The sequence below is a fragment of the Astatotilapia calliptera genome, chromosome 2 (assembly GCF_900246225.1).
Source record: "Astatotilapia calliptera chromosome 2, fAstCal1.2, whole genome shotgun sequence".
Lineage (NCBI taxonomy): Eukaryota > Metazoa > Chordata > Actinopteri > Cichliformes > Cichlidae > Astatotilapia > Astatotilapia calliptera.
Genome location: NC_039303.1, coordinates 13,838,781 through 13,910,353, shown reverse-complemented (window position 1 = coordinate 13,910,353; position 71,573 = coordinate 13,838,781). Strand labels below are relative to the sequence as shown.

At 45.7% G+C, this 71,573-nt stretch overlaps 2 protein-coding genes across 4 annotated transcripts; one reads left to right on the top strand and one right to left on the bottom strand.

Annotated features, from left to right (window-relative positions):
* The first annotated feature begins 45,387 nt into the window (after positions 1–45,387).
* On the top strand, positions 45,388–52,139 carry lman2 (lectin, mannose-binding 2). 3 transcript variants are annotated; one of them, XM_026185259.1, is made up of 8 exons: positions 45,388–45,527; positions 47,649–47,767; positions 47,905–48,022; positions 48,479–48,561; positions 49,701–49,862; positions 49,964–50,078; positions 50,166–50,285; positions 50,452–52,139. In XM_026185259.1, the coding sequence occupies exons 1-8, from the start codon at positions 45,479–45,481 to the stop codon at positions 50,610–50,612; spliced, it is 927 nt and encodes a 308-aa protein (XP_026041044.1). In that variant the 5' UTR covers positions 45,388–45,478; the 3' UTR covers positions 50,613–52,139. The 3 variants fall into 3 exon arrangements, with proteins under 3 accessions (XP_026041044.1, XP_026041037.1, XP_026041028.1); XM_026185252.1 differs by lacking the exon at positions 48,479–48,561 and adding an exon at positions 48,625–48,704 and having other exon boundaries at positions 45,388–45,784; XM_026185243.1 differs by having other exon boundaries at positions 45,388–45,784.
* Positions 52,140–55,822: 3,683 nt separating this feature from the next.
* On the bottom strand, positions 55,823–70,264 carry sparc (secreted protein, acidic, cysteine-rich (osteonectin)). Its single transcript, XM_026185271.1, has 10 exons — positions 70,182–70,264; positions 61,964–62,029; positions 61,535–61,588; positions 60,301–60,388; positions 59,489–59,610; positions 58,954–59,074; positions 57,356–57,489; positions 56,890–57,038; positions 56,649–56,797; positions 55,823–56,511 (listed from the first exon to the last, which is right to left on the bottom strand). Exons 2-10 carry the CDS (start codon positions 62,018–62,020, stop codon positions 56,483–56,485), a joined length of 903 nt encoding a protein of 300 aa, XP_026041056.1. The 5' UTR covers positions 62,021–62,029; positions 70,182–70,264; the 3' UTR covers positions 55,823–56,482.
* Between the last annotated feature and the right edge of the window lie 1,309 nt (positions 70,265–71,573).

Here is a 71,573-nt window from a genome sequence, read left to right as displayed (position 1 = left end):
CAGTCTGTGAGTGGGAGGAGCTGATGAGAATGTACAGTATGTCAAGAAGCGAGCAACACCCCTTCAGGAACAGTACCAAGAAATAATGTTCAAGTTGATGGGCAAAGCTAAGGACATTGTAAGAATAACTCTAAGAAGCACCCCATCATTAAAACCTTGTGAGAATCCAAATGTTATATACATGTATGACATACTGAGGCAACATTTCAGTGACATGACATATTCGTGTATGCCTATGGCCGATTTCTACAGCACAGTTCCAGTGCCAGGAGAAACTCCTGTAGAATATTGGGTCAGACTGAATAAGGCAGTTGATGCAGCAGAGGAAAGCCTGAAGAGACTCGGACGGCACATGGAGGATCCCTGCCAGGAGGCAGCCATGATGTTTGTGAAGTACTGCCCTGATCCCACCCTTGCTGCTGTTTTCAAGTTCAAGGCACCAGATAAGTGGACAGCCAGTGAGATTCAGGAGCATGTGAATCGGTATCAGCTTGAGATAAAAGAGCGTATGCTCCCCAGGTCTAAGTGTCTCACACCAGTTAAAGCTAACATCCAGACCCCTGCAGCTGATGGTCTAGCGATATCAATGCACCCGGGAGAAACACAGGTGCAGGCGGGATCAAATGAGACAGTAAAGGCCCCTTGTAATGACAGTTGCCTGAAATTACTAATCAGCCTTTTTGACCATGCTTTATCGCAGAATAACCAGGTTGCAGACAAGCAGCTTCCTCCAGGTCAGACCCGACCCAGATGTTGTAGAGTATGCCAGTCCCCTGAACATTCTACCCTTGCGCACTGTAGGCAGAAAACACCTATGCCTTGCATGCTTTGAGCCAAACCATATTAAGAGAAACTGCCCTCGTCGCTCACCGATTCAAAGGCGCCCTGCCTCCCAACCTAATGACACCCAGCCTTTAAACTAGCTGGCCCGCATTTGGTGAGGGGATGTGTGGGCACAGATGTTGAAACCCTCAGCAGTGATGATGTTGAAAAGCATTACATTAAAGCATGTGCAGCCGCACCAGATGGTGTTAAGGTGGTAGTACAAAACAGAGAGTTGGCCCGTTTGACAAACTGTTTTACACTCCTGTCAGCATTAATAACAGACACCACATGCAGGGTATGCTTGACTCTGGTTCCATGGCGTGCACACTCAGTGAGCAAGCAGAACAGAGTATGCTGAGTGAGAATACACTGCCAGAACCCACTCCCTTGCCTCAAGAAATAGTGCTAGTAGGCTGTGGTGGCACACTTACCAAGCCCAAATGCATGTATGAAGTTGAAATGAAACTGTATGTAGAGACCTGTATTGTTCCCATCCTTGTAGTGCCAGGTCAACGTGATGATATAATCATTGGCACAAATGTCATCCGGTTTCTCATGCACCAGTTGAAAATAACCAATGACTATTGGCGCCTCGTGTCAGGTGGCGGTTGTCCCCCAGAGTGTGAGCAGTTTCTTGACCTCATGGCTAATTCATCCCGATGGAGAGGTGAAGAACTCCCAGACAAGATCGGCACAGTCAAGCTTCAGCAGTCAGTCACCTTGTTAGCAAGAAAAGAGCATCTAGTCTGGGGCAAGCTGCCGAGTAATGTTTCTATGTCACCAGGGAGCACAGTGATTGTTGAAGCCACTTCATCAAAGTCCATGCCACGTAACATCATGGTTGGCCGCATCATAACGCCATTGTGGGGTGATAGGTGGGTTCCCATGAAGGTCCCTAACCTGTTGGATAAACCAGTCACCCTGAAAAGAAACAGTAAGTTGGCTGACGCATCCCCTTATGTTGCTCTTGAGGATTTTGAAGTTTTCCAGGGCACCTGTCGACCCTAGAAATCTGTGCAGGAGGAAGAGAAGGATGATGCCCACCTCACTGATCTTAAACAGAGACTAAAACAGGTTGGGCTCAGCGAAATTGATATTGACCTGTGCCATGTTGGTCAAGGGGGGAAGGAGAAATTGGTTAAAATGCTTGAGAAGTACAATGACATTTTCTCCAAGCATGCACATGACTGTGGCAAGGCCGAAGGCTTTGTACACCGCATCAGGCTCGCTGATGAGAGGCCGTTCCGCCTTCCTTACCGCCGAGTCCCTCCAGCACATTATCAAAAGCTGCGACAAGTTTTGTCTGAAATGGAAGAACAGGAAATCATCAGAAGGTCCATGAGCGAGTATGCCTCTCCACTGGTGTTAGTGTGGAAAAAGGATGGTAGTTTCAGAATCTGCACTGATTTCAGATGGCTGAATGCAAGGACCCTCAAAGATGCACACCCACTGCCACACCAGTCTGACTGCCTTGCTGCATTGGGTGGAAATACCTATTTCAGCACCATGGATCTGACCTCGGGATTTTATAACATCCCTATGGCAAAGGAAGACAAGAAATACACAGCATTTACAACCCCAATGGGATTGTTCGAGTACAACAGAATGCCCCAAGGACTCTGTAACAGCCCCGCCTCATTCATGCGAATGATGCTCAGTATTTTTGGGGATCTGAACTTCAGTAGTCTGCTGTGCTATCTCGACGATCTGCTTGTATTTGCTCGGACAGAAGAGGAGGCCTTGGAGCGGCTAGAGACTGTGTTTCAGCGCTTGCGCATCCACAACCTCAAACTAAGTCCTAAGAAATGCAACTTAATGAGGTCATCAGTCAAGTTTTTAGGCCACATTATGGATGGCAATGGAGTGGCTGTGGACCCAGCAAAGGTTGAGGTCATAGCAAAGATGACAAAGGCTGAATTGATGGAGGATGATGGCTGCACCCCGTCAGTTAAGAGGGTTAAGTCATTCCTGGGGATGATATTCTACTATCAGCATTTCATCCCTAGCTGCTCCTCTATGGCCAAGCCTTTGTTTGCCCTCACTGCTGGACAGAAGAGGAGAGGGAGAGTTAAAACAGGCACCAATGCTGGTGTATACAGAAAACTGAAGCCCTCTGACTGGACAGATGAATGTGACGCAGCTCTGTCTAATCTGAAAGAGAAGCTGTTGAATTGTGTAGTCCTTACACATCCAGACTTTTCTTTGCCTTTGATATTGTCCATTGATGCTTCATTAGATGGGCTCGGTGCTGTATTGTCACAAATACCAGCTGGACAGCAGAAAGCTCGTCCAATTGCTTTTGCAAGTAAGACCCTGAGCAATTCACAGAAAAAGTACCCAGCCCACAGACTAGAGTTTTTGGCATTGAAATGGAGTGTGTGTGAGAAGTTCAGTCACTGGCTAAGAGGTCATCCCTTTACAGTGTGGACAGATAACAACCCTCTCACCTACATCATGACAAAACCAAAGCTTGATGGATCTGGCTGCTGAAACAAGGGCTGTGGAACTGTTCCAGTCTGTTCAGGACTTAGTGTTGCCAGGACAGGAGTCATTTCCTGTGTCCACACTAGAGATGGACCGATCCGATATTACGTATCGGTATCAGTCCGATACTGACCTAAATTACTGGATCGGATATCGGAGAAAAATAAAAAATGTAATCCGATCCATTAAATATCACGAAAGCACCTCACAAAACTTGCAACATGCCATAACTCATCTCAGAACGTTAGCACGTCGGAGCAGTATGCATCACGTGATAGAGCGGCTGTGGCATGCGGGACCTGTCAGTGATCTGGATAGCATGTGGAGCTTCGCTAGCAACCCGGCATTTCATCTCCGATAAAGTTATCCCCGAGAGAAGTAAAGCAAGTGTGTAAGTCCATCTCTGAATGTTTGTAAAGCATTCCTGCGTTAAGCTTAACAAGCGACTGCCTCTTCTTGCTGCTACTTCAATCATGAAACTGGTTAATGATCAGCTGATCGGCTTTTCTGTCACGAGTCCGTCTCTCTGGTTTGTTTTTGGCCCACTTTGCACCAGAAAGAGGAAACCAGCGGCTGAACAACAGCAGCACGTTTAAGCTTGATCAGCTGTTGTTAGAATGTATTTAATATTACTTTCTACTCGAGGATCTTTTTCTACGTAGCTGACGGCTGGTAACTGTGCAGGGGCGCATCTAGCAAAGTTTAGCCAGGGGGGCCGATAGGGCATTAACAGGGAAAAGGGGGCACAAAGACATACTTTTCTTTCTTATTCTCATTTAAAATGTCGAGCGTTTAATAAATAATTATCTGACACCCAAAGTTTTAATCTGATGTAAAATGAATAGAAGTCAATTACTGTATATAGTAACTATTAAGTCTAATATATATACCCTAGTAAGCTATAGTACTTTTTCCTTTGGGAAGGTACCATCTGTGCAGTCTGCAATTTTGTTGAAGAAAGATGTTGAATCTATTTAATATTTCTTGAAAAATAATTGATTTCTGTGCATTTTTTTTCACACTGCATCAAATTAAGGTTGATTACGTCGATTAAGCATCATGAGGTGGAGGGTGGTTCCCTATTTTTTATTTATTTATTTTTGTTGTTGCTGGGAGTTGGAACCCTATTAGTTAGGTTGCTTAATATTTACGCTAAGTACTCTTTAAAATACCAGAATAGGGAGGATGGTGTAGGTTTATGTTTATTAGATTGATCAGTATTGCTGAACTATGAAATATTTTTTTTTTGCATACAGGTATAACAGAATAGCTTTAGTGTAGTTGTTGTTTTAAACTTGAGTATGAACTTATACAAAATGCAGCAAGATATTTAAAAAACAGTTTTGTTGATTAAAAAACACTATATCGGATTCATATCGGTATCGGCAGATATCCAAATTTATGATATCGGAATCGGTATCGGACATAAAAAAGTGGTATCGTGCCATCTCTAGTCCACACTAGAGGAACTCCAGCATAGCCAGGAACTTGATCCCAGTATTTCAAAGATATTACCATTTGTCATAAGGAGAAGGCGACCTTCCAGGCGTGAAAGGGCAGGATTTGATGCAAAAGCCATGGTGTTATTTAAACAGTGGGAAAGGCTTAGGAGTAAACAAAGGAGACATCAGTTTGTTTTGCCTGTCAGTCTCAGAGCAAAGGCATTGAATGGTGTCCATGATATTGCAGGACATCAGGGGCAAGTGAAGACTTTATATCTGGCAAGACAACGGTTATTTTGGCCAAAGATGGAGTCTGATATAAAAGAGTATGTCAAATGCTGTCAAAGATGCATCCTGGCCAAAACACCAGAACCTTCTGCTCGAGCCCCACTTGAGAGCATCAGAACCTCCGCCCTTTTGGAGCTGGTGTGTTTGGATTTTTGGAGTGCGGAGGATAGTAAGCAACGTTCAGTAGATGTTCTTGTCCTTACAGATCATTTCACTAAGCTAGCCCATGCCTTCCCTTGCACAAACCAGACTGCAAAGCAGGTGGCTAAGAAACTATGGGACCATATTTTCTGTGTGTATGGGTTTCCTGAGCGGATTCACTCCGATCAGGGGGCAAATTTTGAAAGTGAGCTCTTGGCAGAACTGCTCAAGTTCTCAGGGGTCTCCAAATCCCATACTACGGCATACCATCCCATGGGCAATGGAGGGACTGAGAGGTTTAATAGGACACTTGGCATCTTAGTCGCGTAGAGGCCCCGCTGAGGAGAGGTGTTCATGCAGAAGTCCAGTAAAGTGAAGTTGCTGTACTGTTTTGTTTTTATTTTAAACAGTTCTGGGAGAATAAATCCACCCAGCTGGCAAAGTGAGAGCTGACTCCTCTGGTCATTCGCACAACACAACGCAGAGAACTAACGGCAATAAGAGTTTAAGGCCAGTCCGGCTACAGTGGTGCTGGAGTTAAAAATGAACATCCTGACCACATATAGGATGGAATTCACCTTCACCTGATATAAAATAACCTCTGAGGCTCTCCGTTAACCAATTACACAAAATACACCAAACTAATCAGAAAGCATGATCACAGGTTAGTGACACACACATTACTGACACATTGTGCACGGTTCCTGTTTTTGTTCCCGAGCTGAACTGCATCTGCTGGATTGGGTCATAGCTGGGCTGATATTCTCCTGCACTGGTTGCCATAAATTAACAGCAGGGGCTTTGGGCTGTTTGCACTTATAGATATGCGTAGCATGGATCCTCGATCCTTTCAAAATGATCAAGGACTTCATTTTGTACCAAATTTTGTACCAGCAGACTACGAGTTTTTACTTGTAGTCTGCTGAAATAAATCAAAATTTGTAACCAATGTGCTCAGCAAGTCCAGGAGGCAGGAGAAACACTGAGAGTATATTTGAAGATAGATCACGCTGTCACAGTTCATGATTCTTATCCAAAGTTACCCTCACAGAGGGTTTGAAATGCACACCGAGGAAAAGCAGGCAAGCAGATTTGTCATGTTTTCAGCTAAAACAGCAGCACTTACTGCCAGCATGGCACGCTGTCAGGTGACAGACAAGCAGCTACAACCAGAAGGCAAACACAGACTGAAGTGCAAGAACAGGCAGAGCAGCTGAAGTTCATACTGCTCCAGGAAGCTACACACAACCTCCCACATCCAAACACATACACAGAGGGGAGATGGTTGCCACAGATGGAGTTCTTAGTGTTTAACCAACTCCATCCATAGACAGGTGTACAGGTGCTTCACACAGACATCCGTTAATTACTAATTAATCCAAAACTGCTCCTGTGGGCATAAAGCATTTCCCCTGGTAAAGCTGTTATGAAGAGGGGGAAGCTCCAGAGACTAGAACAGCCTACAAACATCTGGCACCAGCCTCAGGTGGACTTTTTAGGAGGAGTACAGCTGTGGTTGGCTCCACTTTGGCTTCATTTTTCAGCCCTGAGGGTTTATTGGATCAAAACTTCTGTTTGAGTTTGTTTTTCTTTTTTGTGTTTGTGCATCCCAAATACATAAAATAACAAAACACAACATATAAAAAAAGCTGGTCAAAAATGCAGGTTTGGCTTAAAAAGCATGAATTTTTCAGTCACATCATCATCTTTCTTTCTCCCAACATGTCCATGTCTTCACTCCATATGCCCAGCTCTCCATCCTCAGCACGCTTCCCAGAGGAGAAGGTGTCACTCCAGGTTATTCCTGTCGAGTCTCTGGGATTTCATGCTCCTGTATTCTGGTTTATTTCCCCTCAACGAACATTCCTTTTCTTTTCTTTTTGGGATACTTTTCTGCTTTCCCTCAGTTTGGGTAACATCCTGTTATCTTCAGTGGTTTAACCCTCGTCTGTTATCTTTGATCACAAACAACAAATAATTCAGTGCAGACACTGGATGGTTTTTGGAAGCCCTCCAGAGCTTTGGGTTGTGAGTGATGGAGTTTTGGATGCGTGGAAAGCCTGTCTCTGTAATGCTGCTCTCAGCAGAACTCCCTTACCACACAGGCCGGCACGTCAGCGCTTCTTTCCTGGTGTCAATCCCAGGAATAATGAGAGCTGGTTATCACTATAACAGCAAACACACAATCATCATCATCATCACAGCATTCCCGAAGCTCAGCCCCAGCCCACAGAACCAGAGAGGAGGCTGGAGGGGCAGAAACAGCAAGAAACACGTGAAGCTTGTCGTTTGGTAGAAGAAAGATATTTCTGATTATGAAGACTTCCAGCACATGAGTGTTAACATGCAATGATTTCCAATGTGCTTTCAACAGACGTGATATATACTACCATTAAAATTCACTGCAGAACCCCACAATCATGCTGACGCTTTAACTGGAAAGCTCTGTTGTTGTTCTGGAGGAATGCACTTGGCTTCTGTGAGCCTTACACAGCGGGGGAATGAAGGCTGAGCAGCACTAAAGAGTCGGACAGAGGTTGGGTCAGGGGGATAACAGACAGTGAAAATGATAAATTAGCTTGGAGCCAACAGGAATGCACAGATAAATCCAGCGGTTGGGACTTTGTGGGGTTTTCAGAGGAGGTGGGGCGCACTTCTTATTACTTCACTTGTTAGGGAATAAAAATGAATCTCACTCACAGTTATTAGCCCGACCTAGCAGCCTGTTTTTCACCTGCAATATTAATAATAAATCCCTCCCATCAGACGCCTTTCAAAACACTCGAGGCTCAAGGCCACCTTACAACACATAACAGCAATTCAATTTTATTTACAGCGCCAAATAACAACAGTCACCTCAAGGCACTTTATGTTGCAAGGTAGACTTTGCAAGCTCCCTTGACTCCCTTTTAACAGGAAGAAACCTCCAGCAGAACCAGGCTCAGGGAGGGACGGCCATCTGCCATGACCGGTTGGGGTGAGAGAGGGAAGACAGGATAAAGACATGCTGTGGAAGAGAGACAGAGGTTAATAACAAGTGTGAGTCAATGCAGATCAGGTCTATTAACACATAGTGAGTGAAGAAGAAACACCCAGTGCATCATGGGAATCCCCCAGCAGTCTACACCTATTGCAGCATAACTAAGAGAGGATTCAGGGTCACATGGTCCAGCCCTAACTATATGCTTTAGCAAAAAGGAAAGTTTGAAGTCTAATCTTAAAAGTAGAGATAGTGTCTGTCTCCTGAATCCAAACTGGAAGCTGGTTCCACAGAAGAGGGGCCTGAAAACTGAAGGCTCTGCCTCCCATTCTACTTTTAAATACAAGAAGAGTATTAGAAAAGTTTTCAAATCCCAGATTGTAAAACACATAAAACATGATGGTTATAGGTGATATACAGAAGAGAGCAGATGATTTGGGTCCAGTTGATGAAGGCGTAGTGGTGATAAGTAGGGGTGGGGTTTGATTATCGATTTATCGATTAAAATAGATTCTAGCTTGGATAACGTGATATAGATTCATTAAAATCCTGAATCGATTTTTAAATGGAGATTTATTTTGCCCGAAACGGCAGAATCTGAGGTTTAATCTCACAAAATTTCAACAACCACCAAACAGCTAAAACAGTAAATGAGAGCAGGAACACGGATTCTGCACAAAGACATAAACACAGAGCACGGACCTGCAGACGCATCAGAATCAGTGAGCTGTCAGCTTTCTCACCCGACGCCAAGTACACGGACACGCGTGATTTTGATGCGTCGGCGGGTCCGCTCTTTGTGTTCACATCTTTTTTGCGCTAGATTCTGAAGCTGCAGGTGTATCTCTCCAAACAATATTGACTGAACCAGCAGCAAAAGAAGATCCAAAATACGCTTCACATTTCGCTTCACATAAACATCGTCATTTGCTGTTTTGCTTCCACCACAATAAAAGCACACTTCATGCACAGCTCTCTCTCTCAGGAACAGTTTCCCATCTAAAAATCTCTGTTTTCTGCATTTTTCGCTTGCTTATTACCCACCAGTCTACCATTACAGTGCTGTCAGCAGCTGTTTTTTTGTTTGTTTTTTTGTTTTGTTTTTTACTTCTGACAAGAAAGACTCATTTCTGCTGTTCAATACTGAACAAATTAAAACTTTTTAAAATTATGCAAAATTGCCAAATGCTTAGCTGTTTCTCTAATAAAACTTTGCTCTGCTTCACTTCAGCAGCATCAGGTAACGTTCAGATATTGAGTCGTGGTTTTCTTTCGTTTTTGATCTACTGCAGAATATTTTTAGGGTTATCTGCTATAAAATAAAATAAAAAACCAGGCCAGGAGAATCTGCTTCATGTTTTTCTGTTTTATCCTCAGTTACTTTGACACAAAGGCATCTGCTGTGAAGCTTACACCTTTGATAAAGTCTCGCAAGTGTCAGCTTTCTTTTTATAGATAGAAAATATGGATATGTACTGATAAGTGATCAGAATTAGACTGTCTGAGGCAAAATTTCGAATCGAATCGGAACCTTGTGAATCAGAATTTAATTGATTCTAGAAATCAGGGACGATACCCAGCCCTAGTGATAAGTTCCAGAGACTAGACACAGGCTCGGGCATCCATGCGTGGTGTTCAGTCTGAAGTCAGGAGACCAGGGATACGATGAGGATGAAGGGGGGCAAGTCACTGATAGCATTGAAAGTCGAGGAACAGAGTCTGTTGGCTATTCTGAGGAACACGGGGGTGAATGGGTGCTGTGGGTGGGCATGAACCAGGACAGTGGACCTAACCGTGGCAGCAAGACGCACATCAGTGTGATGGAGATGTTGTCACACAGTAGCCGTTAAATAGTGGCGGTCTGACATGTTATACTGATGCCACAGAGTACCAGCAGCTTTGATGAGGTGGTATCTAAAGCTCCAATAGAACAGAACCTGCAGGTCCCCTCACTGAAGGCGTCAGGTGCTGTGATTTTTGTTTTTCATAATCAGAGGGTGACTGCACTAATAGGATGTAATCAATTACATCTGTATACATGTGCATGTTTCACTGTAGCATCGAGCGCAGAAGCATAAAGACATTAACAGGAGCCATAAATGTATTTAAATATGAGTAACTAGCCTCTTCATTTTGAGCTTTTTAACATGCAGCATCAGAGCTTCTTTAAATTGCTCTGCCTTCCTGTCGTACTCGAGCTGAATCCCTGCCAGAAGTTTTCCTCAGCAATTTCAGCTGAAAGGAGGTTGAATGAAGTCACTGTTTAGTTTGATGATGGCATCGTTTGAATCATTGGCAGTGCTCCCTCTGCAGAGATCGCTACATGCTTTTATTCCCCCATTTTTATTTTATTTTTTTTTATTTTATTTTTTTTACACAGGAGGCTGAGCCCAGTCAGACTTGCGAACGCTGCTTCGTTACGTCTTTTGCAGTTAATTAACCAAGTCTGGCGCAGTCCATGTGGGGCTATGCATCACATTACGTCTGTGTTTTCCAGTAAGTGCTATCACTCCATGACCTAAACTGCAGTTAAAGATCCTGATTGGATCTGTTTGAAGGACGCCAGGCACCGTGACAGAGTGTTGCGACTGCTGTATACACAGACGTTTGCAAAAGCAGCGTTTGTGCAGATGAAGCTCTTCTTTAAGTTCAAGTTTTAATAGTTTGAGCTGCAGCCATGCATCAATTCACCCACCGTCAATTCCAAACTCTCAAACAAACTTGTGTATGTAAAGGACATGCTCAGAGTCCTCGATCGCCCTGTTACATCGTGAACTGAGCTTTAAGACACACTGAACCCTGGATTGTTTGTTTCATTTGTCCAGCCCGGTCCTCTGAAGCGTGGAGATCGCTGCTTTTCTTCACGGAGGGCTGCTGCTTTCAACTCTGACTGGAAATGCTGTGCAAAGTACAATCTGTTCCTCTCTATTTGTTGGTCCAGTAAGACCGTCCTCCTGCATAAAACGGCCCTGTGCTGAATCCTAGCACTTTAGTTTACACGGAGCTCGGGTGCTGCCCAACCCTGAGCTGAGCCAGAGAGTGTAATGGTGAAGCAAAATAGAAGAATTCTAAAACATAACATTGGAAAACAGGAAGAGGCTCAATACAAGTGAAAGACAACAAAAAACTAGAATTATCAAGAATCCAAAGCAGGAATCTAGAAAATAGAACAAACACACAAATCTGAATGAGCGAGACAACCGAACCAGAAACTGAAAATATCTTAACCAAGAATTCAGAACAGAATAAAGACATTTGCTTTATTCAAATATTCATACTGATGTTTCTTTGCTTTTTAAGCAAATGCATGAGCACTTTGTTGGGTACAGCTGTTCACCTGCTTATTCATGCAAATGCCTATGAGCCAACACATGGCAGTGACTCCGAGCATTTAGGCATGTACAGTGTTGGGAAGGTTACTTTTAAAATGTATTCCACTACAGATTACAGAATACATGCCCCAAAATGTATTTTGTAACATATTCTGTTACGTTACTCAATGAGAGTAACGTATTCTGAATACTTTGGATTACTTAATATATTATATTTACATATGGGACTTCTGCTCCTGAACCTCTGCGCACAGCGTCTGCAAATCGGGGCTGTACGAAGTCACTTTCATCTTTACGCACGACTGTAAGCTGTCATCTATGAGGCGTGAGCGGTGTTTGTTTTTAACATAGTTCACGGTGGAGAATAGCTGCTGACATGATGTGGATCCGAAGAGCCATAATTGGCCTACCTGGGGTTGAAAGTCTCGATAAATGCACGGCGTTTCGGCGGGTACACCGGCTTCCACGAGTGTGACACTTATTTTGAGCGATGAAAATATAATAAATTATAATTTTATTTCTATATTTCAATATCACAATAATCTTCCAATTTAGAACTACACTCCGACAACCTCCACAGACTCTACAGAACTCAGTCCTGCAGAGCGCCATTAGGATGTGGAGATTAACAGTATGATGATGTCATACCCACATGGAGACACGTAAAGCTAACATGGAGACATTGTGAATATCTGTGGGATTACATTGGAGCTTTCACTCTTCCACTGGGACCAGTTTGGACAGTGAGGTGGAGCAGACGCAAGGCTGATGTCTGTGTGGGATCCACATGAACTGGAGACGAACCTGCACAGAGCTGATTCGACTCTAAATCTTCTTGAATATCGTTATTTTGCATTAAGCCTATTATGACTTAATTTCTAGAGTTACAGGAATAACTAACAGTGAAATTATCCGCCGGCGTTTATCATAAATTAGTTTAATTCACCGATCCAGAACCGCACAGAGTGAAACGTACAACACTCACAGACCTGACTGTGGTTCATCCATTACCACGTTCTTCTTAATCACATAATTAAATTAAATGACCAGAAACAGGTCAGGTAACAAGCCTTTCTTTGTCTCCACCTGGCTGAAGAAGCTTTAACCAGACTTTTCCACATTTCTCTGGGAGGAAGTCTACGTGCGACCAACTTCAGCCAGGCTGCAGTGGAAGAAAAGTAACAAGGGCCAATTGGTTTCTCCGTTTCATTACAGCCTTTGCAGAAAATGGATGACACTCATTCCTTTTTGTATTTGCACCAAAGGCCATGTTTTGTGAGTTGCTATGAGAAAAGTGCAGAAGGGCACGAAAGGCTTTCTTTGGCAGTTTTCCTTTATTGTTGCTGCTGAATCAGAAATTCAGAGGAAAACGGGAGGAAGGGGTGAAGATGAGAAGAAGGTTTGAGAAGCTTCTTTGTGGGTCGTTTGTCTTTGACGTTTTCCTTTTTGTAGCTTTTTATTGTTTCTTCTTTCCTTGATGTCATTTCCTCCCTTCAGCACACTCTGTGTTGTATTTAGTTTGTTTCCTTTAGTGTCTCCTCTTTCTGCTCTGTGTAGTAGTTAGCATCCCTTTGAGTCTTTATGTTAGCTACCCCCACCTGCCCCTTTGCCCCGTGGTTGTGTTTCTGGATATTCTTTACTCCAGTGTGAAAGTAAAGAAACGTTCCTTAAATGTTGTCTTAGAACTAACAGAGAACGTGTTGTTGAGATGTTTCATACTTTTGTATGCATGTTTATATTTCTAAATCATTCACAATGAAGCTGCTGAAAGAGAAGCATCGTTATCGATTTCTCCCCTTTCAGGTGAAACAGTCGCAGTACAAACCTGAGTCTTTGCTGAAGATGAAGTTGGTCTCTCTAGGTTTACGTTCGCACTGAAACAAAACAGAAGATTCTGAAGCCACTGTTCCATTACTGCTGTATGTTTTGTTTGACATGCAGAAGCATATAATCCACACAGCATGTGAACAATAAACTCAAAAGCATCCTTTTTCTTACCTTGATGTTCTTTGTGCAAACAGATCTCCTGTCAGTGTGGTTATGGAGTGCTGAACTCATGTATTCATCACTAACACTGCTTTTGTTTCTTCTGAACAACGGTCAGGCAGATCTGAGGTCAGGTCTTTACAGACATGTCTTCAGGCACACACCTGCCTCCCCAAAAGTGGAGAGGGGACGGGACCAGCGATCGTGGGACCACGGCACTTTATTGATAATGGAAATCTGTGTTTGACATAAAGTCTCTCAGTTGATTGTAATTTTCCACTTTTAACGAGGGTGCGGTGATGCATGGCTGCCAGACCTGCTTCATTTCAAATCTCCCACATCTCCAAACCCAAGCTTTGTGCTGATTTCGTTTGGAACTGAAAACACAGATGTATCACTCTCTCACACTGCTGGCTTGTTGTTCCTATTTGAAAGTAGAACGGGAGGCAGAGCCTTCAGTTTTCAGACCCCTCTTCTGTGGAACCAGCTTCCAGTTTGGATTCGGGAGACAGACACTATCTCTACTTTTAAGATTAGGCTTCAAACTTTCCCTTTTGCTAAAGCATATAGTTAGGATGGACCATGTGACCCTGAATTTCATTCACTAACTCACTGTGTAAGTTACTATTAATCTCTGGCTCTCTCCTCGTCCTGTCTTCCTCCCCTCACCCCTGGCTGTCTCCTTGAGCCTGGGAAGTAAACAGGAAGTAAAAAATGACCCAACAGACAAAGATCATTGGTTTTGTTAGCACAGTTTGCTGTTTTTACTCCTGTCGCATTAAAAAGAGTAAGATGATGTCATCAATGATTTTATTTTTACCTGCAGGGAGATTTGATCTGGTGACTCATCCATCCTTACCTGACAAAACCAGATGAGAACAATAATGAAGATAAATAATAAAGGATTGACAAAAGCAAAATCTGTGAAGATTTTAAAATCTCCGCCATAGATGAAGGTAGCAGTGGGAGATGATAGACATAAAAATGATGCTGTATGAGATGTAATGAGGCTGTTTTACGAGGTTCCAACCAAACTAAACACAGCAGCATGTTCACTGATTAGCCTCGCCCCCCTCCCTGTTTAATTTACTATAAATACCACCCTACCCCCCAGCTGTGAAAAACAATTCACGTCGGCCTCCTAGTCATAATCATAAGTAGGACAAGTGGCATTTATTTCTATGATCAGGCTCCCACTTGAGCTTGTTAATTGGGTTGTTAAATTCAAATGGCAAACACTTCTGTCTGCGGTAATAAAGAACGCCATCTATTCATAGTAATGTCATCGTGTCCACATAAACAGAGCAGCGTCTGCAGCTGAAGCTTGTAAAAGCTATGACAGCAGCATTTTTCCTCAGGTGAAGCAGAGCCGCGACCAACGCTCGTGGTTTTAGACGGAAAGAGTTTCTTTTCCTCCAGACGCACCACTTTATTCGACTGTTTGGTTCTCATGTTCAGCCGTACTGAACATCACAGCCACGGCAGAGCAGACTCCACCTGCACATGCAGGTTTAGGCCTGCACTGCCACTGAGGTCCTGCGGCTTGGCTAGTTTATTAGTGGAATGAGGAGAGAGGCTTTCTGGGTAATTGCATGCTTAGTATGTCTGAGTAAAGACAAACAATAAGAGACATAAAGCAGGAGAAGCAGAGAAGTTTACAGGTAACAGCATGCAGTTAAAGCCAAGCTGTAATCTAAAAGTTGATCAGGAGCTGCTGCGTGTGTAGGCGGATTATTCCGTCCACTTTTCCTCCACAGCGTTTGTGGAGTCCGTCCCTACACCTTGTCATGTTAATCAATAAATTAAAAGCCGTTAATATTTCATGGACCGAGGCTGGGTGGAGCAGATAGCCTCGTGCTTGGACCACATTTATTTGGGGGGGAGATAGGCCTCCATACCTTGGAGGACCTGAGATGTCCCCAGAGAGGTGGCGTCTGACACCCAACCTGACATATAGACACAGACATACAGGCAAACACATATACAAACATCCATTCCCACCCTCATGCTCTCATATGCAATTACTCAACACTCACCCAACGTGGAGACAGACATAAAGAGACGCTGTACACACAATCACATTCCCCAAGCGTACTCTAAGCCCCAGGTCTAGGTACCCTTGCCCCTGGAGGGGGAAACTGCACCCAGACCCAGGTGGTGTTACCCTTTTCCCTGCGGTGGGGAGAGGCAGACCGCCCCGACTCCACAGCAGCAGGGAGGCCCGACATTCCAGACCCCAGTCGGACAGCCAACTCCTCCTCCCAGCCCCCCTGCTCCAGCAGGCCGCAGAGAACGGGGGTGTGTGAAGACTCCAAACCTCCCTCCGCCTGCTCATATGTAGTGTTGATGCATGTGTGTTCTAAGGTGCATTTAAAACCCAGGAGGGCATGGAGCTACCTGCCAGAGAGCAGCAGGTAAAAGCGCATAGCCCCTCCCGATAGCCCTCAATGTATACGTGTATTTAAAATTGAGAGGTGGGCAACGACGTCAGGGGTGAGGTTCTTTTGGAATCCGTGTAGCGTGCCCATCCCCAAGATCCCATATGTGTTATGAGAGTGTGAGTAATGTGAATGTCTAAGTTGTGGGATAAAATTGAGGCAGAGGCAGCCAGAAGGGGACAGGGGGGGGGATACCCCAAGGCCCATGTGTGGGTGATTGTGGTGGAGCGGGAAGAGGGAGGCAGCTAGAGATGGGGAGGGAAGGAAGGGAGGGGCAAGTGACCCCTCCCTGGGGCCAGCTCCCCCACTGACCCCAGTAGGCACCCCCATACTCTGCAACCCACCAGGGAAAGGAGGCCCAGGCCCATCCGGACTGGGGCCCAGTTCAGCTGCGCCGCCTGGCCCCACAGAGCCCAGGACAGCCCACCTGACCCCACCACAGAGAAAACTGCACCCACCCCGTCATCCACTCATCTTCCAGACTACACAAGACAATAGACGCCCAGGCTGAGATCTTCCTCCACCTCTCCTGTATCTCCCCCTCCTACAGAGTGAGTTCCTGAAGAGAGGAGACCTCCTGCAAGATGTAACAGCCTCCCCCACCAGTTGAAGAGCCCCCAAGGTGGCTCAATGCACTGGTGGCACCCTGCGCCAGGTCTGGGCACCCATACACCCACCCACCCCACAACCCCGGCAACACACCAACCAGGACCCAAGCCTCCAAGGCCCAGCCAGGGCCCCAGCCCAGAGACGGAGCACCCCCAGAACCCCACGCCAGTCCCAGACCCACCCAGGGGCAGCCAGGCTACCAGATCAGTAACCCACGTCCGTCAGCACAGACCCTCCCCTAGCCCTGCTGCACGCAGCCACGAGGAAACCGTCACCTAAGAGCCAACAGAGCCCGCTACCCCGGGTTGAGCCCTCCAAGGAAGATGCTCCTGGGGAATCCCCCAACGCCCCAAGCCTGTCCCTACCCCCACACCAATCACAACAGCGGTGAGCTGTAGTTTGTGTGGGCAGTCTAACTGCAGCTTGCTTTGTGAGCAAGCTGCAGTTAGACTGCCCCCGTCCACCTGTCAGTCAAAGAGGCGAGAGTTTGCATGTGTCACTCAGCGATGGCGTTTCTACAAGCTCTTCATTTCTCTCACTCAGAGCCTCTTTCATCTGTCTTAACTGTGTTTTGTCGTTCCTCACTGGTAACACACAGAAATCCTTTGAATACCAGTGAAGTAACAGAGTGTTAGATGAGGATCTCAGCCTCTGGAGAAGCTTTTTAAATTTAAGACCATTGAGGACAAATGTGAATTCAGACAAAACACAGCTAAGACAGATGAAAGAGGCTCTGAGTGAGAGAAACCAACAGCGTTACTGAATGACACATCCAAACACTCAGACACGTCAGGCTCTTTTTATCTTTGGGGCACTAATATGCCAATTACCTCTCACGTCACCTCAGCGCTGCACAAACACTTAATCCAGCTCTACCTGTCAATCTCTATTCTCGCAGCAACAAAGAACAGACAGGCTTTGGTATCGATTCTGACACACGATTATTTCAAATGAATGCACTTTCAGCTCCAGTAAGTCACCCCAAAAGCAGCAGCAGCTCGCAAGTGACACGCATCAGTAAGGCTATTTGGAGATGGGTTACGCCGGCTGAAGGCACACTGTGACAAACTGCACGCTGCTGCAGATCAGAGAATACCTCGCTGAATTAAACTGCGACTAGTATTATATTGTGATATTATATGTGAGTAGTATTCTGAAGAGGTGGATTAGCGGTTCTTCCCTGTTTAAACTTTCATAACCTGAAGCTTAAGTGCAGCGATCTTACATCATACAACACCAAAAGGAGACACAACATTTATGAGGTTTGGTGCATGCATAGAACACCTGAAGAAGAACAAAAAGTCCTCTTGGCGCCAACAGGAAGTCAACATTTTGAGTTTAATGGCATCTCTGCACATTTCTGAGCGTCATACTGAATGAACTCCTGCAGATGTATTCTATTTGACTTTATATTCAATCAGCACAGTGTTGTGGTGGGTAGCACTGTGGTGTCACAGTAGTCAAACACACTGGTTCCTTTCTCCAGCCTCCACCCACGCTCCAAAGGCTGTGGGGAGGTGTCATAGCACCATGGAGCGGTACCAGGAAATGTTTTATACTATTACACAGAAGATTGTAGTCGAGGATCAACAGACTCCAGCAGGAAAGGCAAACCAATCAAATTCACCTCGCTCTGAGAAACAGACATGAGTGAATCTGCTGCGATGCTCTGGCCTCTGCAGACCTCCAACACCAAACAGCTCTCTGTGTGAATGCTAAGGGTGGCAGGACAGCACGAAAGCAACAAACAGATGTGAAAACAGGTCCCGACAGAGAGAGAGCCCTGAACACCTTCAAGATATTTAAAGTGGAAAGTAGGAAACCTCTGCTGAAACAGCTAAAATGAGTCATGTGTGAAGACTGACACAAAGCATTTCCACCATGTCACAGGCTTCTAAAACACCTAACAGCTCTGTGAGCATCAGCTCAGTGCAGTCTTATTTATGTCTTCTGGATGCAAACTGAGAACTGATTCCACAGGAGAAGAGCTCATTCCCATCATTACTGGTTCATTCAGAACCACCTGCTGATTAAAGGATCATCTGGGTCAACCAGGCTTCATTTTCTTCTTCTTTTGCACTCAGTTCTGATCACTTTGGTCATGTCGTCTCATCAGAGACGCAGCCAGACAACATCTCTGATGATATCACGATCACGAGCGTGAAGTGGCCCGCACAACTGTGAGAGCATAAACGCCTGCGGTGATAGAGACAGGAGCGAGGGGCATCCTGATACGTCGATGGTTTAAGCCCCGGACCAGGTACGGACATGGATGCTTGTCACTTTTCACTGTGTCGTTTTGGATTATTGATTACTGATCTGATAATAATAATGGATTGGATTTATATAGCGCTTTTCAAGGCACCCAAAGCGCATGACAATGCCACTATTCATTCACACACTTGTGGAGGCAAGCTACAGTTGTAGCCACAGCTGCCCTGGGGCAGACTGACAGAAGCGAGGCTGCCATATCACGCCATCGGCCCCTCTGGCCAACACCAGTAGGCGGTAGGGTAAAGTGTCTTGCCCAAGGACACAACGACCAGGACAGAGAGACCGGGGATCGAACCGGCGACCTTCCGGTTACAGATATGCTTCCCAATCCCCTGAGCCACGGTCGCCCATGTTTGTGACATGTTTCACATGTCACAAACATGTGAAACATCTAAACACGTTCACAGGTTGGTGTAAAATAGGAGTGCGGTTGGGCTGCTGGAGCCTCACTTTCTTCCCTCTGTCAGCGACTTCTTAAAAAGGCTGAAAGAGTCGAGGTTTCATGCTGCTTATTTGTCTCAAAAACTCTGTGAACTCTGTGGCACCTCATTACTACACCGTCTCCCTGCTGAGGTTTGGCCTAGTCGAACGAGAGGCAGAGGGGTAGAGGGTGTCAGCAGCACACGGGGAGCCTTCTGAAATTTGAATATGTGATAGACACACCTAGCAGGAATAGATGTCTGGGTCTTCTGGGACAAATGCTCTGACAGATATTATGTTAGAGGAGGAACTTTCTTCTTCGTGTTTGGGTCGCTTCTCTGTTTCTCTGGGGAACCTTCACTTGTACAGTTTGTGTTCATAGAGGTGAGTGCACTCGGAGCTAAACCTGTTTTTTCCAGCATTGAGGCGCCAGAATAAACAAACAGGCATAAACATGTGTCTGACTTGCTTTCATTGGTTCCCATGTTAAACAGATATTTGGTGTATCTGTGTCAGAACTAAAGAAGTTCAAATGTTTTCATAATATCTGCTTTATTGTTCATCCTAAAAAAGGACTTACTGAAATAATTTCTAGGACTGTGTGTCGTGGTGTCTCTTCTGTCACCTACACCCACCTGCAGCCGCTCAAGATTCTTAATTAAGTGATTATGTAGAAATATGGCTGCTTCAGGACGCCGGCGCCTTTTTTCTGACAGAAACAGGAACTTCAGCATCTGCTGCCACTCGGATTGTGTCCCTGTCCAGTTTCAATTTCTTTCAGACAAAATTCTCCGGCTGCATTGATATTTTCTTCTTTCTTGCTCTTCATTAAAATTTATGACAACAAAAAAAAGAATGAAATGATGAAACACCTTCCAAGTCGGGTAAACATTTCCACAGAAGCCATTTAATTTAGTTTATTGCAGCGATGCTGTTGAATAATTAAAAGTGAGCATCTGTCAGTGGTGCAGCATGTTGAGGGGCTTTAGAGCCCTTCATGCTTCAACAACACGTGTGCAGGATGGAGGTGGAGGTGTCTGAGACAGACGGTATCAAAGACCAATGGAGTGAAAAGCAAAGCTGAGGCAGAAGTGCCTAAACCTGCATGCTCCCCTCATGTCCAGCAGGGGGCGACTCTGCTGGTTGTAAAAAGACTTCTGGTTGCAAGGAGAAGGCTCCTTTTTGTAAAAACTGTCATTAAAGGAGTGACAGAGGAGCATTGTCCACTTTATGTTCACTGGCTAACAACCAAAGAATCAGAAAGCAGTATCCAGTTTGTCATACAGCTCCACCACTCACCTTCTAAACACCTAGACAATGATAGGAAATCACTCAGCCCGGGGTTTCATAGCACAACAGTTTTTTAGAGGTAACAGAGGCAGAGGTGAGTAGTCAGTCTCATTTCTACCTGTGCAGGTTTCTACAGTAGAATCACCGTGACGACCGCTCAAAAGTCTGTTTAAGATGGTTTCATCATCTTTGCTTTGAGTTCATAGGTAAAAACAAAAACAAACTGTAGCCTCAGGTTTATACTGTTAACTGATAATTATGAGACAGTTTCATTTTATGGAGTAATGACAAAATAATGTGGCAAAGAGGGTAACTAATTACTTATTGAGGTGAGTAATAAAGTAACATACTGCGTATTACTCATAAAAGTAAGGAGTAATCTGTAATAGTAACAACTGTCGCCACATGGTGTTTTCTCAGGTGTCCACCATGTTTAGTACCAGGTCTAATGACTCCCTGCTTCAGTCTCCTTCAAATCTGTGTTTAGGACCCTAAACAGCTTATTTATGGTTTTGTTTGGTAGTAGAAAATAAATGAACGCGTTTCACCTGTTAAATCGGTTAAATCTATCATAGCCTTGGATGTGCAGACTGTGGAAGTTCAAATGAAAGTCATGTTTGTAAGATGTGCCATGGCTTTATGTTGTCCACTGAAATGTTTTCGAATCATTAAAGAATCAGATATTTATCATCAGTAAATCAGAGCCGAGCTGGCCTCCATGATAAGACGCCTGTGCCAACATCTGTTTTTGGGAAAGCAGAGGAAGCGTTTCTCCACTCGAGCTCCCATAAATCCACGAAGACAGAGCCCATCATTCAGTCCTTTCCTCTCTGAGTAAAACATAAACACATTAAGCATAAATCATTTTCTCTGACTTCTAGTATTTTTTTCAGCTCATTGTCTGTACCGCTGTAATTCTCAGCTGTTTGATGGGTTTTCTGGCTGCTTCGTTTCAGCAGTAAAGATGTTGAAAGACTCATTCAGGAGCTTTCAGAAAATCCTGGAGGGCAAACCAAATGCTTTCAGCACCGGCCGACTCGACAAGATTCTCTACAAATAAACAACCCACAATGCAACCCACAAACAGTCTCTGCAGAACACGTTTGATGGTCTGAGCACATCAGCAGGTCCTTAAATACAACACTCTACTTTCAACCTCATTTCTGAAAAAATGGCATAAAGTATGAGACAGAAATGTGATGTTGATCGGTGTATCACCTGTCGTGCATCAGCTGACCCGCCCGTCCCTGCAGGTCAGACGATGGAGTTTGATCTCTGCTAGAAAAATCGGTGACAGAAACAAAAGGAGAGACAGCCAAATTAGAGAGAAACGAACAGCTGACATTTCTACTTCAACACACCAGGAATAAGAATGGAGCGCTGAGCTGTTTGCTGCCGTGACATCTTTAATTCATGTGACAGCGTTTGGGTCTTTTTCTTATCTCGTCCTCTTTCATTGCACTTTTCTCCTCTCGTCTCTCCCGCTCAGTGTAATTTCAGCTTTTCAAACTTCCCACTGCCCTGCAGCTGCTTTCTCATTTGTCCAAATCCTCAGAAACAGACCGTTCATCTTTAAATGCTTCCCAGTCCTCTACAGAAGATTGGCAGAGGGGGTTTATGGGTATTTATCATGCCCAGTGGAGTGGTTGGGTAATCACTTTAAAGCTCAGTGTAATCTATCGCATCGATTCATACGGCTTTCCAAGTAGCACAACGTTATCTCCTCATTGCCATGTTTCCTCTTTATCTGCTCCTTCTCTTTGCTTTCGGTTTGCTGCAGAGGTTAATAATGTCCTTGCTGTTTCTGGGCGAGATAACGCTCGTCAGTATTGGGCAGCAAGGACGGGGAGAGGGGATTTTTCATTTCTGCCAACGAAAAAGGAAAACATAACTGATTACATTTGTCTCCTGTTGAAGGACTGAGCTGCTTTCATGTGTTTCAGGAAGTCCTGTTCTGACCACATGCTAAACAACTGCCTTTCAACACAAAATTCACTTTGGAGGATATAATGAAGCTGCAAGAATCAGACCAGCAGGCCCAGAAGTCAGCGAAGATTTTTGCTGGTGGCCAGAAATAGCACGTGCAGTGAACAAGTGCACACATTTAGGGTGGTTTGCGCTGATTTGTCCCCTAAAAAAGCCTCAGGATGTTTCAGTGGAGCTTGTTGTTGACAGTCTGACACTGAGGGACACATCAGAAGTGTACAGTGGAAGACTAAAACTCCCCCTTGGTGCTGTGTTCGGGCCTGGATGTCAACAGATATTCTTGGATGTCTCCAACATGAAAGTTGGAGACACTGAAGGTGATGTTTGCTCTGGTAAAGACAATCAGGGGAGGTGGTCAGAGCTCCATATCCCGGTGGTTTTCTTAAACCTACAGCTGAACACAGCCAAACTCAAATTAGGTGTGGTTTTCTTACAAGTGGAGCTGCTTATTGAAATAAAAAGAAAAAGAAAACATAAAAAAATATCCTGATCCTGTGAAACACTTCAGCACAAAACTCTATGGACTGACTGAGGCTGTGATCTGCAGCGCCTCACCAACACTGAGCCTGCTCAGGTCTGACTAATGATTTCCACACCTGGGTTAGCTGGCTTTGTGGATTTTGCCCAGTTTGTGCTGAGAATCCATAAATCAGGGGTCTCAAACTCATGGCCCGAGGGCCACAGTCTTGAACCTTGAACCTTACTCCTGCTGCCGTCTCCGTTTGAGCTGCTGCAGAAACATTTACAGGCATTTTAAATAACGTTATTTCAGTAAAGCTTTTCTCGGATCTCTGTGTTCTTGCATCCGGCTGAGGCTGCGGCAAGACCTCACAAAAGAGAAGAACAAGAACACGATGCCAATGACGTTCCAGCGTGACACACAATCAACGGTCTCACACACAAAGCAACACAGTTAATCAGAAGAGCTGCTTTCCATCTGCTTCGTTAAACATGTTAACTCTCTTCGCTGCTTTGATCCCAGCCAACACACTGACATTAAAGAACCATCAGGCTGTTTCTTTCAGTCCTGAATGGAAAATCAAAGATGTCCTCCTTAAACCCGGTGTACAAGAATTGATTCATAATCTTCTTTTAACATTTAGAACATAATTAAAACACATAAAAAGGATATTTTGACTCAGTGGGGACTCTGTTCGTCTGAAGTTTGTTCCTTCACTGAGCGGAGTGATCACAGCTTTATGATAATGATCTGATTATTGTGACAGTCCGTCCATAATCATGTGCTCACATGAAATAAGCTGCTCTGTGTTCGTAGAGAGGACGCACACAGCTGGTTGCTCACAGACCTTTATTGACCAAAGCACTTGCAGATGTTTTGTTTGTTACATTAATCTGACGGATATTTCTGTTTTTTAAAGACACGTTGTGGCTGTACCGCGAATGCAAATGCAAACAGCATCAGCATGTGTCCAGAAATCGTCTCACCATCACACAGCGCTTTTCAAGTCTTTTACAGTTTTTCTCCATTAGTTTGGCTCATCTCTTGAAACAGAAATTACATTCTCAAAACTCTAAGATCATTTGGCAAAACACTCTTACAGTTTAGCACAACACTATAGCTCAACTGCAAAAGCTCATCTCTTCCAAAACTGGTTACTCAGGCTTCAATCTAAATCCCTTTCTCATTTAAACAGTCAGTGTCTCCAACATGGCAAAGATCCTTCACAATAGCTTTTGTTTTTTTTTGGTCCCGTTTGGATCTTTAGCCATCAGAATTGTTGTCTTAAGGCCAAGAAAGATGCCAAGCGGATTTATTTTACCAAGTGGATCATCATGGCCTTGCCTTATTGGTCCATTTGATTGACCTTTATTATAATTATGAATTTATTTTATTTTCGGTTGCTACAAACGGGACAGACATGACTGGGGGATAGGACAGGGAGAAAGAATGAAAGAAAGAGAGGGAGAGAAAGAAAGAAAAACAGAGGGGAGAAGAGACGGTGAGAAAGGGGGGAAGAAAGAAAGAAAAACAAACAAAACACCTGGATCACCTGTATGGAGAAAAAAAACAGAAGAGAAAGCAAACAAAAAAAGAGCAACATAATAAATACAGCACCATCACAATAAACTAGCTAGCAGTAGATAACAGTAGATACTAAATAATAAACGATTGTCATGGACCCGGGCCATGTGGGCCCGGTATTCTCGGTTTTTGTATGTTTTGTATTTCATCCCCTAGTCATGCCTTGGTTCCTAGGTTCTTCTGTTAAGATGTTCCTTATTTGGTTACCTCCTGTGTGCCCCTGTGTAACTGTGAGCCCTCGTGTTTTATTCCATGTCTTCCTCAGCCCGTTATGTCTGTGTTTTTCCCCGTGCTCTCTCTCCTCCTGTTTGAACCTCTGTACTTCCTGTTTGACTCTGCCTGTCTCCCGTCAGTGTTATGTTCACCCCGCCCTGTCTCGTTATGGTTATATGTGTCAGCTGTGTTCCCCGTGTGTTCCCCGTGTGTTCCCACTTTCCTCGTTAACCCTCTGTGTATTTCTGTCTGCGTCTCCCTCTGTTCGGCGTCGCGTTCTCCCTCATGTTGTGTGGATCTTCCTGTGTCTACCTGCGAGTGTTAGTTTACTTTTCCCCAGTTTAGTTTTGTATTTCCTGTGTTCTGCCGTGCCAGCATTAAAGCTGTGTTTCTCGAGTTCATCCCCGTGTCTGTGAGTTATGCATTTGGGTCCTCCTCCTGCTTGCCACACAGCGATCCATGACAGAAGAACGCGACCAGTAATGGACCCAGCAAACTCCGTACGGAACCGGCAGCGTGCAGACTCTGCCTTCCCTAACGAGAGGAGAAGGCAGGAGGCTCGGCATGCCCGGGAGCACGAGTCCGCCTTTTATGGGACTCGATTGGCTCTAGGTGGGCCGAGCAGCCTCCAAACTGCAAACGCTGCTGCCTTTTCCCCACATCGTCCCACGGCGATAAGAGTTGGAGGATTCAGCCTATCGCCTGCCACAACTCCTCCGGCCTTCTCAACTTCCGGTTCACCTCCCCAGTCGCCGCACATGTCCTGCGCAAAGAAGAGGGTTACTCGGCGGCCGAGGAGAGATTTCGTGCCTCCGACAAGCAGCCTATCCCCGCTGCAGTCCTTTGCACTCTTCCTGGGACTTCCACGCTCGGAGCTGCACAAGCTCCCGGTCACTTCAATGCGGCCCGGCCCGTCATCGGCTCAGCCAGCCGACATCTCCGAGGTGCCTGCACCTATAGCCTCGGGAACTCACGGCACAGTTCCCCGGAAAAAACGGCGCTCACGCCGCCGCCGCCCTAAAGTTATTGAGCAAACTCCGGTGGTGAGTGACTCTGACTGCTTCTTCGATGCTACTTCCAAGTCGGACCGGCTCGGACAATATCCTGCTCCTGAGCCCGCCGTTTTTCAGGTCCGTAGCACATCAGAAACTAATAATAAGTTTGAATATGACTGTGTTTCCAGGCCTCATAATGTTTCTAAGTTCACCTCCGCACCTGTTACGCACGAGACTGAGTTCATTACCCCCCTAGAGACTGCCGTTCATGCTGAATTAAAGAATTCTGGCGCTGTAAGTTCCATGCGCGTCATCCCTGAGGCCATTAACTCCGTGTCTGGTAATTCTGGGTCTGTTAATTCTGGTCCTGCAGTGCCTACCCTCACGCCCGTGTTTGAGAGCGACTATGTTTCCTGTGCTCCTCCCAGGTCAGCTGCATTTAACTCACAGACCGTAGAGAAGCAAAGGACCGTTTTTGAGCCGCATACTTATGAACAGCACTGTGAAGTTAACAGTTCTGCGGTCTCTGTACCTGCTGAGTGTGAGACTGTGAATGGTGTGTCTCCACTCCTAGACTATGCTGCTCTCCAACCTGTATATTTAGAAACGGTCTGTGTGAATGCTCCTGTGTCCGCAACGGATCCCTTTGTGCTCGGTATTACTGACTCTGACTCTGCTAAACCTGGATCTTCCTGTGCTATGACTGTTTTAGAGACTGCTACTCCTAACATGGACAGCTTAAGGCCTACAGAGTTGCCAGGAGTGACTCGCCATGAATCTCTGTTTGCTAAAACTGTGTTTGGCTCCACTAACTTGATTTTCCCAGTGTCTGTTACTGCTCCCGAACTCCGCTCTCCGCCTCCAGTTCCTGTAACCAGGGCAGCGCGGGCCCAGCTCTCCCTTGCACCCGTATCAGCTCCTCGGGTGAGGGTGGCTGAGGTCCAGCTGGTCCCTGCTTCTGTCCCCAGCCTGGCAGAGGCTCCGTTCATCCCGGCTCCCGTACCTGCTCCTCGGGTGGGGTTGATGGACACCCAGCCATTGCCTGTGCCTGTTCCGGTTCCCCGGGTGAGGTCAGCCGTGACCATGCCGACTCCTGCATCCGTCTCAGTTCCTCGGGTGGGAGCGACAGAGGTCCAGCTAGCTCCTGCTCCTACACCGGCCCCCAGGGTAAAGGCAGCCAGAGCCCAGCTCGTCCCTGCACCCGTATCTGTTTCTCGGGTGGGGATGGCTGGTGTTCAGCCAGGCCTAGCACCTGTTCCTGTTCCCAGAAGGAGAGCAACCCAGAGTCAGACACCTGCTCAACCACAAACGCAACTACCACTTCAACTGGCTTTACTATCCATAACACAGTCTGTAGCTCAGTTGTTTACGCAGTTTCTTGTTTTGTCACCAGTCCAGGCTTTAGCACAGTTAGCAGCTCCATCTCCTGTTCAGTCATCGGTTCCACTACCTGCTGTTTCGCCATCACTGCGACATGCACCCCTGTCTTTAGCGCAGCCATCAGCTCCACAGTCTGCTCAGTCATCCGCTCCGTTACCGCCTCAGTCCTTTGCCTCATTGCCTGTTAGTTTGTCAGCTCAGTTATTGTCTCTGTCACCAGCTCAGTGCTTAGTCCAGCAACCCGTTCAGTCACTGCCCACCTCAGCTGGAAGCCTTTGTGAGCCTTCTTCGCCAGCTGAGGATTACGCGGTGCTGACACACTTTAAACTGACTGTTTGCCCTACACAGCCCCAGCCGTTGCATCCTAAGCCGGCTGTGTGCCCTGTGCCGCTACAGTCAGTGCCCGCGGTGCCAGAGGTCCCCGCACCCGCTGGCTCTGCATCCGTCTCCGCTGGGGGTTCAGGAGGACCCCTCCCGCTCCTCGTCTCCGCTGGCGGCTCTGCTCAGCCCGGCCAGCACCTCCTCGTCTCCGCTGGAGGGTCCGAGGGACCCGTTCAGCCTCCTGTCTCCGCTGGAGGGTCCGAGGGGCCCTTTCAGCCTCCTGTCTCCGCTGGAGGGTCCGAGGGGCCCGTTCAGCCTCCTGTCTCCGCTGGAGGGTCCGAGGGGCCCGTTCAGCCTCCATCAGCCTCTGCAGCTCCGCCTGGCCCAGCCTCAGAGTCTTCGTCCTCGCCTGGCCCAGCCTCAGAGTCTTCGTCCTCGCCTGGCCCAGCCTCAGAGTCTTCGGCTTCTGCTCCTCCTGGTCCAGCTTCAGCCTATGCCTCGTCTGGTCCTGCCTCGTCTGGTCCTGCCTCGTCTGGTCCTGTGCCCACCGGGCCTCGGCCAGTACGCCTGACACTGGAGAGCCGCCGCTGCCTTCCGCGCGGCCGGCCCCCTGAACTGCTCCGCCTCCTTCGCCGCCGCCGCTGCCTTCCGCGCGGCCGGCCCCCTGAACTGCTCCGCCTCCTTCGCCGCCGCCGCTGCCTTCTGCGCGGTCGGCCCCCTGAACTGCTCAGTCTGCTCCTTCGTCGCCGCCGTTGCCTTGTGCACGGCCGGCCTCCGGACCAGCTCAGCCCCCCGACCGTGTGACCCGTGAACTTTTGTGCCGGTGGGCTCTGGGTCGGCCCCCTGAACTTTATTTGAACTATGGTCTTGTGCTCCTGTGTTTTCTGTTGTTCGTTTTTGTTCCCTGTTCTGGTCCCTCGGTCCTGGTCCCCCGCCTCCCGCCCTGGGTGGGGTGTTTTCTGTTTTGCTTGTGTTTTGGTTCCTGGGTTTGGGCTGTCGGGTGCCAGCCCTTAAGGGGGGGGGGGTGATGTCATGGACCCGGGCCATGTGGGCCCGGTATTCTCGGTTTTTGTATGTTTTGTATTTCATCCCCTAGTCATGCCTTGGTTCCTAGGTTCTTCTGTTAAGATGTTCCTTATTTGGTTACCTCCTGTGTGCCCCTGTGTAACTGTGAGCCCTCGTGTTTTATTCCATGTCTTCCTCAGCCCGTTATGTCTGTGTTTTTCCCCGTGCTCTCTCTCCTCCTGTTTGAACCTCTGTACTTCCTGTTTGACTCTGCCTGTCTCCCGTCAGTGTTATGTTCACCCCGCCCTGTCTCGTTATGGTTATATGTGTCAGCTGTGTTCCCCGTGTGTTCCCCGTGTGTTCCCACTTTCCTCGTTAACCCTCTGTGTATTTCTGTCTGCGTCTCCCTCTGTTCGGCGTCGCGTTCTCCCTCATGTTGTGTGGATCTTCCTGTGTCTACCTGCGAGTGTTAGTTTACTTTTCCCCAGTTTAGTTTTGTATTTCCTGTGTTCTGCCGTGCCAGCATTAAAGCTGTGTTTCTCGAGTTCATCCCCGTGTCTGTGAGTTATGCATTTGGGTCCTCCTCCTGCTTGCCACACAGCGATCCATGACAACGATATTGTGCAGCACGCAAGATAGACAGCGCACAATGTGCTTTGAGGCAGCAGCCAAGAAAGCTGTAGTCCGCGTCTGTGAACACCTGTGTGTACACCTGTGTGCATACCTGTGTGGATCAGCATGCTTGTTTTCCAAAGATTTCTCCATGTAATGATCTGCTAGGGAGTGTGGGGAGCCATAGCCCCGTCCCCCAGGGCATGAAGCAGGTATGGAGGAGATCCAGGCCCCAGACATCCAGAGGCCCCAGAGTACGAGGACCCGAGGAGGACCACCAAAAGGGGGGGAACCATGCCACCCTCCTGGGAAGAGCTGAGTAGAGCCCCAAACGAGAGGTCACCCAGCAGCTACGGAGCAGAGGCCAGAGGGGGTTGCAGTGGCGTGCCCGCGGGCTCTGCCAGCAGCCAGCTGTGCCAGAGAGGACCGAGTTTCAGGCCCAGAGGCCAGAGGCCTGAGGGCACCCCACCCCCCGGAAGGGGCCCAGCTGAATGGTCAGTGCCCCCAAAATGCATCGTCCCTATGGCATTGTGTGAGTACTGCCATACAAAATGTTTAGATGTTTTGTCACTATGGCAACAATATACAACAGAAAAGAGTAGCCTCCAAGGTTTGACATCACAGATTGCACTCACACTACCAAGGAAATGATAACCATTTTTTATTCACACGCAAAGAAAGTTTCATACATATGTAAAAAGAAAATGTACATTACAGTAGTAAATTGTATGAACACAAAATCAAAAAACAAGGACTTATTCAGTGGTCGCTGTACTCATTCTCCCGCTCTTGTCCACTGTCTTCACCCTCCTGATTATTTACACGCTGTTGTCCGTCTGGCCACAGATTCTCGTCCACATCACAGCGGATACTTTCTCTTGCGATGCAACGAGGGAAGAAATGGCGTGCATGCCGCAACCATCCCCTGCATTGATGGTTGCGGCATGCACGCCCCTGGGACGGCTGATCCTGGGCATGATGCTCTCCACCTCCAAGCAGAAAAAAAAACTCCTCTATCGGATTGAGGAAAGGAGAGTAAGGTGGTAGGAACCCCATGACCATCCTTGGATGCGTTGCAAACCAGCCCCTAATGAGTGGGCTATGGTGGAAATTGACATTGTCCCACACAATTACATAAATGGGTAGGTGAGGTCCTATGAGACCTCTCTCATTTTCAGGGATAAAATCGGTATAAAGGCGATCCAAGAAGATGAGGAGCTTGTATGTGTTGTATGGGCCAAGACTGGGGATGTGAGTGGCCACACCATTTTCAGAAATGGCAGCACACATAGTTATATTGCCCCCTCGCTGACCTGGGACATCCACTGTGGCCCAGTGGCCAATAATATTACGGTCTTCGGCCCTTGGCCAGGTTGAAGCCAGCTTCATCCACGAACACCAGGATGTGAGGGGTCTCATGTCCTTCCAATGCCATTATTCTCTAAAATAGAGTAAAGACCATAAAATCAGTCATACAGAAGAGTCATATACTACAGTTAGACAATTACATGTTCTCCCCCACAGGTTCAAAATACTACAGGCCAGTGATAGGCCTATGAGGAAGTACTGCAGGGGTATTTGATAGAAAGGGGAGTGGGAAATACTGATGACTTACTGAGATGATTAGAAGCCCCAGGTACACCACCAACCCGTTCATGTGTCTAACCGTTTTTCCCCACTCGGCGACACACCCGCCGGGGGTCAAACTCTGGTAATTGGCGATTCTGTTCTCAGACATGTGAAGCTAGAGACACCGGCAACCATAGTCAATTGTCTTCCAGGGGCCAGAGCAGGCGACATTGAAGGAAATTTAAAACTGCTGGCTAAGGGTAAACGTAAATTCAGTAAAATCATAATTCACGTCGGCAGTAATGACACCCGGTTACGCCAATCGGAGGTCACTAAAATCAATATTGACTCGGTGTGCAACTTTGCCAAAACAATGTCGGACTCTGTAGTTTTCTCTGGTCCCCTCCCCAATCAGACCAGGAGTGACATGTTTAGCCGCATGTTCTCCTTAAATTGCTGGCTGTCTGAGTGGTGTCCCAGAAACGATGTGGGCTTCATAGATAATTGGCAAACCTTCTGGAGGAAACCTGGTCTTGTTAGGAGAGACGGCATCCATCCCACTTTGGATGGAGCAGCTCTCATTTCTAGAAATATGGACAAATTTATTAAACCCCCCAAAATATGACTATCCAGAGTTGGGACCAGGAAGCAGAGTTGCAGTCTTACACGCTTCTCTGCAGCTTCTCTCCTCCTGCTACCCCCCCAAAAACCCATCTCCATAGAGACTGTGTCAGCTTCCAAAAAGACAAAAAACAAACTAAAAACCAGCAACAAACAACTTAAACATAAACAATTACAAAGAAAGAACAATACAGTATCCACATCTGAACCAAAGAGTAAAACAGTGAAATGTGGATTATTAAATATTAGGTCTCTCTCCTCCAAGTCTCTGTTAGTACATGACTTAATAATTGATCAACAAATTGATTTACTCTGCCTTACAGAAACCTGGTTGCAGCAGGATGATTATGTTAGTTTAAATGAATCAACACCCCCGAGCCATTCTAACTACCAGAAATCTCGAAGCACAGGCCGAGGGGGCGGTGTGGCAGCAATTTTTCACACCAGCCTATTAATTAATGAAAGACCAAGACAGACTTTTAATTCATTTGAAAGCCTGATGCTTAACATTGTCCACCCCAGCTGTGAAACTCAGAAACCAGTCTTACTTGTTATCATCTATCGTCCACCTGGGCCTTACACAGAGTTTCTGTCTGATTTCTCAGACTTTATATCTAATTTAGTTCTGAGCTCAGATAAAATAATTATTGTGGGTGATTTTAACATCCATGTAGATGCTAAAAATGACAGCCTCAACATGGCATTTAATCTGTTATTAGACTCAATTGGTTTCTCTCAAAATGTAAAAGAACCCACCCACCACTTTAATCACACTCTAGATCTTGTTTTAACATATGGCATCGAACCTGAACATTTAACAGTGTTTCCTGAAAACCCTCTCCTGTCTGATCATTTCCTGATAACATTTACTTTTACAATAATTGATTACACAGCGGTGAAGAGTAGACTTTATCAAAGTAGATGTCTTTCTGAAAGCGCTGTAGCTAAGTTTAAGAATGTAATCCACCCACTGTTATCATCTCCAATGCCCTGTACCAACACAGAGCAAAGCAGCTATCTGAACGCTACCCCAACAGAGGTCGATTATCTTGTTAATAATTTCACCTCCTCACTACGTACGACTCTGGATACTGTAGCTCCTGTGAAAACTAAGGCCTCAAATCAGAAGTACCTGACTCCGTGGTATAATTCTGAAACACGTACCCTAAAGCAGATGACTCGTAATCTGGAGAGGAAATGGCGTGTCACAAATTTAGAGGATCATCATTTAGCCTGGAGAAATAGTTTGCTGCTTTATAAGAAAGCCGTCCGCAAAGCCAGAACATCTTACTATTCATCACTGATTGAAGAAAATAAGAACAACCCTAGGTTTCTCTTCAGCACTGTAGCCAGGCTGACAAAAAGTCAGAGCTCTTTTGAGCCAACCATCCCTTTAACGTTAACTAGTAATGACTTCATGAACTTCTTCACAAATAAAATTTTTATCATTAGAGAAAAAATTACCAATAATCATCCCACAGATGTAATATTATCTACAGCTACTCTTAGTACCATTGATATTAAGTTAGACTCTTTTTCTCCAATTGATCTTTCTGAGTTAACTTCAATAATTACTTCCTCCAAACCATCAACGTGTCTTTTAGACCCCATTCCTACAAAACTGCTCAAAGAAGTCCTGCCATTAATTAATTCTTCGATCTTAAATATGATCAACCTATCTCTAATAATCGGCTATGTACCACAGGCCTTCAAGCTGGCTGTAGTTAAACCTTTACTCAAAAAGCCATCTCTAGACCCAGCAGTCTTAGCTAATTATAGGCCAATCTCCAACCTTCCTTTCATATCAAAAATCCTTGAAAGAGTAGTTGTCAAACAGCTAACAGATCATCTGCAGAGGAATGGTTTATTTGAAGAGTTTCAGTCAGGTTTCAGAGCTCAGCACAGCACAGAAACAGCTTTAGTGAAGGTTACAAATGATCTTCTTATGGCCTCTGACAGTGGACTCATCTCTGTGCTTGTCCTGCTAGACCTCAGTGCAGCGTTCGATACTGTTGATCATAATATCCTATTAGAGCGATTAGAACATGCTGTAGGTATTACAGGTGCTGCGCTGCAGTGGTTTGTATCATATCTATCTAATAGACTCCAATTCGTGCATGTAAATGGAGAGTCCTCTTCACACACTGAGGTTAATTATGGAGTTCCACAGGGTTCAGTGCTAGGACCAATTCTGTTTACATTATACATGCTTCCCTTAGGCAGTATCATTAGAAGACATAGCATACATTTTCACTGCTATGCAGATGACACCCAGCTCTATCTGTCCATGAAGCCAGATAACACACACCAATTAGTTAAACTGCAGGAATGTCTTAAAGACATAAAGACCTGGATGGCCGCTAACTTTCTGCTTCTTAATTCAGATAAAACTGAGGTTATTGTACTCGGCCCTGAAAATCTTAGAAATATGGTGTCTAACCAGATTCTTACTCTGGATGGCATTACCTTGGCCTCCAGTAACGCGGTGAGGAACCTTGGAGTCATTTTTGACCAGGACATGTCCTTCAATGCACATATTAAACAAATATGTAAGACTGCTTTCTTCCATTTGCGCAACATCTCTAAAATTAGAAATATCCTGTCTCAGAGTGACGCTGAAAAACTAGTTCATGCATTTATTACTTCCAGGCTGGACTACTGTAATTCATTATTATCAGGATGTCCAAAAAACTCACTGAAAAGCCTTCAGCTAATCCAAAATGCTGCAGCAAGAGTCCTGACAGGGACTAGAAAGAGAGAGCATATTTCTCCTGTTTTGGCTTCCCTTCATTGGCTTCCTGTTAAATCCAGAATTGAATTCAAAATCCTGCTCCTCACATACAAGGTCTTAAATAATCAGGCCCCATCTTATCTTAATGACCTTGTAGTACCATATCACCCTATTAGAGCGCTCCGCTCTCGCTCTGCAGGCCTACTTGTTGTTCCTAGAGTATTTAAAAGTAGAATGGGAGGGAGAGCCTTCAGTTTTCAGGCCCCTCTTCTGTGGAACCAGCTTCCAGTTTGGATTCGGGAGACAGACACTATCTCTACTTTTAAGAATAGGCTTTATTTGCCATCACCATGTTACAAATCTCTCTTTCCTGTTGTTCAATGAGCAGTTTTCCTCTGCCACCCATGCGAGGTTGTCGTGGAATACAGTAAGTTACCAGTGTAATTGTATTATTGTTTTACTCACAGTAACTTCACTGCGAAAGGTGTGGATGACGGAGGAGACTGTAGATCGAGGCACATTAGGCTGCACTCGACGACCTGCCTCTGCCATTGTGAGGCCATGGTTTATGACGTGGTCTATAATTGTGGCCCGAATTTCATTCGGGACAGCACAGTGTCTTCGCGCACCTCGGCCTCTTCCCCCTATTCCTCCACCACGCATTCTCAGTCTTCTCAGTCTTCTCCTCCTCCTCCTCAAGGAAGAACGTCCCCTTGTCCGTTTGCTTGGCCTTGTCTATCCATGTTCAGAGATCGGACTGGCTCTGGTCAAGCTCTATATATCTATGTTTGGCAGCACACAATCATGGAACACACCTGTGTGTGACACTCCCCCTTCGTTAGTCTAGTTTCACCTGACTGTCATCAATTTATCAAATATTCAAAGAAATTCATATATGGTATTCATGGTATTATTTTCTTGACCAATTTTGACAATTGAACAGACAGTTGTGCATGCGAGTACTTATACAATGAAATCATGCTGACATGTTTTGGAGAGAATGATCATTAGACTGAGAATCAACTAATCAGTTTAGATCTACAAGATCTATTCATTTGGAAAATGTGCTAAATGTGGGCTAACTGTATAACTGTAGGCTACTTGTACTTAATCATTTGCAAAGATGCACTGAGACAATTGAGACATGTACTAAGGCATTTGCCATTTGATAAAATGAATGAGAAATGCCATTCTGTTGTGAACATTTGCCAAGAGGTTTGGAGGTTTGTCCATGTTCTGTTTCAAGAAATGAGCCAAACCAATGGAGAAAAACTGTAATCCAGCAATGCATGATTTTATCCACTGGATGGATGGACGGATGGATGGACGGATGGACGGACGGATAGATGATGGACAAATGGATGGATGGACGAATGGACATACGGACAGATGGATGGATGATGGATGCATGGATGGATGCATGGATGGATGGATGGATGGATGAATGGATGGATGGATAGATGATGGACGAATGGATGGATGGATGGGCGGATGGACAGACAGACGGATGAATAGATGGATGGATGGATGGATGGATGGATGGATGCATTGACTGATGGATGGATGGATGGATGGATGGATGGATGGATGGATGGATGGATGGATGGATGGATGGATGATGGATGGATGACTGATGGATGGATGATGGATGGATGGATGATGGATGGATGACTGATGGATGGATGATGGATGGATGGATGGATGATGGATGACTGGATGGATGGATGGATGGATGGATGGATAGATGAAAGGTGCTTCAAAGTTAGATTTTATTGATAAAGGCAGCATACAGTGTACATTTGATCCCGTCACCATGACTACAGACACCGGACTTTAAATTGGATCTGCATAGGCTGATTTTAATTGCACTGAATCTTCATAAAAACAAGTGAGAGAGCACGCTGAAAGATTAGAGGGTTTATCGTGTCTTCTGGGAGCCCAGGTGAGTCATTCTTTATTGACACACAGAGCCGCAGGTTAAAAAAGAAAAGGGCGAGACACCAGAGGCAGTATCAGAGAGAGCAGCTGCTGTCTGTCTGTCAGAAGCTGCAGATCAATCAGCTCTGCTCTGAGGACTCAGATAAAACTCTTCATTGTGATGTCATTTAGTCATGCTGAGAAACTGGTTCACCTGTCCTGTTCTTTGATGGTAATGTGTTGTTAGAGGCATCCTCTCATCACTGCATGTGAACACTTGATTATATGCAGACCGATCTGGGCATTTAGTGCACAACAAACAGAGAAATGTGACATACTTCAGATAAACTCATATATATATATATATATATATATATATATATATATATATATATATATATATATATATATATATATATATATATATATATTAATGCTGGGTGTTTTGTTTTTTTTTTATATTAAAAACAAACACCCAGCACACCCAGCACACCCCTGCGGGCGGTTTGTCCTTCAAGCTCGGGTCCTCTACCAGAGGCCTGGGAGCTTGAGGTTCCTGCGCAGTATCTTAGCTGTTCCCAGGACTGCGCTCTTCTGGACAGAGATCTCCGATGTTATTCCCGGGATCTGCTGGAGCCACTCGTCTAGCTTGGGAGTCACCGCACCTAGTGCTCCGATTACCACGGGGACCACCGTTACCTTCACCCTCCACATCCTCTCGAGCTCTTCTCTGAGCCCTTGGTATTTCTCCAGCTTCTCGTGTTCCTTCTTCCTGATATTGCTGTCATTCGGAACCGCTACATCGATCACTACGGCCGTCTTCTTCTGTTTGTCTACTACCACTATGTCTGGTTGGTTAGCCACCACCATTTTGTCCGTCTGTATCTGGAAGTCCCACAGGATCTTAGCTCGGTCATTCTCCACCACCCTTGGGGGCATCTCCCATTTTGACCTCGGGACTTCCAGGTTATACTCGGCACAGATGTTCCTGTACACTATGCCAGCCACTTGGTTATGGCGTTCCATGTATGCCTTGCCTGCTAGCATCTTGCACCCTGCTGTTATGTGCTGGATTGTCTCTGGGGCATCTTTACACAGCCTGCACCTTGGGTCTTGCCTGGTGTGATAAACCCCAGCCTCTATGGATCTTTTGCTCAGAGCTTGTTCCTGTGCTGCCATGATTAGTGCCTCTGTGCTGTCTTTCAGTCCAGCTTTGTCCAGCCACTGGTAGGATTTCTGGATATCAGCCACCTCCTCTATCTGCCGGTGGTACATACCGTGCAGAGGCCTGTCCTTCCATGATGGTTCCTCGTCTCCCTCCTCTTTCTTGGGTTTCTGCTGCCTGAGGTATTCACTGAGCACTCGGTCAGTTGGGGCCATCTTCCCAATGTATTCTTGGATGTTCATTGTCTCATCCTGGACTGTGGTGCTGACACTCACCAGTCCCCGGCCCCCTTCCTTCCGCTTAGCGTACAGCCTCAGGGTGCTGGACTTGGGGTGAAACCCTCCATGCATGGTAAGGAGCTTTCTTGTCTTTATGTCAGTGGCTTCTATCTCCTCCTTTGGCCAGCCTATTACCCCAGCAGGATACCTGATCACGGGCAGGGCGTACGTGTTGATGGCCCGGATCTTGTTCTTACTGTTCAGCTGACTCCTCAGGACTTGCCTGACCCTCTGCAGGTACTTGGTGGTTGCAGCTTTTCTAGCGGCCTCTTCATGGTTCCCATTCGCCTGCAAGATCCCCAGGTACTTGTAACTGTCCTCTATGTCTGCAATGTTGCCTTCTGGTAGTTCAATCCCCTCAGTTCTGACTACCTTCCCTCTCTTTGTTACCATCCAACTACACTTCTCCAGTCCGAACGACATTCCAATGTCATTGCTGTATAGCCTGGTAGTGTGGATCAGTGAATCGATGTCTCGTTCACTCTTGGCATACAGCTTGATGTCATCCATGTACAGGAGGTGGCTGACAACTGCTCTTCATTATTAAACATTTGCACATAAATGAGTGACGTCATATTCAGTACTTACTTTTGACAGTTCACTCTTCTTCTGCCGTATTTTGCGGCAAAATTATCCACACACTTAAAATGCGTACTTCAAGCGTGCAGACAGTGAATTGGGATACAGCCCATCTCTATGTTTAGCTAGTGACTTCCTTTTTTATTTTGGTAGTCTTAGGTTTACTTCCCCTGTTTTTGTAAGCTTGATTAGCTTCAGCTGTTTCCTGTTACCTTGGTGTGTCTCTCAATTGCACAGCCTAGGCTTGTCAGATCATCTGTCTCCCTGTATGTTAATTTAAAATGAGGTACTCAGCACTGAAACAGTGACTTTAACGTAACCAGGTACATGAAGAAGTAAGAATAAAAGTATTAACTGTCCCAATTAATGTCATCGAGCTGTTTGTTAACAGCGATGCTTTCTTTTAACCTCCAGAACCATCACCACACACACTAAATTTGGAGAGTTTGGTGACAGCCAGCTTTATGAGAGCTCTCGTTTGGAATAACTGACACTAAACTTTATGTAACCGCTGTTTACAGTGTTTGGCATTTGACCTTTTCTGGTGTAATGCTCCAGTTTATACGTGTGCAGTCATCCATCAGACGCTGACAGTTAAACAGTGAACGCTATCTCAGTGCAGCAGAGGGCATCACTGGACAATGCTGGCCTTAGGTTCAGAGTGTGTGTGTTTGTGCGTATGTCTGTGTGTCAGGGATCGCTGGTCGCAGGGATTTCGATCATTTCATTCGGTCCAAGCAAAAGCGTTATCTAAGCTGCACAGATGAACAGTGGAGCACTGCAGACATGGAAGGTGCTGAAGAGATAAAAACAATAGAAGTAAATAGAAATGTGCAACAATGAGTTTTATTTTTGCACGCGGTCTTTGAAGGAATCACCTCTGTATGTTTCATTCCTCACACTTTCATCCCAAATCTGACTTAGATGTGGTTTTTAGCTCCAAATCTGGGGACTGCGTGTCGGTGGGTAAAATTAGACCGTCACCTCAGTCATGATTAGAGATTATGCTGCAATCAGGCCATGCACTAATGATTTCCAATTCTCGGTCTCAGATGATTTTAAAGGGAAATGGGGATGACATTAAAGAGCCAGTGTGGGTTTTTTAATGCATAATGAATATGAGTCGATTATAAAGTTTAGTGAATGAGTCTGTGGTGCGTTTGGAGGAAGCTGCTGGCATTTAAAGCTAAATTTGATTTGTAATTATATAATTATGAGATTTGACTGGAGACATGTTCAGAGCTCAGTGTCAGCTTTTTTTCCAAGTTACTGTCCTCTCAGGAGGCCTAGATATGTAAACCATATTTTATTTCTCGCTCCATTGCTGAGTTCAGATGGTTTTGATGTATTTGCACTTTAGATTTGATGCATTGAGAGACGGAGACGGGCAGGCAGGTGACCGTCAAAGGCAAAGTCTGCACAAGTGTCCAGAACAGCTTCAGCGTGCTCTAACATCAGCTCTCCAAGTGGAGCATTGGTGATCGTCTAGAAATCTAGAAGAGTCTGCCACACTCTTCAGGTTTGTTGTAGCATGAAGGACGCGAAGACTGCTTGCTCTCACTTTACATTCGTGGACCACATTTGATGTGAACTATTAGATAATAACGTAGTAACCTATGAAACACATTTTTGTGTGAAAATGTTCACTCATAAGGAAAAGTCAGTTTGCAGCTGACCTGCAGATACTGACCAAACTGAGAAAAACAGCTGGAATGTAGTCAAATCTACAGCAGCTGCACCTCTAGAGTTTGAGCTAAAAACAGCAGTCAGTATTTCTTTAAGGAAAGCTAATTTAACTTTTCTATAGTGTCTGTGTCTTTTTTTTTTTCAATAGATTTCAATGTCAATGGTAACTTTCATGTCCCCAGTGGAAAATTGATTTGCAGTCTGTCCATACAGAGAGACAAAAAACAAACAAACACAACACACACACAATACAAAACACAAATGACACTCTATGTCTCTTTGTCTTCACTGCAGGCACTATTTTAATAGCTTTTTATTGTGTATATTTTATGTGCATGCTTTTATTTTGAAAATTTAGCATCACATCATACCTGCATGTTTTCCAATCAAGGAAAAAGTTCTGATAACTTTATGCATTTTTGGTCAAACTAAAAACTTTACCTTCACCACACTGTTAACTGAAACGTGCGTGTGAAATCTTTGTTAACCAGCTAAACCAGGTTTAATCCACATGTCTATTGTATTTCTTCGTGAAAGTAAGAAAGAAACGATGGAGCTCTGAGCCGTTCGGCTGACCTTTGCGGGTGGTTTACAGCCTGGACAGACCTGTAGCAGCTCCACCTGGACCGCAGGACCCTGAGCTGTATGTAGACTCTTATCTCTTATCTGGATCTTAAATAGTTTGGAGTAACCTGAGATGTAAGCAGAAACACCCCGGTAGCATGTACTGTAGGATGGCAGATACAGTCGAGAGACGAAGCACAGTTCAAACCAAAAAAACAGAAAAAAGCAAATAGTTGTAAAAACAGTGGGCCCATGGCCTCCGTCACATAAACACACTGAGGTTTGAGTTTACTTGCTGAGCTGTGAACCATTTTTAGCGGTGCAATCCCTGCAAGCATCTCCTGGATCAGCTGACCTGCACGGTGGCCACAGGTAACACTTACCAACCACTGAGGTTTACTCTAAAAAAAGACATGTCTGTGATTTTAAATGACAGACTGGATCCTCCAGACCCAGCCTGACGATGTCTGAAGGTGAACAGTTTCATCACGTAGATAAAGCGTGGACGTATAAATTCCAGAGTGACCCCGCCCTGCCGCTCTGTGGTCCTGTCACGTCCACACCATCCTCTCAGCCTCTGGCTCTGAACGATGCTTTTCGTAAGTCAGCGTACTGACACGGGCTGCAGAGACTTGCCTTTGGCCTTCAGAGGACTGCTGCGACAGCTCTGCTCCCATTACTTACACGGTTTACACGTGAGCTACAGATGTGTACAGCTGTGGTCTGAGACATCAGGAGTCCAGAGATAACCAAAGAGCAAAACTGAATTCATGTGTGCAGGAAACTTATGATCACTTTGCTCCTCAGACACTTTAACACAGTCGTGTCCGCTCCGCCTCTGCTTCAGGCTCGTCCTCGTCTGCAGAAGGTGAAGCTGCTCAGAGCTGGAAACAGGAAACTTAGAGGGTGATTCGTTTGATCTGTTTCACCTGCTTGCTGTGTGTCTGTGCACTAACATATGAGTTTTAAAGTCCATTCATTACTTTTCACGTTATAATGTTGGACACAAGATCTTCACTTTGATCCTGGTTTGTAGGAGAGGCTGAATCCACAGACCAGAAATAAACTAGATTATTGTTCAAATGATTGTTTTAATAATCTGTTGTGGGAAATCATATTTTTCATGTTTTTCTTTCTGCCCCCGGGTAATCTAAAGGGTCAGTCCACCCAAATCACTCAGCAATGCACCCGTTTGCTCGTTAACTTGGAACTGCAGGATTTTTAAAATGAATCAGAGTAATTGTGTTTGATCTCGGGGTGACAGGAATATATTACCAGTTTTTACACTGCCCTCTATTTCATCACCGATCTGTGGAAACGGATGTGTGAGATCTTGAATGAAGGGAGCCGTGTGCTAAAGTTTAACACGGAGAGTGAAACATGGAAATCAGCGGCATGTAAAAATGTGTTTTCCATAAATATTTGAGCTGTTTTCCTGTTTTGATTCAGCGCCCTCCTCTTCCTCCCCGCCGCTGCTCCTCGCTCGTTCACTTCACAAGGGCACGCCACTGAACCACAAAGCCATCTGGCTCCGTGTAATCTACTTCAGAACAGGCCGATCTGATGCAGTTTAGACAGATGTAGAATGGTCCAAATCAGACGAGGAAGCCAAACAACATGAGAGGGTCATTTCACAGAGAAACACAGCGAGCAGCCGTGGCCTCGGGGCTCAGATGCCAGCTTGTGACCAGAAGGTCGCCAATGAAATCCCCCAATCTGCACAAGATGGGAAAGGGGAGCGTCCAGTCCCAGAGGATGCTGCAGTGCAGAAATTAGCACTCGGATTAAAGTCAGAGGAAAAAAGAGGAACGCTTCGACTCAACTGTTTGACTGGCAGCAAGCGTGTGTGCAAACAGAAAAGACTGACACAGAGGAGAGACGAGTACAGAACGAGACTGAGCAGACTCCGTTCTGTTTCTGGCAGCATGCCAGAGGATTTCCAGGTCACCGCGTCTTCCACAGCGATGGGAGTATGATGAGAAATGAAGGTGAAGTAATAATCAGCATCCCCGCTGCTGTCTGGAGAAGTGATACCTCCAGACTGATGCTTGCATTCCTCAGAGATTTAACCTCTGAGGTCATGTGACATTCATACACAGAAAACCTTCATGTAGATTTTTACACCTGAGATCATTCAGAAAAAAATAAATAAATTACCAAAGTCCTGAATTCAGGGTGAAAACCAAGATCGTTCCTTTCCAAATGTCTGTCAGTGTCTGTGCTGACAGCGGGTACAGTCTACGCCAGGGGCCCCCAATCCCGGTGTCCTGCAGGTTTTAGATCTCACCCTGGGTCAACACACCTGAATCACAGGATTAGTTCTTTACTAGGCCTCTGGAGAACTTCAAGACATGTTAAGAAGGTAATTTATCCATTTAAATCAGCTGTGATGGATCAAGGACACATCTAAAACCTGCAGGACACCGGCCCTCGTGGACTGGGATTGGGGACCCCTGGTCTGCGCCCTCTCTGGCAGCCACATTTCTTTAAACAGTCAGTGAGGTGCTGGTTGTGTCTGACTGATGGGGAATTGCTGACTTTTGTTGTGTGCAGGTGTGTTGCTTGTGCAATACTGATGTGCAGAAAAGCTCCACACACTCAGCAACAGCCCAAAACGTTTTGGCTGATGGTGTGGAACCTCTAAACGCTGATGGGAAACTGTGTTTTTTTGGCTTACAGTTGAGCTGGAACGTTCAGACGTGACCTGTTGAAATCCTATTCCTCCACGGGGTATGCCTGCTCCCCACATTGTTTCAGTCCAATATAAACGGGGGCAGAGTGCTGTTAAACACCAGCTTCAATGTTTTTTGACAAACCGGTGAGTCACCAAGCAGCAGAGGAGCTGCCGTGGCATTTATGGTCTGATGGAGGTGGAGAGAGAGCCAGACAGAAAACTCTGAAGCTGGACTCCTCGTTTAATCGAGTTTGGTCTCACATTATGAGATGCTCTGCTTATGGGTGACTCAGGCAGACGTGGACTCAGATGACGGGCGTTTTTGATTTGATGGTGTTGCCCTTTTCTGTTTTCTTCAGTTGTCTGTATATGCTGTGATCTTATTCTCCTCCTAATTTCTGGTCATATATGTGCTGTTACTCTGGTACATGTTCATGTCAAATATAGCCGAGGTTTCTATTCAAACACAAAAAGATTCAAACGCAGGACACAGTCAAGAGATTTAAAGCTTTCATACTCAGGTCGAGTCTCCTCGCAGCAGGTGAGTTTCTCCTCATTTTCTCCAAGAAAGACTTCCAAGTTTCCAAGCAGGTGAGCAAGTGAAGGCAGGCGGGGTGAGACGGGGTAAGGCAGGTCACAATGAACAATCACCAACAGGTGTCCTGAGAGGAAGGAGGAGACGAGCAGGTAAGCACAGGACTCAGGTCTGCAAACACACAGGTAAGTTTTCACAGAGTAGTAAGCTGTACAGCAGCTCTCTAACTGTTAGAGAGCTGCTGGATTCCTCTCCTTAAATGGTGCATGTTGCTGCATGGGGATTGTTACTTTCAAATGTAATAGGCTACAGATTACTAGTTACTTTGTCAAAAAGCTAAATACTGGTGCACCTACATTCTGATTACTTTTCAAACAAATGAATTATCATGTTTTTGAGCTTGTTTGTTTAATTTTTTTTCCTCGGTGGAAATAAATTCCTGCACTGGTATATGATTATGATCCAGAAGGAGTCACTGCTAAAAGATGCTCCTGATCTTTGAGAACTTTCTTCTGCTCTCACCTTTTCTCACCTATCCCACCTGCTGATGTGAGCCCTGAAGGTTTACCCAGAATCCACTTTGTGAAGGTTCCTGCAGTGAATTATCTGAAACAGATTAAACATAACGCTGGCTTCTGCTCCACTACATCACAGACATGAAGCTGCTGCAGTGTATTCAGACCCTGATGGATCCATCACACTGATGATCACAGCTGCTCAGAGAACACAAACCAGCTTTAGTCTTCAGACTGGGACTCTTGCAGTAAAAATCATTTGGTTGTAGTTTTTTAAAAGTGTAGGTAAGTCAGAGTCATCTGTAGATGAATTAGGATTAATATTAATGTAATGTGTCTTTTACTATTATTCATCTGTTTGTTATTGATTGAATGTTTGTCTCATTCTCCCATTATATGCTGCTACACTATTTTATTCATTGCGTGACGTATGTCACTTGTATTGATAGGTATGTTATTTTTATTTTATTTTATTGTATTTTAGTTTATTGTATAGTATTTTATTCTATTCTATTCATGTGCACTCATTTTTTTCTTTTCTTTCCTCCTGCCGCAGTGAGCATGTTCATGACAAAAGAATTTCCCTCAGGATAAATAAAGTTCTTATCTTATCTTAAATGTGTTCTTCAGAACTGAAAATTTCACGTACCTATCATCTGTATGTAGTTGGAGTGCGTGTAAATATTCACAGTATGAATGTAACATTTGCATGGTTTCATTAAATACATTATACTTAGAGAGACTGCGGCACCCACGGTGTGGGATGGAGAGATTTCGCAGGTCTTTCCTCCCCACTGCTGTCAGACTCCATAATAAAGACTTTAACTGATCAAGCACACACATCCATACATATGCAATAATACTAAGTGCAATAATCCTTTCTGTCATCGTTGTATTTTTACTCAGTTGTATATAGTATTTGTATTTGTATTCTATTTTTATCTTATTGTATATTTATTTTATTTTATTCTACTGTATATAGTATTTTATTTTATTCTATTCTGTACAGTTGTGTACTGTATTTATTCTTATTGTATTCTAATTTTTGCCTCATAACTTTTGCACTGTCCACTCCTGCTGTGACAAAACAAATTTCCCACGTGTGGGACTAATAAAGGTTATCTTATCTTATCTTATCTTATCTTATCTTATAGAGTAAAGTTTCCATGAGGGGCACAGGGGGAAACTTATTCCAGATTTGACTGATATTGTTAATTACAACCAGTGGTTTGACAGAGTGTAATGGAAACGCACTAAAACTACAACTCTGTTCTTCTCTGTAAAGCTAAAATCGTCATTGTTTTCAGCCTGACTGAAGAATACAAACCTTCACATGACCGTAGTCTGTAATTAAATTCCGGCAGTCTGTCTCCATCTAGTGTACGAGTAATAGAAAAACAACTTCATCGCTGATTGGCTTAAATTGCGATGTGCTCGTTTCTGATTGGCTAGCAAAATCTTTACCGTCTACAAAAGCCTTCCGTATGGGAACGCGGACAGCTTAACGTTTCATCTTCGTCATTATATTTTATTGTATCTCACCAATCAAAGCCTTTGTACCTGTTTGGTTTTATATTTAATGAGTGCAAATTTCAAAGGATGGAGAATGACGCCGAACAATCGTCGGGGTGATTATAAATGTGGCATTTTGTTGTTTCAGTCCGGATGAGAACAGCGGACGGACCAGTTTATGGCGTTTAGAGGAAGAAGCTTGGCGGTGAGAGTTTCTCTCGGTGCTGTTCGGGTAAAATGGGAGGCTGCAGAGCGTTTCGGGGCTCAGCGTTGCTCTTCGTGCTGCTGGAGCTCTCTCTGGTCTGCTGTGACATCACGGACGGAAACGCGGAGCACCTGAAGCGGGAGCACTCGTTAACGAAGCCGTACCAAGGTAGGGGCGTTAGCCCGGGAGCTAACCCGCAGACTCGGGGACGTCTCCGCGGCTTCTCGGGCCCAGCGGAGGCTCCGAGCCGCCTGCATGTACACTCATCTTACACTGAATGTTTAGGGGCTTTTAAAGACCGTGTGGCAGAGTGTCCTCCTGCGGGGTTAAAAGCCCCAAAACATTCGCTGGTGGGGAGCTGGAAGATCGATAGTTCCTGACAGGAAAACACACCAAATATGACTCACTTGTATCAGGAAGCTACACAGAGATTATTAAGTGATAGGCTGCAGTCAGCATGAACTAGTTTCTTCGCATCGCTATGGTTAGAGATTTGCGCAAGTGAAGAAAATCAGTCCTACATATTTGTGTAATGGCGCACTGCGAGACATATCCTAGCATGTCTGCTTCATCGCATGAAAATATTAATATTCACAGAAACGGGAATAAATCGAAGATCGTCTCGGTGAATACTAAAATCGTTCTGCATGTCTGAGGCTGCTTTTAATCGAATAATTCGGACTTCACTGAAGAAAGTCTGCTGATATTTACTGGATCTGAGCATGTTCACGTGTGTACAGTATCTCTCTCTCACACACACTCACACACACACCAGTCTGTGGTCACTCAGGTTCATGTGCAGATTTATTCTCAGGCAGGATCGATCTTCTGGTGGGCAGGTGTAAGATGACAGGTGCTTTGAGTGCTCAGAGTAGCAGTGTCCTTTATAAGAAGCAGGAGACACCGAACTGCTTGTCAGAGCTGCTTCATGCTGATCTCCCTCCACATCTGAGTTTTTGCTTCAGCGGCTTTCCTGCAGCCACGCTTCATTTGGCCTGCCAGTATCTGTCAGCTGCCTCAGCAATGTACGTGAGGAACATGGTCCACTCAGACTCGCTGTCCTTCAGAATGCTGTTGAGGTTCTGCTGGCGCTGGGAATTGTACATCCTGAGGACCAGGACCTCTGCCAGATGCTCACAGCACACCCTGACTATGTATATGGGTATGAGCATCCTCCCCCACCACCTGATCCAACTCAGCACCAGGCAGTGATCAGGTGACAGGTCAGCTCCTTCCTTCAGCCAAGTGTCCAGAACATACGCCCCAGATCTGGTGATACGATTACAGAATCAATCACGGACCTGCAACGTAGGGCGCCCTGGTGCCACATGCACTTACGGACATGTTTAAACATGGTGTTCAGCACAGACACACCATTTTAGCAAACCGGTCCAGTGACAGATCGGGCTGTTCCTCCTGATCATACTGCTTCAGCGCACAGCTGCCCTTCAGGTGACAGATTCCAGAGCCCATGAAGTGCTCTAACATGAGTCAGACATGTTACAGCTGACCCCTACAGCGCCTCCTGCAGGCAGTGATGCTGCAACCGATTGATTAAATAAATAAATAATTCTGCATATCATCAGCAAACAGTTGATTTTCCTTTCCAAGTTTACCAGGCGCATGTTAGTTAGTTCTTCTACAAAATCAGCTCCACCCTCCCTGTTGAGCGTGTAAGGATGTCTGATTACAGAGTTCAACCAGGAGTCAAACCATGGGAGTAAAAAATTCACACATGGTGTAAGTGGCTCACAGAGTTCAAAAGAAGCTTTAAAAGTGCCTCAGTGTGAGTCCTCCAGATTAGATTGAACACTCTTTAATGTCATTATGCAAGTTTAACAACATTATGATTACATCTTAATCCAAGAGTGTAGCCACGCTGGTATGTGTAGTGTAGCCACATTATTAGTGAGCTTTAGAAGGTGTGAATGTTTGCTGAGTGTGAAACGGGTGTGACGGTATTGACACAGCAGCGAGTCTGTGTGCTTAACCTGCTCATGTGTGTCTGAGCGTTTGCCTGTTTTTCCCGCAGGTGTCGGCAGCAGCCCATCCAGCCAGTGGGATTTCTCCGGAAGCACTTTGGTGACGAGCTCGTACGTCCGCCTGACTCCAGATGAGAGGAGCAAGCAGGGATCCATCTGGAACACCGTGGTGAGGCGAGGCGCGATCACAGAGAATCATTTAAAGTTAAAAATGTCCCCTCTCTGTGGCTGAAGCCTCCTCGCTGAGACGAGGAGTTGTAGGCTTCGACTCAGTAGCGTCTAACCCTCGGCTCGTCTCTGTGTTAGCCTTGTTACCTGAAGGACTGGGAGATGCACGTGCAGTTTAAAATCCACGGCTCGGGGAAGAAGAATCTCCACGGTGACGGCATCGCTCTCTGGTACACGAAGGACAGGCTGCACTCAGGTAACACCGGGTCTTCGCTGCGAAGGTCCGGCTGGTGTGAAGGAGCTTCATATAGAGTTTGGATTTACCCAGAATTCTCTGCTGCAACCAAACTGAGGCCTAAGAAGGCAAAGTGTAGATACTGAGCAGCCTAACCTCCCTGAAGGTGGAGCTCTTTCTCTTTGTATACGACATAACCCAGCATAGTCGTTCGAGTCGGGCTTTGCGGCGTGTTCGCGGTGAGTAAACGTATCCCTACATGCAGCTCTGTGAGGCTGAGGTACTGCGGGCCCCTTCTCGCCGGTTAACCGCTTCATGGTCAGGAGGAAAAAGCATGTAAAGTGTTGCAGCTCAGAAGGACAGCTGTAAATCCAAACCTGTGTGTGTGTGTCACTCCATACGTGTCTGTCATCTCATCACTGCTGACCTCACATAGTGTCTCGCTCACGTCTCGCCTCATCTCTGCCTCCATCCTAGGCCCTGTGTTTGGAAACCAGGATCAGTTTCTTGGCCTGGCTATTTTTTTGGATACCTTCCGCAATGACCTCCATGGGATGGATGTAAGTGTGTGTGTGTGTGCGTGCATGTGTGCCGAAGTGACTGACCAGCTTGTTTCTTTGCAGGGCCCGTGTTTTCCAACAGCGCCGTCTTCCACGGGCTTGCCGTCTTTATAGATACTTACTCTAACGATGATGCGACAGATGTGAGTGGCTGCAGGTTTTCCCCGTCAGCATGCTGTCTCAGTGCACAGTCTGTCTCCTCGTTGTGAAACGCTGCAGGCCTGTTGAAGTAGACCTATTCGCCGTCCTCCTTTTCAAGTCTGATTGGCCGGGGTGGGGTGGGGCTATAATGACATCTCCCCTCTATGACATCACACGGGATTACTTGTGCATACACCGACCTTATCGTTAGGAACTCTGTTCATGTTTAATATTGAAAAGAAGATATGACAGGACATAAGGAGAAGCAGAAAAGGTCCACTTCAGCGTCAGTGACAGAATATTTGTTTGTTGTTGTGTCACCTTATCGCTGTTCTGTGTCCCTCACATAGAAAAGGCCCCGGTTTAAATAGAAATACAGTTAACAGCCATAGAGAGTCTGCAAATGTCTGAAATACAGTAAATTACATTTTTAGAACTAAATGTCTTTGATATATCTTAAATTGGACTGGATTACAATGCTAATACTGATGTTTTAGACAGTGTGTGTGTGTGTATTGATCAGACCAAATCGATAACAATCTGAGCTTTGCAGCCCGGTCAGTGTTTGAAATCTTTCTCTGATTTTTAAAAAACAGTCATGAAATGCTTCACAGAGGGAGCAATAAAAAAGAAACTGCTTGTGTGGGGTCAAAATGAACGCAGAAGAAGCAGGAAGACGACACAGAACGCAACCCTAATCTGAACAGCTTTCAGAGCTAATGTTGGGAATGCCCTTAGTGGGCAACTCGGGCCTCGAGGCAAGGAGAGAAAAAGCACTCGAGTGTTTAATGAGACCTTTACCCTCGTCAGAGCTCAAACGCTCAGCAGGAAGTGAACATCACTGTAACCGCAACCAACCGCCATCGCGATTTGTGCTGATTACCTCAAATGTGTCATGTGGACATGTTTTGTTTTTATGTGATGTATTTGTTGGTCTTGTCGAAGCGTGTAACGCCTGTGTAGGACTCGTGTACTGATCATTTCCTGTCCGCCGCCAGCGCTCTTTCCCGTACATTTCAGCCATGGTGAACAACGGCTCTGTGAGTTACGACCACGGGAAAGACGGCCGCTCGTCTGAGCTGGGAGGCTGCTCTGCCGAGATCAGGAACCGTGATCACGACACGTACCTCGCCATCCGCTACTCCAAAGGGCGACTGACGGTAAGTGGCCGCACCTTCGGTTTCTGCTGCGACTGCAGTTTGAGGTGGAGCGTTTGCAGTGTTTTTACCTTTGGTCCTGGCTCCCCTCTGTAACCCGGCAGGTGATGGTAGACGTGGACGACAAAAACGAGTGGAAGGAGTGCATCGACATCGGCGGAGTTCGTCTTCCCACGGGATATTTCTTTGGGGCTTCGGCAGCTACGGGCGACCTGTCGGGTAGGTCTGAGCTGCCGGCGAAGGAGGAATACTGATTGTTAAAATCGCATTCTTAAACCTCGAAGTGTTTTCACCGACTCTTCACAGATAACCATGACATCATCTCCATGAAGCTCTACCAGCTGATGGTGGAACACACGGCTGAAGAGGAGAACCTGGACTGGACGAAGATCGAGCCCAGCGTCAGCCTCCTCAAATCCCCTAAAGGTAGATTCAAATACCCAAAACTTTATTTAGAATAAAGTGCTTCAGAGTGTTTCAGCAGGGCTACAAGTGGGAGGGATGTTTCTCAGACTTCTAAAATATTCCAGTTAAAAGCACAGTTAAAACCAGATGGAGTAAACTGATGGTGGATGTTCTTCCTGCTTCTCAGACAACATCGATGATCCCACCGGAAACTTCCGCGGCACGCCTCTCACCGGCTGGAAGGTGTTCCTGCTGCTGCTCTGTGCCCTGCTGGGGATCGTGGTGTGCGCCGTGGTGGGAGCTGTGGTTTTTCAGAGGAGACAGGAGAGGAACAAAAGGTTTTACTGAGGAGGAGGAGGAGGCAGCAGAGGAGGACGAGACTGGTGTTCTTACTGGAGAGGAATAAACTGTTTCCTGATCATGGATTGAGCACTTAATGTGAATTTGTTTTCTACAGATGGTCTGAATGTTTGTATCTGTGAAGCACTGCGGGGGGGAGGTGATGATTGCAGGGTTCGATTTCCTTTCATTGACAAACTTTTGGGGGGGTTTTCTTAAAGAGAGTGTTACGCCTGCTTTTTGTTGATCAGGTGTGTTCTGCTGCAGAGAACGTGAACGTGGCTTTGATCCATGAAGATGGTTTCTTATTATAGAGGAGAGCTGGTGCTGGTTTAGTGCCGACATGTGAGGAACAAACTCGTGTAAAGAAGTCATCACAGCCAACGGGAAGGCTTCAGATTATAGTCGGAGCCTCGGGCTGCGGTCCAACAGTTCAGACATCCCTCATTTGTTTGGTTTTGCTGGACGTTAAACGTGACGAGTCTGACCGCTCCCACTCAGCCTGCTTCACAGCGATGGTGGATGGTGTTAACGTGGGTCTGCTGTGGAGACGAGAGGATCATCTTACACATCCACATCACGTCCGTTATGTTAGGGTCAGTTTCTCGTGTTATGTTCTGCCGCAGACACGTATCAGCCTTGTAGTCGTCTCCTAGGTCTCCTCAGCCGAAGGAGGTGATAAAGGACGCTTAGAAGCTCCTTTCCTTAGTGCTGGTGGGATTCAGCGGCTCTGGTTGTGCCTGCAGCCTTCAGGAAGTTAGAGACTCATGAGGGAATAGAAGGGACTCTTTGGCCGCGGCCTGATCGATTTGATTCGTCGTTGTTTTATCCATCCAATCAGAATCATTCAGTTCAATCCAGGATTTCCTGAAAGTGTTTTTTTTTTAAATTTTTTTATTTTATTTCAGAGAACAACTTTGTGTGTGTCTGTCTGTCTCTGCTCTGATCAGTCTCCAGCCTGTCGACGCCCCCTGGTTTACTCGATGGCGTCTGTGAAGCTTCGTTCTGATGGTTAGCTGACGGTTTCGTTTAACGTCAGAGGAAACTGATAAGCTTGCCTAAGAATAAAATATTTACTGGACTCTGCTCATCGCTCATGACATAAACACGTCAGGCTGTACAAACTTTAAGGGGACGGCGAGCAGCTCGGAGGGATAGTGCGGTCACTTCCTGTTTTAACTGAAGTAGACATCGTCCTGGAAACAGACGGTAAAGTTCACAGCGAGTTGAAACATTAGAAACATTAAAGCTGTTTATGTGTTTGTGGAGAGCAGCTATTGTCAGAGTTCACATAGAGTACGGCCTTCTGTCTTCAGTTTATGTGACGGGGTGTTTGAATCATGCTCGGAGAACAAGTGTGAATAATAACTGATCATTTCTTATTTTCTCCTTTTTGTTCGTTTGGGTTTTTGCTTTGCTCACGTTTTTCTGTCATCTTTCATTCAAAGCGTTTTTATTGATTTGGTTTTTCTGCAGAGACAGTAAACTCTCCTCTCGTCACAAATAATATACTGAAATAAAAAAAATTAACCGTGAGACTGTTTGTGATTATTCCACGTCTATGACATCATTACTTTACACTCTGCTGATAGTAAAGCATCCCCCTGCCTGCAGCTCCACCCTCTCTCCTCCGCACATGCTCAGACCCTCTGATCCTGCTCACTAGAGTTGGATGTCTCCAGACCACTTTTACGTGGTCTTGGTCTCGGATCCCTCGGTCTTGTCTCTGTCTTGCTGTCTCAGATCGACATCGTGGAGATTTGGAGTCAACAGTATCCATGACACACAACGTAACGTCCCATAATGTGTCATGCGCATAAGCATCAGCTCTGAGCCGTGCTTAGAGAGTGCTTGTAGTGAATCGGAAGAGTCGACTCCCATTGAGCGAGAGCCAGCTCCTCACTTGATTTCCTTTCGCTGCTCAGCTCTCACACAGTGGCTCAGCTATGCTCCAATCCCTCCATATCGTGGCCAATCACATGCGAGGATATAGGATAATATCATTATGTGAAAAACAGAGGGTGAGAGACGCGACAGTCAAGTGGAGCGTGCGTCTGTCCTCTCAGTAAGTGAGTGAGACAGTAGACAGCGGTGAGGAGGGCTGTGCGAGTGCATCTCAAAAACATATAAATATGCCTGACACCTGTAAATGAAGCAGCATCTGGCTGCAGTTTAAAGACTTGTCTCGGTCTCGTCTCGACTTTGTCTTGGTCTTGACTCGGTCTGTCTTGGTCTCGATACCCTCTGGTCTTGGTTTAGGCGGTCTTGACTACAAGTCTACTGCTCACTGAACATCTCAGCCTCCGCCATCTCCAACCCTCACAGCAGGTCTCACCTCCACATTTAACACTTCTCTTTCTGTCATAAATCACACCTGACACTCATCTCCTGCACTTTCTCCGCCTCTCTGTGGATGTGTTGACCCCGGGTATTTAAACTCCACCCACCGTCACTACCTCCACCTGCGCCCCTGCTCTCACAGCGGTTCAGTTTTGGGTTGTTTTGTTTATTCAGATTGAATTTAAAGAAATCAAAAGTTCAAACATTTTTGTCCGTGATTAGTTATTTTCAGAATAAAAGCAAGTTCGTTACTAAAAAGTTTTTCATATAAATCCAGAAGCTTTGGTTTCCTGCACAGGAAAACTTTCTTGTGTTTAGACAAACCTCGGGATGGGCTCAGTTTAACCTTCAAAGAAGTTTAAATTAAACGTCTTTTATTTGCAGCACCGGCTTCTCTCCGTGCTTTCTTCAAAGATCGCCAGCTTTGTGCTGGAAATCTGAGGATTCGGGAAATTGTTTTAGGTCAGCACTTCAGGCTGTGTTCATGATAACCACATGAGACGTGGCTTAATGTGTTTGCCCCTTCCCTGACATGACGGTGAACGAGGTTGTTCCTCCTGTTAGCTCTGCTCTCCTCGTCCTTTACGTGAATCTTACACGAGGTCATATGAACACCATCAACGGGTCCAATGAAGAGCGCCGCTTTATCTCGTTTAGTTTTAATAAATACTGGAAACCAAAATTGTAACTGAAGTGAAATTGAATTGTTTCTATTATCTGTCTTCATGATGTTGAAGTCAAAAATGCAGTGAAACATCTTTCCAAATTATTTTTATATGAATAAAATCTTTTTGATAAATATGGCAGGGATAGACGCCCCCCCCCCCCCCAAGTGGAAGACTAAACTGTCGCATTAACAGCAGGTGGCAGCACACGCCAGGGGCGAGCAGGACTTACTGGGAATAAATGAGTAACGAAAGCTGTTCAGTCACGGCCTCAGGATCAGGAAGCACCAGCAGAGGACGTCTTTCCTCTGTTTGGGGCTTTGGGATGTGCTCAGAGCAGCAACGCCTAAAGCTGCGAGGCTCTGTGCTCGTCCATGCAGCCTCCAAACACCGTCTGACCACGAACCCACACTGACTTTTGCACAGCTGCACAAACGTCAGAGCCCCGCGGTGACATCAGCCAAACACAGGACATTTATATCAAAAATACAAACGACCATGGGCTGCTGCACAGAGTTTGTTTTAGTCAGTTTTATGGTCCTTTTCATGTTAAAAGTGCCCTTAAACTGCACACAGGGCCTCACAGCAGCACAGAGGGCTTTTATTCTGTGTAAATGAGGATTGTTTCCTCTGCAGGACTGAGCTTCATATTCTCTGCTTGTTTAAAACGGGACAAACCTACCTCTCCCCCCTCCCAGCCTAACCTCAGCTGCAGTGACTCAAACTTCCAGTAAACCTTCGTCTGTTGGATGAAATCGCTGCTGTACTCACAGCTTTTTTCCCCCTGCGGCTCGGAGGCGGGGCTGGAATCTTTGTGGACGAGGCGAGGCTGTTGTTTCACATACTTGACGCTGGAGTCTGGATGAACGGGTGGAGACGGTAACCGGGTGCACCACCTCTCCCTCTCCGGTCTCCCGGGGGACCACGAGCAGCTTTGCAGACAGTCAGCAGGCACGCAGCTGCAACTCGTGCACTCACGCTCCGAGCTCACTCCTGTGTTTTAATGAGTGCAGTCTAAAGAGAGGCCTGTAATCGTCTGCATTTTCACAGTGATTTCTCAATTTTAGTCTCATTTTCAGCTTTTATGTCAAATAATTGTTAATAAAGTTGTGGTCCTCATGTGGCTTTGATATGATACCAGCTGTAGGAAAAATACAACACAAACCCTGCAAATGTTAAATCAGAAGGTTTCCGTCTGGAGATTCAATATCATTGGATCATTTCAGACGTTCACCTTGTCTAACAATAATATTTACAGCTGAAGAAGTCACACTTTCAAAAAAGTTTTGTTTGTTTTTGAGAAAATAAGACAACTTTTAAGTGAAATCACAGTAAAAAGGCCTTCGGTGCACACGTAACCCACAGCTGGATTAAATTGGAGATACTGAATAAATATTGTAAAATCCAGCTGTTTCTGTGGTTCTCCAAAAATATCTACCTGATACTCGGCACCAACCTTTGATGCATGATGAAAGCCACCAGGGAGCGATAGCTGTGGTTTCAGCTTTGTGACCCCTGTAGACTGTTTTGGGTCCCACTGAATAAAAAAATGTAGCCTGTTTTGAAAATCCTAATCAGACTTTATTAACTGTGACATCAAACCGCTCACTCACGACTTGTCAGTCACAGGTGAGTAGCCAATGAGCACGATGCACGATGTCATCACATCCAGGTCTTTCTGCCGCCAAGATGGAGATGGTGGAGACGGTGGAAACGGCGGTATGGTCAAAGCGGTAATGCTCCCACTATAGCTGCTATAGCCATCTTTTTTATACAGACTTTGCTTGTGCCTAATCCTGGACCGTCTGTTTTTCTTCTTCTTCCACTTCACAGCTGGCAGCTCTGATTCTTAGGGCTTCAGGTCATTTGCATCATGCGCTGCAACGTTTTGGCTAAAAGTTGTTCATCGCCAGAGGGACTGGGATCTGCTCCACTCTACTAATCCTCCACACTACTCATAGTGGTGGTGAAAAAGTTTAAACTATTTACTGCATCGGGGGCAAAGGGAAGACTGTAAAAAAAAAATTTTTTTTTTTAAAAAGAGGGGGGTGTAATTGGGAATCAGAGTATTTAAAGCTGATAAAGGTGGAGTTAGGAGACACCACAGAGGACGTCCTTCTCCCAAAAACGTGCCCATAAACAGATGGCTTTAGTAAAAGCTCCAGAGAACGGGAGAAAGAAATGCAGATACGAACGCATGCAGAGATGTTCAGATCTTTTCATAGTTTTTTATTCATGGATAAGAGATCGCTCCGGCTCTCAGCGTCAGTAGAAACATGAGAAAAACTCTCAGCCTGCGAGATTTTCCCCTCGTCATAACAATATATCCTCTTTATTGCTTTCAATGTACTGGTGTAGCAGTAGTCATAAGATCAAAAACCAAAATACATCAAATGACAAAAAAAAAAAGAGAGTCCACCACCGAAAGAGTGCAAAAACTAAACAGCTCATTTTAGTAGGAAGCAAGCAGAGGGAGCATTTATTTCCAAACTTTATTGTCAATTTACAGCTTTGTCCGCTCACAACACTTCAAAGCCATCTCCAATTAAAGCCCCGAACACATGGCAGCATGAATACAACACTGGCAGCACGTAGATTTACATCAGAGGTCTTTTGTTTTTTACAGGAGCTTTTTGTTCCACACGTGGACGATCCAAAGATCCGTGAACACATCGGGTTAGTACAGGCTGTGCACATTTCTCTCTTCTAATTGATTTTAGTGGTATAGGTAGGAAAGACCGTTATTTGAGAAATAAAAAATAGAAATGCAATTAGCACCGTTACTGTCATTTGTTTGTTTAACTTAGGGATCAGCACCTTTTCCCGTTAGTAGCGAATAAGAGACATCATACTGCTGCTGCGGGTCAGAGCGACTCAGATGATGAGATCTTTGTCCACATCCTCTGCAAACACAAAGACGAGAAACACAGAGAGGACACGGTCAGAACAGTGAGCTCGTCGGGTCACGCCCTACCCACCCAAAAACTCTGTCCCACAGTCCGAGGGATCGTATTAGATTTGTCAGGTGTTCGGTACTCACGGTCCTTGAGGCCAAAGCAGGTGGCCCACTCCTCCAGGGCGATGTATTTGTCAGCGTCAGCATCGCACTGCTCAAAGAAGCGGGTGGTGCAATGCTCCATGGGAATGAGAGGCGCGCGCAGAGGGGCGAGCTCTGTGTGGGTCAGATATCTGGAAGCAAACAAACAGGACAGCAAGGATAAGTTTGGCCTTTAGTTGGTGAGACGCAGCATCATCTCCCCCTCCCCATGACCCCTACATACCCGTCGACGGGGTGCTGGTCAAGCTGGCCGAACTGCCAGTGGACGGGGAAGATGTACATGTTGTAGTTCTTCTCGAAGTCGTGGGCGAGCAGGTCCAGGGAGTGATCACCGGCCTGAAGCCTCTTCTCGTTCTCGTAGATCTTCTTCACCTGAAACGTCGGACGGAGGAGTTCACGTCGGGTCATGTTGGAAGTGGCAGACGTGCAACAATAAAGAGCCTGAAAGCTTTTTTCTGTTTTATCATGTTTGTAGGTTTACTACTTATTTCCTCAGGCTGAGGTTAAATCCTCAAACTGTTCGACCGCATTTCAAAGCACTCGAAGCACAAATGTGCTTAAAGACACTTCTTTAAACTTACGTTTCATCATGAAACCTGAAACATTTGTGTCTGTGACTGCCGTCTAAAATGATGACAGTTTATTGTGAACAGAATAAAGGACAGATCAACAAGCCGGTCTGTTCTCACCCTGAGCTTCTGCTTCTCGGTCAGCAGGTTGTTGTCCTCGTCGCGCTCGTACAGCGTCACCAGAACGTTCTTCAGCCAGTCCCTCATACGCAGCGGGAACTCTGTCAGCTCGCTGTCCAGACAGGGCTCGATGACTGCAAGACAAAAGCACCATCAGACACAGACTCACACTGACTGCTGGGCTCTACACCTGCACAAACGTCTGTGATGCTGGAAATCAAAGCATGAGTGTTTCAAACATTGATGATGCAGGGTTAGAAGTGACGGCTACACCCAGGTGTACTTTGGTGTACTGAACAGTGCCGTGATCTCCATTTAAACCCTGGAGCCCAAACACTTCTCCTCGCGCTGAGCTTGTGTATCGTGTTCTATAGCTCGCGTGTTGGGACACGTCTGAACGCCGCCGAGCCACAGCCACAGTCAGACCCACCCATCAATCACTAGCGTGCTCTGACACACCTGAGCTCAGCCTATTGGCACGCCGGGGAGGAGGCAGGGGAACTGACTGGGAACTAAACTTCAGATATGTCTGAACCATCAACACCGAACCAAAAAACAGAAACAGGAAGAAACCAAAACGCACTATGTCGAAACAAAAGATGGGAGCAGCGATACAAGAATATCCAAATTCATGAGCTGGAAATCCAGATGAGATAAAATTCCAGTCGAGTTGTCAGATAAATTTAGGAGAGGTTCTCCCTGAAATCTCAGAAAAGCTGCACTCCTTTTACTGCAGAGCCACTTCAAACTCCTTTTTGTCCTCATGCATCCACAGATATAATTCCTATCTCAGTTTCATCTTTGTTTCTGTGCGTTATTGGAGGTTTGCAGCTCATCCTTCAGATCTTCTAGAATTAGTTTAAATGCTGCAAACAGGTTCAAATAATTAAGTGCTTTACACGTGATTAAAGAGGCTTTTTCCCCGAAGCCAACATTAACGTTTGGGTGTGACCAGGGTGGAGGCAGCACGCCCTCCATCCCGTCCTTTACTCAGTGACTCAGACTCACTCGAGACCACCCGAAGGCTCAGCGCTTCAATTCCTGCTGTATCCACTCAGATTAAAGGAGATAGCGTCCTCCTCGATTCAGTTTTATTTATATAGCGCCAAATTACAACAACAGTCGCCTCAAGGTGCTTTATATTGTAAGATAGACCCTACATTAATACATACAGAGAAAAACCCAACAATCATATGACCCCCTATGAGCAAGCACTTTGGCAACAGTGGGAAGGAAAAACTCCCTTTTAACAGGAAGAAACCTCTGGCACTCCACTTAGCCGCGCTGTGAGCTTACTTAATGCTCACTGATACCATCTAAAATACTTGCATGCTGATTCAGGACCGTTTAAATCAGAAATGGAAACAAACTGTTTGTTTCCATTTCTGATTTAAAACTTTGTTTAACTGGACAAATCTGTGAAGCCAAGTTCAGACTGTGCTAAAGACCTGCATCCAGAGAACACAACGTGTTAGTCTGTTAATCTGAGTCCTCATGAATAGAGGAAAATCTCTGCATGGTCTGCAGATCATGTGTTTTTATACCCTGCCATAATGGATCATTGCCTGAACGGTTCCATGCAGAGTGTGAGAGCTCACGTTTGCAGGAGCCGATGTAGTCGAGGTGCAGCTTGTGGCCCTTCTTGGTTCCCTCCAGGGTGCACTTGGTGGCAAAGAAGTGGCAGGAGGACTCGTAGGTCTTGTTGTCAGTGCCGCAAATCTGCAGGAGAGAAAGCAGAGCTCAGTCTGCAACGCAGTGACATTGCAGGGACAGACGAGTCCTCACACGTGTGCTTCTGACCAAAACAGCCCTTTAGTTTGAAAATATGATTTTCCTGAAACAAACTGAACTAAAAGCTCGGAATTCTTTCTTTTTTTTCTACTCTTTGCTTTGCGTGATGTCACAGACACCAGATAGCCCTAATAGAGAAGCTCCGCCCACCGGTGGCTCCTCTGCTTTGCTTGCAGGCCAATCAGATTACAGTTGGCCTAATGCTAAAATTCTTCTTTCTGCTTGCAGAGAGGACAAAATCTCTTCATGCAGAAACACGCAGAGCTGCACAGCTTCAACTCCTGCCGCAGATGCCAGTCACGCCACTCAGGTCAGGAACACTCGGGCTGATTTTAAACTCACATGCTCAAAGTCTCCTTCCACCGGTGGGCAGGTAGAGGGGTCCTGGCACACACACATGGGAGTGTTGCTCTCATCCACCTCACACACTTTGCCCTTCTTGCAGTGGTAGTTCAGACAGGCATCTGTGGAGAAAACAGAAGTGAAACAGTAGGTTTTAGCTTCAAGGGACAAAATGTAGTTTTTATTTAAAGTGGACATAAAGAAGGCAGATCTGCATCATTTTTGCATTTCCATCTTTCCTTCTTTACGTCTCTTCTGTCCTTTTTGGTTGTCAGAATCAGAATCAGAATACTTTATTAAGGGAAAGTATGAGAGTTACGGTTGCTCCAGTACAGTAACATTAATAGAAACAAAAACAAAAACAGACTAGACTATTAGCAATACAATATGTTAAGATATAAGGAGCAGCACAATATATACAAATCATCAAATAATCACCAAATTGCTGTCAGCTGTTGCAGTGAGAACACAGCGGCTCGTAGCTGACCTGCTGTGCATTATTAAGTGAGGGTGTGCAGCTCATAGGCTGAGCTGCCTCTTAAAGTGGGTGGAATGTGTAATTACAGAGCGAGGGAGTCTGTCATTACGGCCATTTGAGTTGCCAGTTTGAGGCTTTGCTAAACTCAGACAGCCACAAATGCAGTGAAATCAAATCCTTCATTCTAATGTTTACAGCAGGTTTGCAGGAACATCTGCTTTGACTTCAGCATCTCAACATCTTTCATGTCCACGTTACCACCCATCAGGGGACAGAAGGACATTAACTGTGACATTAAAGTTTTGATTGGAAGTGAGTGTGTTTGTGAACTTACTCTCAGTGACAACATCCTCAATAATGTCGATGGCCTCGTCAAACTCTCCGATCTCAACCTGCACTGGATTGGCCCCCACTTCGGTCTCCTGAAGGACACGAGAGGTCAGAGATCAGATCATAAAGCGCTCAGATTGAGGTCTGAGCTGTGTTCGGGTCTATTTCTGCCTGACGTCCACTTAAACCAAACCGCCTAAATACGTCTGGTTTCCTGAAGACGGGAAAAACAAGCTGAAGCATCACCGCTAAAGAAGGTTCCTCCCTGAAGGCCAAACAGAGTCTGGGAGCAGCCAGACCATAATATTCAACAATAACACGCAGCTGGGGCCACATGTGGAGTAATGGCTTCCTGAGCAGCTAAAATTAACAGCTGTGGGATCTTTGGTCCCACTGGACCTCTGAAGCAGGAAACCATAAAACGTTCTCATGAAGACTCTATGCTCTGCTGCAGGAATGTTTCTGGAATATCACGGAAAGAAACCTGAGCGGATGGAACTGAAAGAATAGGCGCTGCCGTGTGTGACATGGCGCTTTCCTGAAAAGGCAAAAGCACGGACGTTTCACGTCTTCAGTCGCTGCGTGTCGGTTTTGGGTGGAATTTGCTTTAAAACCTGAGACGCCTTCAAGGATGAAACAGAAGCTCCCAGGCTTTTTTTTAAAAGCTTTGACGAGGCAAGAAGGTCACGACCCAGAAACAAAAGCAGAAGCACAGATGACTGATTCATTAAGCTGATCTTGGTTATTTTCTGACATGTCTCAAACATGTGTCAGCTCTTTGTAAAAACACTTCGTTGTGTCCTTTGGGCTCATGTTTTTAGAAAGCAACCAAAAAACAACAAGTTTTTGTTGATGATTTTATTGCTGGACTGATTTCTTCACAGAAGCAGTCTCTCCTGCAGTCACAAGTGGAAAAACGCCTCGAACTTCGGCTATGCTGCGGATGAACCCTAAAGCTCCGCTGCAGATCGCATCATCTCCGAGCAGCTGCGTGGCTCAGAAAATATGCCGCAGAGGCCAAATCAGACATACGGGAGAGCAAATGTTTCCCACAGACATCACGGTCACACTTACACTCGCTGCCAGAGGATTCCTCTGCAGACTTTCACCCAGGGTTTCTCACAGATCCACGAAGGCTACAGAGGAATCCTTATGGAGTGTTTCATGGAAACTGAAGCTTCCTGTTTGTGTGACGGACGATGATCACAGACGGCAAGAACATCAACATCTGGACTCACCTCAACAACTGGCTCCTCAGTCCCAGGCTCTTCCACGATGGGCTCCTCATCAGCCTGACACACACACACACACACACACACACACACACACACACACACACACACACACACACATTAAACATTATTAAATGCTTGTGGCTGCTCATAGAAGTCATGTGAGTGCGTCCACACAAACACACAGTAGAGAAACACTCACAGGGGAGGAACTGGCCATCAGGAAAACACACACACACACACACACACACACACACACACACACACACACACACACACACACACACACACACACACACACGTCGAAGAGAAACGCACACACGATAAGTCACAGCAGAGGAAAGAAGAAAAGAGGTCACACAAAGAAAGGAAGATGCTATCGAGACGTAAACATCTACACACGCACACACACTCTTACAGGCATGTGTGACTTACAGGAGCAGCCCTGGCGTGGCCAGCCAGGCAAAGGAGGAAGACGATCCACACCCTCATCTTCAAAGTCTGTGGAGACAAACAGAGATGATGAGCTGACAAAAACGCACACAGACACTTGATTAAGTACGCAGCTTTGTGTGAGTGCTCACTCAAAGTAAAGCAGAGTTTTTGTTGCTTCTTCTTTCGCTTGTTAGAATCAGTGTAAACTATGGCGCCTCTGGCAGAGAGCCCTGCAGTTCTTCTCACGACCACAGAAGCCTGTGGGACGATTCTGACGCTGATGGAAGCGCTCCAGATTCCCAAACAGAAGCGCTCACTGTCTGCTTTGTTTCCCGACACGCTGGGTTCAGATGGTCTGTGACGCTCTGAGAACCATCTCTCCCTCTGAGAGGCGTTTGCTCTGCTGCAGGAGTCTGACCGAATGCTAACCGGGGTCCCCGTACGAGGCCGGGTCGGCCTGTTGTCATGCTCTTCGGGTGGAAATGGCTCCGGTCTTTGTGCGCTCTCTCTCACAGCAGCCTGAGGCAACGTTTGCACCAGCCAGTGTTTGGATCGACCAGCCTCAATTAAGCTCAGTTAAACACACATTTACACCCTAATGACAGATATGTGATAACAGGGCCCTGATATGTGACTTGGGGTCTTTTAAAGGGTGAGACAGGACTTGGCACCCGCCTGTGAAACACTTGAGAGTGACATGAGGTGACGTGGATGTGAGAGAGGCCTGCAGAAACAGATTCGCTGGAGTTTTAGGAGGACTCATTCAAATATCAGTTGACCAACTTATTTTGAAGGATCTGTGCTGAAACCTAAAGGTGTGTCTGCTGCTCGTGTCCTCACACCCGAGCGACAGAGAGGCTCGATTATGGAGCAACACGCTGGCGTCTGTGCGTTTGCGGTGGCAACGCCTTTGGTAAGGACAAAGTGTGTATTTAGAGGTGGAACCAAACACAACACCAGCTGGGAGCTTTATTAGGTGCTGGTGACGGTGCCACCACCTTCTGCCACCTTCACGAAGAGAGGTCATTGTGCAGTTACCAAAATACGCTTGATACGCTGGCGTGTTAGTGCTGCACATGCTGCAGTAAGCTCTGTCACCCCGAATGTGTCAAAGATAACAGACAGTGCATATTTCCTGTGAAAAGAGACTCTCTGTGTCTCCTCTAAGGAACCACTGTTGGAAACTCATCCCGGCTTCTGTCTCCTCTTTGTGTCATGTCTCCAGGACTGAATAAAGCCTCCTTTGTTTGCAACAGAGCGCAGCGCTGCTCAGTCTACTAGTTATCTCATCCTGCACCTCCATCAAGCTTCTCCCAGACATCAGGGGAAGAATCTGTGAGATCAAACATATGAGAAGGAGCAGACCATACAGATCAAAGCTCCTCCCTCTGTTATTGTGTCTTGATTTTGAAAAGAAATGGAATTCGCCCCAAAACACAAGGCAGTATCTGCAGTTTTGAGCGGACACAGTTTAAAGGCTGCGTGAGATCAGCAAGGATAATAAGACTTAGCAAACAGAGCTGTGCATACTTGGAATTCCTGCGCCTCGGATAAGAGTGCAGCAGCTTGAAACCAACAACAGTTGAATAAAAACGAATGATCCCTCCTTCCTCTGCAGCTTTAAACCTCCCAGCATGTCAAAGATAGCTGCAGCTGAATGGCGTGACTGTGAAAACACTGAAGCTGACACCGTGCCCGGCTGATGAAAAGCACGAGGCCTGTAGACACGAAGAGGCTGAGTCGAGCGACGTTTTGCGACACATGCAGAAAAGAGTAAATCTGTTTGAAGAACCTTCAGGCTAAACACGAGTCCGGGGATTGGCGTTTGTCTGCGATTGGCTCCAAATGCTCACAGCAGTGCTCGTTAGGAAGGACGGACGTTGATTTTTGGTTAAATTTGCAGCTTTAAGGAACCAGATTTCCTTCTACTCCCACCGGTTTCTATCAGCTGATACAGGGTGGTAATGTTTCAGCATATAAGTGCACACATTCATGTAAAGTCACAAAGTCCTGCTGCTGCCCCTCTGTAGGCTTCCTGAAGCTGGCCAAGAGGGAAATGGACTTTTAGCAGGGCTTTCTTTATTTAGTTTAGTTTTTTATTATTACATGTTGGTCATGCAGAAGAAATATATTTAATAAATAAATAAATCACAAAGAAAAAATGGTTCTAATTCTTATCGTTTTGCTTTCCTACTTGTCTGGAATCATAGCAACAACTTTCTTTTGTTCTTTAAACGTTTCCATGTGGTTCAAATTGATGCTGTCCTCTGGATTTATTTAAGAACCTGAGCTTGCTCTGATTATCACTGCTGTTGATGGAGGCCTGAAAAACCTTTAAGTTGGTGGGTGAGTTAACAGATATCACTTCCTGTTTCTGTTTCAGAAGATGAAATCTGTTTCCTTTGGCCTGAAGTCTAACGGGGGTTAAGCACTGCATCCCTTAGGGTCAAATCCTGACATGGATTGGGTCGTATTAGGAAAAGGAGAATAATTCTGATGTGTAGAGTTGCTCGTTGCTTCTGCAGCTATAAAAGATCGTTTGCTCTAAGCTCAGAGTCCAGGCAGGACCGGCACAGAGGTGTCCTCTGTTTCAGAAGGCTAAGAAGTCATAAGCAGCTCAGATGTGGAAAATTACAGAAGAGCTGGCAGCAGTCGGAGAATGACCTGCACAAAGGCACTTCTCTGCACCTTTTGAAAAGAAAGAAAAAAAGATGTTCTGCAGACGGGACATAAGTAAGGGCCTCTGACACATCGTAAGCAGAGTGTCTGGGCTGAGTGTCATCGCAGCAAGAAGAGAAAATAAGCAGGAAAGCGAGTGTTTGATTTGGAGGGACGTGGTGTTCCCATCGCTTTTACTTATTCTCGTTTGGCTTGACTCGGCGGGAAAGGGGAGGCCGGACATGCTGATGTAACAGCAAAACAAATTATTTTATTTGGAAAGCCGCTCACATAATCAAACACGGTGAGGCTAAAAGGGAAACTTGAGGCTCATAAAGGGGCCTTTCTCCCTCCCCACCAGTGGATTTCAGCTGGGTAAGCGAGCGTAAACAGCCCAAGCTGGATCTTCCAGTGATGCAGACATTTCCCTCTGCAGCTGCTCCTCTCCCAGCAGGCCTTCAAAGAGAGCAGATTCACACAGGTTCTTTCTTCTTCTCCTTGGTGTCATAACGGGCAGGTTGGCGGGCCTGGATAAACAACCTGTCGCAGTGCGTCTGCAGACAAACAGCTGTGCAAAGCAAATGCTGAGAATGAACAGCGGTTTCCTCTGTGTGTGATGTGCTCTGCAGACACACACGCTGTTCAGAACGAGGAAGGTCAGCATTCATGATGCACGCAAAACACAGACGCATCCTAACTTTGACTCTCCTGCCTCGGCATGGCCCTCAGATCATCTCGCTTCTAAGGTCTTCGCTCAGTGTGAGCTACAGCGGTTTCCTTCAATCTGCTGGCTTCTCAATAACTTCTTCAACTCTACAAGAAGAACCTCTCTTCCATCGAGACGGACACCTCAAGGAAAGATTCCTCTGTGATGGCTTCCAGCGTTTGCCCTTTGACCTTTGGCACCACTGTCTCCCACCCCCGCTCCAAAAGACCCGTCCATCAAACAGGTGGCAGAAATCCGAGTGTGCCGTAAAGCCTTGCTGAGCCGTCTGTGACGAGTGAACAGGACTGACAGGAAGTAAAAGATCAGTGCAGACCCTGAGTCAGGCTGTTAGAGGAAAACTGGAGGGTCTCCTCTATGGGCTCAGATTTTTTTCTTGTAAATCACACTGATGAGTTACAAATTTTTTTGTTAAAGTTTGTCTACAAAAACCTACACATAAAACTCGAGTTGCAAGTATGAATTTTTCTTCCTGTCAGCTGATTGATCATGTCATGTCAATCACAAATGTAACAATCCAATCAGAGAGCAGATGGGTTTAACTGTAGGAGGGGCGCTTCACTGAGCTTCAGGTCCCAGAAAGGTAAAACATTTTGAAGATGGAGGACGGCGACGGCGCTTCTGTAGCGCAGTGCGACTTTGTGTTAAAGTAATACTAAAGTAATAATGCTATTTCTGACCATTGGTATACCACAACTATACCCTTTCATCTTTTATCGAACATGTGTTCGCTGTCCTCCATCTTCATAAAATTCATTCAACTCTATAAAGTTTTCAGATATTTTGGTTTACAAGGTCACAAAGCTCAGTTCACAACGATGCAGTCTTATTTACAAATACAAAATATTTATGACCACAGTCTGAGCCCGTACTCCTCCTTCGTGTTTGGTTCAGAGAAGAAAGATTATGATTCGAACTTTAACGACTTTAAACAATCTGCTTTCTAAGTAGCTGAAATGAAAACAACAACACTACAGATTTAATTGAGGACAGAAGACGTGGCTGATGCTGCAAACCCAACAGAATCTGCAGCAGCAGTCACTGAGTCACTGATGGTTTCCAGTTTTCGTCAGTGGAAATGAGCAGAACATGTCCTAGAGGGATATATGAGGTGACATGGAGAGCATCCACTTTTCTGACCTCTTAACATCCACCACGTGACCCCTGGCCCATAGCAGATGTTACTTTTCCATTAGGACCTTCAGAATCCCATAAAAAAGCGTTGATTTTTTAATTCATCACACACCTAATGTGAGATGGGCTGCATGTCTTTGGATGGATGAGGTAAGTAGTTTTTCCTGAATATGCATCAAATCTCACTGGAACCTGGACTAGTAGGACTGTTTCCTTACCAGAATCTCTCTAAATTAACCAAATCTTCACTTATTGAATATAAGCTGCTGACATTAACTCTTTGTGGATTGCTTCATTACAGATTCTTGCATTACTTCAGGTTTAATCTTCACAGCCTGCTGCAGCGGTTTCTTTCTTCAGTCCGAGCTCACACCTGATGAATCTGGTTTCCAGGGAGTACAGGGACCTCCCTGTACTGAACAAAGAGCAGTTTTCACAGCGTCCCATTCACCTGCACCGCTGAGCACAAAGAGAAGAATGAAGGAGAACTCGAGTGGAAAAAGTCCGGATGTTTGTAACCCGAGTCCCTCGCCACATGACCTGTTTGACTCTATTTCATCCTTCTCTCCTTCCCTTCATAATTTTATCTTTGATATTCTTCTCTTTGATTGCTGTAATTTGAGGTAAAATAATATCACCAATCTTCATATCTACAGATCAGAGGGAACACGCTGCTCCGTCACTGGGCAGGCCGGCTTTAAGCGCTCTTCGCTTTCATCTCGGCCACTTTTGTAACACTGAACTACATTTGCTGCCGCTTTCACTTCATCCAACACACACAGCAGGAAACCAGGAGATCCTGACTTTATGTGCTCGGTATGGTGGTCACAGACCCTTTACTTCAATATTATTTATATTCTTTTTAAGGTTTTGGAAGATGATAAGAATAAAGCAGATGTAATCACACACAAATGTAACTTTTAATAAACTTTTAATGATTTAATGTTCACTCTTACAGCTTTACTCTGATTGGATAAAACACCAGACAACAGAAAGTTGCTCGTAGCTTGACCTGAAGTCAGACATTGAAATACCTGATCCACTCATATCAGTTAGCTATCTACATTAGCCTTAGATAACCGTGGAAGTAAGCTAACATTAACTCCGGTGAGGTGTCTTTCTGGCTGGCTTACCCTGGCTATAAAGCTAAATCTGAGCTAAAACCTCAGACAGCATAAAAGATGGTGGTAGCGTTCAGGTCTGACACCTGCTCAACTCTGTATATTTTTATATACCGGTATTTTATTTATTGTTTACTCTATTTAATTTGTAAAATATGTGTACACACACACACACGTAGAAAAATATTTAGTATACACATCCAGAAATGCATATACTATTATATATTGTACATATATGTATTAGTTTCAGATGTAGCCATTCTTGTATTTTGCTTGTTTACATTATTGTATTTTGCACAACTCTGTTGCTTTTGAAGCTCGCACACAAGAATTTCACTCACATGTACTGTACCAATGTACCTGCACATGTGATGTGACAATAAAAGTGATTTGATTTGATTTGCAGTTTCTCTAATGTCCACCAGAGGGCGACTGCTCTGCTAACCAAAACAATTCCAAGAGACAGGGAGTGTACCGCTCACTGATGGCAGCGTCCCTCAGCCTGTCAGTCAGAGCAGCCCCTCTCACACTTCCGCTCTTCCTTCCCTCACCCCAAGGCAGTCGCAGCCCCTCCCTGAGCCTGTTTCTGCTAGAGGTTTCTTCCTGTTTAAAGGGAGTTTTTCCTTCCCACGCTCGCCAAGCGTTTCCTCATTGGAGGTCGTGTGATTGCCGGGGTTTTCCCTGTATTATTGTCTGGCCTTTACCTCACCATATTGAGCGCCTTGAGGTGACTGCTGTGGTGATTTAAGTTGTATAAATTCAACTGAGAAGTCAGCACGCCTCGACTGAAGTGCTTCTTTAAACCGATGAATCAGTCACACCTCAGACTGAACTCTGAAGAGACTTTTCCCTCTAAGCAGCAGGACTTGTTAGTCTGTTGGTGTGTTCTCATATTTCTTTATTCTTTTACTTTTATGTCTCCTTCTCTGTCTCCTTCCTCGCGTCCTTCTTCCTCACATTGAACTCCAGATTTTTCTTCTCCGCGCTGAGCACAGACAGTAGCACAATCCCTCCTTCCTTTCTGGGGATTAGTGTTTTTCTAGAGATTGCCAAGCTGGCTTTTCACAGCATCCTCAGCTCCAGCCCCTCCTCCACCACCTCCTCCACCACCTCCTCCTCCACCTTCCACTCCGGTCCAGACCTGCCACCTCAACAATTAAGCAGCCAGAGACGCTGTGTCTGCACTTCTCTCATACTAATGCTGGCACATTGTGCTTCAGCCTTTCCACAGAAATCTCGGACAAATCCTCAACAGGTGTGACGAACACACAAAACGAGACTGGAGACATTTTACTGAGACACATGTAACCGAGTGTGACACAAGAAGAAAGGACTGAGCACATTTCCTTAGACAGCAGCGAGCAATGAAATAACCCAAGATTTTCTAAAGATATAAAAACTCAACTCAGTTTGAGTTAAAGTTTCATTTAATCTGTGCATATCTGAAAAGTATCGTCCAGTAAAGCTCAGGTGTGACTACACGAAGGTTCCTGTGGTTAAAGAGTTCCTGTAGATCTTCAGTTATTTTTTCAGTTTTCCTCATGCAACAAAAAACAAACTGCTGGGTGCAAAATTACATAAACGTCTCTTCTGTTGACCTTTTTTTCTTCCCAGGAAATGTTGCCATCCACAAAAAGGGACCAAAGGCAGAGCCATCATCATTATGAGAGCTCACATGCCACTAATGTTAAACTACTGATTTGTACTTTTACGTAAAATCACAGTATAAGTTTTGGATTCTTGAAGTCATGATGGTCATATGTGCTGTGCAGCTCTCTAGTTTATCCTCAGGCTGCTGGGTGGATCTGGGGTGGGGGTCACGGCTCTATGGGCCCAGTCAGGCTGTTCTAACCAAACTGTGAAAATCTTTATGCAGCTCCATGACAATCCAGCTGCTGCACCATGGATCAGCACTAACTCAAAGAAACAGCTGGTAACCGATCACCATGGCAACCTGCATTCCTTTACATGAGAGTAATCAGGGAGGGGGTCACAGAGGGGGTCAGGAGGAAACTGTGGAGAAACTAGAATCTGTCACAGCTTCACCTCCTCCTCGTCCGATTTTCTTTCTCTCTTTGTTTTTGTATTTTCACACATTTTTCCACATAATTGTTTTTTACAGAAACAATAATTCACCAAAGAGAGGAAAGCAGAAAATCGAGAATCAGAATAACAAAAGTGTCCAATTAAAAAGGGTCTGAATCCCTCCTCCCCCTCAGCCCCCCTCCTCTTATTGCCGATGTGGCACACAATAGCTCCACAGTCTGAATGCTCTCAGTTCGTTCACCTGCAGGCTGTGATTGAGCAGTAATGGCAAAGGAGCCGTGGCTGCTCTCAGACCACAGTCCTGCCTTTAAAAGCAAAATTCAACAAAGTGGAACAGAAAAAAAGTACCAGCTGTTGAATGTGCTGAAGTTAAAACGGACATCTGTGTTTGTGATAAGTGTGTGAGGAAAAGTGTCAAAGCAGAGCCCTTCTGCGTAAAGCCGTCACTCCAACTGACAGAGCTCTAACAGCAGAAACGTTTCACTGCATCTAAAAGTGTAAATGTGTCTGTACGAGTCGGAGGCAGAGCGCTTACCTTCAGCTTTCAGAGAAGAACACCAGAAGAGAAGTCAGCTGTGTGCGGGACCCCGACGATCTAACTCCAGTACTGCTTTACGCACAGCTCATTTCCAATGGGACGTCCCAGCCTGGATACAGCCCCCCCCCCCTTTGGTCCATCACAGCCTCCCCCACCGCCTGTGGGCGGGTCTGTGATGTTAACCCTTACGCAGTGGCTGGAGGATAAATGAAGACTGGAGAGCAGCGATGACACGAGAAGAAACACGTGACCTGTGTCGTTACTTATTACTGTTAGAAAGATCAAAGACATAAAAAACATTTTGGTAACTCTGAAGAAAATCATCAAATACAAAATACTTTAAACATCTGGATTGACGTAGTCCACCTACAGACTGTATATGGAAGATGGGCACACATTGATTAGCTGAGCATTTGCACTTTGTGCAGCAATAAGATCAGGATAACCCTCCCAGTCCCAGCAGCTGATTCATGATGGAGCCTATCCCTGTTACCATAGGGCGAGAGGCAACGTACACAATTTGACCAATCAGGGCTAACACAGAGAGACAGCCATTGGCACAGACAGCCACTGGTACATGCATTCAGTCCTTTTGGCTGTGGGAGGAAACACAAACATGGAGAGAACATGCATGTGACATAGAACTCAGGCAACAGTGCTAACCATAGCTGTCCAGTATTTGGGTATATGGTATTTATTATTATTATAAGTGCGTGTCTGGTTGGTGATGGTCACTGATGGCTGCTGGCGTACACCTGCACCGGAAGCCTCTCTGTGTCCCGGGTTGTTTAAGCCAAAGCAGAATGGAGCAACAGCATAAAGACGCTCCAGAGGTCCAGTTCAGGGACTCCAGGTAGCTGAGGTGAAGCCTAGCAGGCAGCTAGCAGCTACAGCCACCTGTGTCACTGTTCACCTGTCAGTCAGAGAGGCCACGCCCATAATAATGCAAACTGAAAACTAGGTGAGTATAAAAACATTGTTCTAAAGTTTGTCTATGGGGACTGACTCACTGCTGCCTCTGCTGGACAGACTGCAGCTATCTGAGTTCTTCTCCGCCTGGTCTTGAACCTCGGGTCCAAGTTCTGTGCAAGTAAATCTTATTTTTCCGTAAATGTGCATCTATGCCTGAGTTAAATAGTCACGATCTCGCTCTACACTAAAGCTTCAGTCTTGTTCCCATAAAACTGTAACTCAGTGACTTCAGTGCTTTGGGGCATTTGTAGAACATCTGCATCACCACAGCTCAGACTCATGGACTGCTTTTCCAGCACCTGCTGTCCTCTGACAGACAGAAGCAATCAAGAACCATGTGCATGCCTCATGCTCTTCGGCTCGCCCTTCATTTTCTCTGTCTCATTGTTTGATGGACTGCTACTGTCTGTTCCCAGC

Excerpts from the sequence above, each read along its gene's own strand:
- sparc (XM_026185271.1), bottom strand. The coding sequence starts at position 62,020 with ATGAGGGTGTGGATCGTCTTCCTCCTTTGCCTGGCTGGCCACGCCAGG. Across the intron at positions 60,389-61,534 it reads CTGAGGAGCCAGTTGTTGAG|GAGACCGAAGTGGGGGCCAA; the intron begins GTGAGTCCAGAT and ends CGTGTCCTTCAG. Across the intron at positions 56,512-56,648 it reads CTGCTTTGGCCTCAAGGACC|AGGATGTGGACAAAGATCTC; the intron begins GTGAGTACCGAA and ends TTGTGTTTGCAG.
- lman2 (XM_026185243.1), top strand. The coding sequence starts at position 45,649 with ATGGGAGGCTGCAGAGCGTTTCGGGGCTCAGCGTTGCTCTTCGTGCTG. Across the intron at positions 48,023-48,478 it reads GAAGGACAGGCTGCACTCAG|GCCCTGTGTTTGGAAACCAG; the intron begins GTAACACCGGGT and ends CCTCCATCCTAG. Across the intron at positions 50,079-50,165 it reads AGCTACGGGCGACCTGTCGG|ATAACCATGACATCATCTCC; the intron begins GTAGGTCTGAGC and ends GACTCTTCACAG.